Source organism: Hyalella azteca, unplaced genomic scaffold, assembly GCF_000764305.2.
Source record: "Hyalella azteca isolate HAZT.00-mixed unplaced genomic scaffold, Hazt_2.0.2 contig3902, whole genome shotgun sequence".
NCBI lineage: Eukaryota > Metazoa > Arthropoda > Malacostraca > Amphipoda > Hyalellidae > Hyalella > Hyalella azteca.
The window spans coordinates 402,625-474,713 of NW_025934131.1; the positions used below are offsets into that span (position 1 = coordinate 402,625).

Genomic DNA, 72,089 nt, shown 5'->3' on the forward strand with positions numbered 1-72,089 from the left:
TTTACGTGCTCCCCGAGTCCTAGGCGGGATCTGTTTCAGAGTCTGACCAGCATCTAAATTTCGTTAGCGTAATAACCTCAATCATATGATGAGCGCAAGGCAACGTTAATTTACATATTAGCCAGGGACTTGATCCTGCGCTTTGTAATTTCGTTGATATAAATCCCTGACAAGATTTTTTGACGTGAACTTCGTCGGGCACGACAGCGGTGCGGCTTTGATATCGACCGGCGGCTGCACGGCGTCTTATTTCAACGTCAAATTACAAGCCACGAAGAGAACATCAGGCGTCTTCGGTTGCCGGTCCAGGGCGTCTCTTCGCTTGATTAGTCACCGTTTGGTGCTGAGGTCACGGCATTTGCATCGCGTTAGTTCCTTCCATGCTTAATAATGAATAAAAATGCTGAATAGCCACAACAGTTAATGCTGAGACCACAACATTTGCATTGCGTTAGTTCCTCCCATACTTAATAATGAATAGAAATGCTGTATAGACTGAATAGCCACAATGTTTGGTGCTGAGGTCACAGCATTTGCATCGCGTTAGTTCCTTCCACGCTTAATAATGAATAAAATGAATAAAAATGCTGAATAGCCACAACAGTTAATGCTGAGACCACAACATTTGCATCGCGTTAGTTCCTTCCATACTTAATGATGAATAAAAATGTTTAATAGTCTCAACGTTTGGTGCTGATGCCACAACATTTGCATCGCTTTATTTTCTTCGACATTTAATAATCAATAGAAATGCTAACTATTACTACCGTTTGGTGCTTTACTTCAATAGAGTGGTAGCTGCCGAGATCATGAGTTTTATCAATAAACATAAAAACAAATTATCAACTTTTTATTATTGACATTTATATTTTAATCGTAAAATAGTTTCGGCAAAACTCTGATATTTAAAGATGGATAGAAAAGACTAAATTTCCACCAGCTTGCTATTTCTGTGCCAGGGGAATTAAGCTCAAATTTTAGACGATGAATTCAATTCATACGACCTTCATGTTCTCAACAGAAAAAATATCATCACAAAGACACGTCTGAACAACAAAAATATCATCACAAAGACACGTCTGAACAACAAAAATATCATCACAAAGACACGTCTGAACAACAAAATATCATCACAAAGACACCTCAAAACAACAAAAATATCATCACAAAGACACGTCAGAAGAACAAAAATATCATCACAAAGACACGTCTGAACAACAAAAATATCACCACAAAGACACGTCTGAACAACAAAAATATCATCACAAAGACACCTCAAAACAACAAAAATATCACCACAAAGACACGTCTGAACAATAAAAATATCATCACAAAGACACGTCTGAACAATAAAAATATCATCACAAAGACACGTCAGAACAACAAAAATATCATCACAAAGACACGCCTGAATAACAAAAATATCATCACAAAGACACGCCTGAATAACAAAAATATCATCACAAAGACACGCCTGAATAACAAAAATATCATCACAAAGACACGCCTGAACAACAAAAATATCATCACAAAGACACGCCTGAACAACAAAAATATCATCACAAAGACACGCCTGAACAACAGAAATATCATCCCTAAGACACGTCTGAACAACAAAAATATCATCACACAGACACGCCTGAACAACAAAAATATCATCACAAAGACACGTCAGAACAACAAAAATATCATCACAAAGACACGTCAGAACAACAAAAATATCATCACAAAGACACGTCAGAACAACAAAAATATCACCACAAAGACACGTCAGAACAACAAAATTATCACCACAAAGACACGTCAGAACAACATAAGCATCGGGAACGTCTCAAGCGCTGGCCACGGAACTTCGAGCGAACTTCTTACCCGATCTCCGTGAGCACAACTTGAGCTCCCAATTACAGAGAGCAGCGAACTTGTCGCATCCCGCGTGTATATGAGCAGGTGGATACGAGCAGGTGGATACGAGCAGTTGGATACGAGCAGTTGGATACGAGCAGTTGGATACGAGCAGTTGGATACGAGCAGTTGGATACGAGCAGTTGGATACGAGCAGTTGGGCACGAGCAGTTGGATACGAGCAGCTGGATATGAGCAGTTGGATACGAGCAGCTGGATACTAGCAGTTGAATACGAGCAGGTGGATACGAGCAGGTGGATACGAGCAGTTGGATACGAGCAGGTGGATACGAGCAGTTGGATACGAGCAGGTGGATACGAGCAGTTGGATACGAGCAGGTGGATACGAGCAGTTGAATACGAGCAGCTGGATACTAGCAGTTGGATACGAGCAGCTGGATACGAGCAGCTGGATACTAGCAGTTGTATACTAGCAGTTGGATACGAGCAGTTGGATACGAGCAGGTGGATACGAGCAGGTGGATACGAGCAGTTGGGTACGAGCAGGTGGATACGAGCATATTATTATAATTATTTAAATACGAATATAATAACAATAATATCATAAAAAGTAAAAGATAGAGCTTATTCACGCTCGTCTCTTTCCATTTATCAAGTTGAAGTCAAAGGTCAACTGAGCGAATGCAATTTTTTTGTTGCATTTATAATCCCTCAGTGCACGATTATTTCAGGGATGCATTGGACTCCATTTGTTCAGTGGCCAGAGCTGGAACAGGAAAACTATACATATTACACCAAAAATTCAGGGAAAAACTTGTACAATATCATGTCTTAAAAGCAATGATGGTGACTAAGCTACGTTTAAAGTTTTAAATTTCAGTAATGTACAATGACGTTTAATTTGTAAAATTTTAATTAATATAATGACGTTTCTTTGTCTTTAACTATCACTTTTTTTAGATGAGAAGTTCACCTACATTATTATTAATACTTGAGCTTATTAAATCTATATTATTTAGCTATATATAAGCCTCCAGATGTATTACTAGAATTTGAAACAAAAACCAACACCAGGGGGTACCGCTATAACTATAAGCTAAAAAATGCGTTACAACTCATCCATGCGACAACATTTCTTGCATAACACCTTACGGAATTAGTAAATGTCCAGTGTTGATTTAAAACAACATTAGTTGAATAGATCTTGTTAAAATGACAGTTTTTAGATCTGTGAACATGTCATGAAAAGTACATGAATCGGCTACAGGTATATTTCTTCAACGCCGAAGATGCCATGTTGTACAGCACCCTATCTATGTCCAGGGGAAAACATTTTCGCCTCTAATTGAACGCAATCGTATCCGTTTGAGTATTTACGCCGTTTTTTTGTGAACAATTATAAAATATATCAGAATTTGCTGTCAAAATGAGGCCTAACCAATTGAAGGATTCATTGGGATAAATTAATCATCACGTTCATTTGACAATCAACACTCACCGGACGATAAAAGTGGATTCTCTTGTAAGCGTTCATTCTTTGCGATGAGCAGAGAGCGCTCACTGACACCCACACTGCGTGGAATGCGGACCGCAACTGTCCGAAATCAGGACCTGCAGGAGTCTTACCTGTCCGTTACCTGGGACGCTCCTATGAGTGACCTTACACGAGTTCACTGACGATATTCATCGCTAAATAAGCATCAATTTCTACAAATTTTCACAATTTTATATATGTGCTAAAATGTTTATACATGTGGAATATTGTATTTATCTCAAATTCATAATTATTAACGCATTTTACAATATAAAATAATCAGATATGGACAGATCTATGACTTCAAACGTTGATATCTTGATTCAAATATGATTCAAGAATTAATAAAACAGAATAATACTCTGTCTCTGAATTATTATAACACAAGTTTTTTAAACACATATATTGAAATAAATACTGAGTTTAAGATGCTTTCAAATGGAAAGTTTCATGCTAAGTTGCTGCAAAATCTGTGGTCTAATTCTGGACCGTATCCATTATGTTTGTCTCAACAACTGTCTTTATTTGAAATTTCAAATTTCAGATAAATGCGATGTTATGTTTAATTTACCGATTGACCGCAACAACAGACTTTGACTTTGACAATACGATTTAAGGTCCCTGACGGTCCTGTTCATTGGTCGACAACAATTTTTATTAGCACCGCGCACATCGCAGTGTCTGTTCCAAGATGATCGAAGCCTCATCACTCGTAGCATGAAGGGCTGTACAGGGCCGGGTTGTCCCTCCAGAAACTGTAACCTGCTCTTGAAGCTGTTTACAGATGGCGCTGTTACGACTGACTATGGCAGACTATTCCATGAGTTAATTGCTCGCTGTGAAAAGAAGTTGCTCCTTACGCTGAGTCGGCATCTGCCTTTTGCGAGCTTCAGAGAGTGGCCTCTAGTATCCTTGTTGCTTGACAACTGAACTTGGGCTTTAACACCCTGTACAGTCCATGTACGTACTTGTACGTATCGATAAGGTCACCCCGCTGGCGCCTATGCTCAAGACAGGGGAGACGCAACGCTTCCAGCCTGGCGGAGTATGGCAAATCTCTGATCGAAGAGAGGAGCTTGGTGCCCCATCTCTGAACGTCTTCAATGTCAGCACATAGAGTCTTGTGAAACGGCTGCCAGGCAGAATGTCCATATTCAACTAAGGGCCTCACAAGGCTCTTGTAAAGCTGAACAAACAAGTTTTCGTCTAGGAAGTCGAAGTTACACCGTATCACCCCCACCACCTGGTTTGCCTTTGACGTCATTCTTGCCACATGCTCCCCCGAAATTCAGACTGCTGTCAACGAAGACCCCCAGGTCCCTTTCCACTTCGCTCTCCTGAAGCTGTACCGTGTACGACTTCCCATCATTTGTTCTCTTCATGTTTATTTTGCCTCAGATTTCTTACTCCCTAGTTTCAGAACGTGACATTTCTCCAGATGGAACCTGAGTAACCAATCATCTGACCACTCCTGCATTCTATTGAGATCATTCTGCAGTGTTTGAACGGCGTCTGCTCTATCACTTCGGGCAAACACCTTCGCGTCATCGGCGAAGATCTTGACCATGTTAATGCAGCAACTCGGCAGGTCGTTAATGTAAATGACGAAAAGGATGGGGCCCAAAACTGATCCCTGCGGAACTCCACTAGTGACTGGTGCCTGAGTTGATCTCTCTCCATTAACAACAACGCACTGTGATCTGCCAGATAGGAAGGCCTGGATCCAGCTCAATACTTTGCTCCGGATACCAAGTGATGAAACCTTGGACAGCAGTCTTCGGTGAGGCACAGAGTCAAAGGCTTTCATAAAGTCGGTATAAATCACATCAATGCTGCCTCCCGCGTCTAGGATCTCAGTCCATATGTCTATGACAGGTATTGAAATAGGGGCTCGAGTGGCACCTGTTTATTAACAATTAATCAGGTTGTACACAAAAGGCGTTGCATGGGAAATAAAATTATTAAATATTGGTAATCTTCTCAATAAACAGAAGTTCATGTTATCAAATTATTCCTCTAGCAGAGTAATTTCGATTGCAGGAGGTTTTTTCTTCAAATAGACTTATAGATATAAGTTGTTATCGAATGCCCGCACTAATTGTTAGTTTTTAATTTTTGAATTTACAGAAAATTTCTACTTGAGGGGAAAAACAAGATTACTAACATTCGCAAAGATTATGGTAAGCTTTTTAATTTTCAGTCGGAATAATAATTACGAGAAATTATTATAAAAGTCCCGAAGATATTTTTTCTTAAAATATAATATGGATGGTATACAAAAGCCTCATATATGCGTGCATTTGAAAAAAAGTTCCTGCCCCACCCTGCTGTAAAGTAACTCAATAATTACATGTCTACGTTCACTCAAGGAGTCGTGAGACAAACTTACCAACTTAATTTTTGTAAATAGAATGCCAGTTCTCATATACCGATATGGGATGATGGGGCTACAAACAGAATAAACAATTTCTCTAACTGGACTTTTTGATAAAATTTTACTGGCAGAGTGTACACTCGTCCACTTGTACAAAATATAGATAGTTTGCTGCGAATTGACTGAAATATCAAGCCTAATTGCTTCATTAGAATCTTTTAGTATCGAAATAAACAAAACATTGAGCTTCTAAAAAATGCATACCATCAAGTATTGTAGAATATAATAATTGGTTTAACTTTTTCGATCCTCTGTTGTACTAGCATGAGACCTCGAAGATAAAGTTCGCTAGGAGCATAGTGTCCGTCAAGATGGCTGCTCACGTTTCAGGTATTTTTCCCACAAGTATTCAAAATTCAATAAAATCCAGTAAAGTACTGGTCGTAGGTGCCGGAGGAATTGGATGTGAGCTATTAAAGAACTTGGTTCTATCTGGATTTCATGACATTGAAGTGGTGAGTTTTGTATTTATTAAATATTCAGTCTTCTGCATGCCGCTCGGAACTGCTAAAGCCGCAGGTAAACAAGCCCCATGGCGGGCCGGGCTGACGCTGGGCGCTGGCGCCTGTTAGTCTGCAGGCTTCGGCCCTATCAAATAAAGCAGCCCTGCTGTTCTTTTTTTGATGTGCTAATTTTTTTTCTTAGATTTGAATTCTACCAAATATAATTTTTACAATCTTGAAGCGGTAGATAGTAGAACTATAATAGGCATTTTGAATAGGCTAGGTACCTAAGTCAGTGTCATTTTTGAATTAGCATAACTAATGCACCTCTGTGGCAGCGTGGCTTACAGTGGCTAGTTCAGCATAGTGGCAAACCAGAGATTTTTTTAGAATCAGTTCATTTTAATTTCCTCATTTACTTGAGTCTTGAGATTTTAACAGATTTCTTATGTAGGTATGATAATTCTGGTATCCAAGATACTTTACTGGCTGGTCTACTTATAGGACTCAAAAATGAACTTGAGGAAGACTGGAAGAGTCTAAAAAACTCTGCTTTGCCACTATGGCCCATGGTACATGCTCTATGTTTTATATAATGAAACAGTTTCCCATTTTAAACAACAAACATTTTCTAGAAGATGCAAAACGTTCGAAAACACGTAATGGCAGACGAAATCAATCAGAATTTGAAGTGAATTTATTAAGATAAATTCAACATAATAGGGCAAAAAATGGAAAAAATTCAAATCTGGAATGTATAAATGGGTTTTTATAATATAAAAAAACTTTCAATCATTTAAATCTCAGAATGGAATGTGAATCAAATCTATTTATTGTGAAATCCAACTAGAGTAACTAGACACAACCAAAACATAAGTGTGTAATACCGCCTTGTAATACGTAAACATAGAAAGCACGAGGTGAACGTACGCAGTGAAAGAGTACCGTAAAATGGGGTAACTTAGACCAGCCCATGGTCAGGTAGGTGCAGCGTGTACGCCGGAGGTTTGTTTTCGGATGTACGCCAGTACGCCAGGGAAGAAAGTTGCCAATATGCTTGCTAAAAACGGAAGTGTAACCCTCGCCAATGCTGCATGATCGACACAGGCACACGTACTTTACAATTGATGCCTGGCGATCGTCAGAAACACACGTGCTTTACATTTACGATCTATATAGCTAATGCCCAATGATCAACACTGATGCGCGCTCCTTGCAATCAAAATGGCCGATGCCTAATGATCGACACAAGCGCGCGTGATTTACGATCGGTTTAGCCGATGCCCAATGATCAATACTGATGCCCGCTCTTTGCGATCAAAGTGGAAGATACCTAATGATCGTCACAAGCGCGCGCGATTTACGATCGGTTTAGCCAATGCCCAATGATCAACACAGAAGCGCGCTCTTTGCGATCAAAGTGAAAGATGCCTAATGATCGACACAAGAGCGCGTGATTTACGATCGGTTTAGCCGATGCCCAATGATCAATACTGATGCGTGCTCTTTGCGATCAAAGTGGAAGATGCCTAATGATCGACACAAGCGCGCGCGATTTACGATCGGTTTAGCCGATGCCCAATGATCAACACAGAAGCATGCTCTTTGCGATCAAAGTGGAAGATGCCTAATGATCGACACAAGCGCGCGCGATTTACGATCGGTTTAGCCGATGCCCAATGATCAACACTGATGAGCGCTCTCTGTGATCAAAGTGGCCGATGCCTAATGATCAATTGTTCGCCCCAAAAAAACGTGAGTCGGGCTGTACGTTCACCATCAAATTTCCAAAATTTAAGTGTTGTGTGCTTTTCGCTTTAATCATAAATCTGCCCGGCACACGTTTTTTTGGGGCGAACAATAATTTATTTTCTACTTTTTAGTCCACAAGAAAAACGTGGTTTTTTAAAAAGTTTTTTTTAAGTATTTTATTTATACTGGTTATAGGATTTGCGAGGATCATTTTCAGAAATTTTGACAAGCTTTAATGAAATGAATGTTATTAAACATTGCAATTGTTCATGCAAAACATGTTGAAGGCTGGGCCTAAGATGCCAAAGCCCTAGAATCATAATTGCCGAAAGGATTGCTTGCAAATTCTATTTATCGTGGTGACCTATCAAAAATTGTACTGATTGTCACGTTGTTATTATGAATTAATTAGGCAAAATTTGAGGGCGTATCTTTGTTTTTATGTATCCAATGGAAATTTGTTTAATATATGCACTGACACTAACGACTGCGCATAATTTTGCAGCAATGGCGGGCAACATCATACCCGCGATAGCGACCACTAACGCCATCATCGCGGGCCTGCTCGTCCTAGAGGCCATCAAAGTCCTCGACAATAGATTTGATGATTGCCGCACAGTGAGTTGCTCTTCAAGGAATACCTTAATTCTACTAAAATATCAATGATCTCATTTGAAAGATTCTGCCCTTTCCTCGTATCTGCTTTGTTAGTGGGGAGTCTCTGTCCTGATTTTCATCTACTGTCAATCAATGAAATCGGCGCCTGTTTTTTTTTTGCAGCACCGTGATCACATTAATCAATTCCAAAGACCATGGTTATAATAAATTCTTGTTCGTGTACCAAACTCCCTTAGTAATCACTTGTTTTCATGTGCAGGTTTACTTGAATCGCTTACCTAATCCTCGAGGCCGCATCCTGGTCCCATGTCGACTGGAGAAGCCAGTGCCTACGTGCTACGTGTGCAGCGCCAAGAACGAAGTGAACGTCATGCTCAACACGGCTACCACGACGCTCGCGGTGCTAGAAGAAAAAATCTTGAAAGGCACTTTCAATATGGTCGCTCCCGATGTCGAAGTTGCTGATGGCAAGGGAACTATCCTGATTTCCTCTGAGCCTGGCGAGACGTCTCATAATCTCCCTAAAACTCTCAAGGTTAGTCTACTAGATTGTATTCTGACTGTAACTTTAAAGGCTCCCCAACTGTCAAGGTTGGGGAGCGTCATCTGTTCACGTCGCTCCAAACCTGTAGAAGCTACGGACCTCTTCATGAAATTATTGACCCTGATTGCTTCAAGCATTCAGTGGTGACAGTAGCGTTAATGAATACCATCGTAATACGTAGCCTCTTATACGGCTAGCTCGTTTCATTAACAAAGCATAGAAATCTTAGACTGCATTTAGCAATGTTTATCCCCATTACGTTCTTTAGGCATAATTTTATCACATATGAGTATTCTGCAGTTTTGCTACATGTCCTAAATTTGCTACGTGTTCGCCATATGTTGCTACATGATTGTCATGTGTTGCTGCATGATTGCCATATGTTGCTATGTTTTCTATATATTGCTTAATGTTCATTAATACACTGCTATTTTCACTTCATACGGTGTTCACCTACAGGATTTCAGTGTGGTGGACGGCACTCGACTGAACTGCGACGACTTCTTGCAGAACTACACGCTCGCCCTCAACGTCTTGCATTGGTGAGATGCTGTATATTAGTGTAGCGAACTGTCTGACGTATGAGCTATGATGTTAAATCTAAGACTATCCTGCCATCATTTTACAGTGGGGGGAAATAAATATTCGTACACTTGAAAAATCGTATTTTAATGTATGTAAGTACACAAACTTAACAGGAAAAGTGATTGAAATTATGTATAGAGACGCATAGTATTCAAAAATACTATCAAAAGAAATTAAATCTCAATGCAACAAAAAACAATGCAACATGTTCACTTTTCGGGTGAAAAAAGTATTCGTACAAAACAATGGCGGGGACTTAGACCCGACCCGCCAGCTTTAATAGTCACTAACGGCGAGGGTTAGCTGAGGGACTCCTGGGCTGGCGGGGGGCTGTTTAAACGCCGCGCGGATGGAGTGGCGCCCCGTCTTGCAACGCTAGTCAAGCGCATAACCCGCTGGGCCCTGGATAACCGGGGCTATATCCGAGCGTAAGAGTGGTCCCGCCGGGACTGCGTGTGCCCGACAGTAGGGATCCCCTTGTTGGAGGCCATTGGGTGCCTGCTCAGCGTATCGGACGAAAACAAACTTTATGAAAACTGAAATGAACTCTTCCAATGATGCGCCTCCTGTAACTATCTCTCCTACAACGNTAAAACGCATTGGTATGCACCAAAATGCTCAAAACCAGATGAGGACGTACGTCGGGACAAGCTAGATCACCCAGATGCGGACGTACGCCAAGACAAGCCAGATGCGGACGTACGGTACGTCGGGACAAGCCAGATGCGGACGTACACCGGCCGTGTGCGCCAATAATGTTATTTTAGCTCTTTGTATGCCGCATTGTACTCCAGTAGAAGGGCTTGGAGCCTCGTTTACGCCGGATTAATCCACGGAAAACGGCACCATCCTGGGTATGGAGACCAGCTGGGTAACAAAGACCACTTTTCGTTTTTTTAACAAAAACCCCCACAACTCAAAAACTATTTGACATGGAAAAATTTTGTTGATGGGCATTAAAGGCCTAATACTGAGGCTACATAACACAATAGAAAGATTGAAAAAGTTTGCATATCTAATAGGTTAAAAAATTAAAAATGTGACCCAGGAAAAAAAGCTATTATTTAAAGCCAGTCAGAGCACCCCCTCCAATTTTTTTATTTTTTGGTTAAATAACTCCAGGTTTTGATGCATTGTAGTAGAACTCTTCTAGTTACATATGCAAATGACAAATTTTAGGCTGTCTCTTATACACATCTAGATGTGTATAAGAGACAGCATTTACTGCCTTCAACCCTAGGACACGCGTTCACTGCATTTATTTAAATTTTAGGGCACATGTGCACCAATATCATGCACATGCTGAAGAAGTCTGTCTCATTTATGTCTTTCATTCTGCATTCATTTCATGCTGCATTACTTCATGACTCATTTTTTTCATGCTGCATTCATGTCATGCTGCATTCATTTCATGCTTCATTTACTTAATACTGTATTACTTCGTGCTGTATTGCTGTAAATGCATTTCATGCTGTAAATGCTGATTTCATGCCGCATTTACCCTCTACAGGCTACCAGAAGATGACCAAAGAGACGCTGGAGATGCACGAGGCCCGCAGCGTGCGGTTGTTCGCTGAGGAGACGCAGGAGAAATTCGGTGACCGCGACCTGAACCTGTACGAGCAGAACACGGAGACCTGGCGCCAGCTGTGGCGGGTCATGGACAAGTCGGACGTGCTGCTCTTCATCGTCGACTGCAGGTTTGCTGTGAGTGTTGCAGCTGCAGGTTTGCTGTGAGTGTTGGGGNGTCCCTCCTTGTCACTTCGTCTCTTTGAGATGCTAACGCTGCTTCTTTCGAGCCAGCTTCAGCGGGCTGGACATCTGAGACCTTCCGCCCCTGTGGGTGATGAATAATTGAGACCTTCCACCTCTATGGTGATGTTCATCTTGACTTTCGGTGCGAGATAGCTAAATAGCTGAAGCGCTAGTAAACATTTGGCCACTAAACTAAACTAAAACTTTTAAAATTAAATTTTATTTCAAGTGTCCCAAGTTGCTCCTGTCCCAGAGGTAATTTGTGATGCTTTTGTTTGCCTATGGCACCTTACGAATAGAATATGGAATTTATTCAGAGATGCTGTACAATAACCCTTGCTAAGACCTTTAAAATGAGCCCAAACTTGTTCATGAAATGTTTCATGGTAAAAAGTTATCAACAAAAAATGAAAAAAATCGCTTATTACCCTGTTTGACGTTGTGTATTTTTCTAGTTGGGCCAGGGAGTAGCATGGTATTAGATCCAAAATATGTTAGCAAGTACCCATTCTCTATTGTAACAGGAGGCTCAATGCCACATTATGTCCACCCACTGCCTTACCAATATTGGCACTCTCAGCACACTATTATAAACTGCTATTACTTATTTTTAGTTGTGAAATATTAATTAGCATTCTTTTTCATCAAGACCACAATATCATGCACATTTTTTTCACACTTTCACACATGAAAAAGTGCTTTTTTCAATGCCTGCTAGGAATTCTAAATGAAAATGGGTGGTTGAGAGAAGTCATGTGAAAGCTACAGGCATACTGAAAATTTTAGCAAGGTACTTTGGCTTTCTTTTCCACACAGTTTTGCCAGTCTGGATAGAAAGTTGAATAAACGGCATTAATTAAACTTATCAAAATAAAAAAATTATACATGGGTTTAGTTCACTACATGACATTTTGGAGCCTCTTCTGTAGGTGTATGCTTTTATATTTATGCACACGAGACTTTGAAATAATTCTAGATTTTGTTGTGTTGCATTGAGTATTGAATTTAATATTAATACTGTATCATTACCTTGTATCTAGATGTCAAATTAAATTATTTTTTTTTCTTGCAGATTGATCTTGATACAATTGATGTCAGCAACTTGAACCGGCAGTTTTTGTTCCACAAGCAACATGTTGGTCGGAGTAAATCTCAAGTTGCTAGAGAATCGGCTCTGCAATTCTGTCCACAAGCCAACATTGTTGCTCACCATGACAGTATCATGAGGTGGGTTCTCAGACACTTTATTTGTTTCAAATGATTTTGCTCAAAAGTTTTGTCTTTAATTTTCATACTCTGTGTGCCAAGTTTTTCATCAGTTAGCTTATGAAATTTATGCTTGATCTGCTCATATTGCAAGGTAATGTTGCTATCAATTTTAATTCACGAATGTTGCTGTTAAGACCTAGTTTTGAAATCAAGCAGTTGAGTACGTACCATAGCCAAGTTGCGTAGAAAAATTTTCTGAACTAATATTTAATTTAAGAGTAATTTTTGTGAAGTTGAGACAAGACATAACCTTCTTTAGCTTTGTAAAACTATGTTTTTCTGTTAATTATTCTATGTCTTGAATAGTTTTAATTTTTTCATACTCATGCACAGTATAATTTTTTGCAGCCCTGACTACGGTGTAACTTTCTACCAGAAGTTCAGTGTGGTCATGAATGCTCTGGACAACAGAGCGGCTCGTAACCATGTCAACAGAATGTGCTTAGCTGCTGATATCACTTTGATTGAGAGTGGATCTGCTGGTTACCTGGGACAGGTTACGGTATGTCATCAATACATTCATATTGTGGAAATTCTTTTAAAAATTTTACATCATTATTGGTGAATTGAAGACTTTGTTTCTGTCACAAGTTCTATAGCTACTGCAATAGAAATATTGATTGTTTTACATGGGCTTTGTAATTCTCAACACCAAACATAGTAAAATAAAATTAAACCTAATTTGCTTTCACCCTCATTGAAATTCTTGTATTTTTATATAAATATGTAATACTTTTATGTAGCTCGCTCGTATGCATACATGTGCCATTTATAATCTCGTCTAGAACTGTAATTCTGCAATACTTGCATGTCAAGCTTGCCTGGAAAGAATTATATAATTGCCTTTTTAGGTTATGCTGCCTTTAGTAAAATATTCACTGTTATGATTTTGTTGCAGGTAATCCGCAAAGGTTCAACAGAATGCTACGAATGCCAGCCTAAAGCTGCTGCTAAAACCTTCCCTGGCTGCACCATTCGGAACACTCCCTCAGAACCCATTCACTGCATTGTCTGGGCTAAACATCTTTTCAAGTGAGTAACTTGTTCATTATCTAACATGTCCCTGGTTTTACACCATTGTAAAGTGAACATTTTTGTGGAGCTTTTTTCATAGTTCTTCAACTTTTAGCAGAAAATTGATAAAGGCAAGTGCATAACATACAATGCTTTAAAGCATATGTTTGATGTTGAATAAACATGAAGCGGAAATAGGTTTAAATTTCTTAATTCACCATTTTACCTTATATTTGGTCTAAACTAATATGTAATATCCTGTTAATCTTTTTGCCTAAATTTCTTATTTTCCTCAAATTGATCTTGTTTCTCAGGACTAGTGTGAAATGCATGGTTTTGTATCTACAATTCTCCATGTGCAGTTCTGTACCTATAGTTTGTCATAATCCTAATGGAACTTTAACAAGCCTCTAATCTCAATTGTCACGTTTTTTTTTTGTATATTTAGTCAGCTCTTCGGTGAGGGAGATCCTGATGAAGACGTTTCTCCAGATTCTGCAGACCCTGAATTGCGGGACCAGACACAGGTTAGAGCTCGAGCCGCGGCCAGGCTTATTGCCATCATGTGCCCCTTGGTTCAATTAATCGTATGAATTAAATTGAAATTTGCACAGTTTTTGTACAGAACATATGGAGGTTCGTATGAATTTTAATATCACATTTTATTTTATTATTACTGTAGATATGAAAGAATCGCGTAGCGTATGTGGCCTTCAAGGTGATGCTGATGAGCATGATGTTGTAGCTTGTAATTTATGCATTATTTGCATTATGGCAAGTTCATTCCGATGTGTGTTTTACTGAATAATACCAACTTATTTCAGGGTGATAGCACTAGCCAGAATGGATCTTCAAGCCAAAGCACAGCCAAAGACTCCACCACCAACGGTAATGGGAGCTTACCTGCTGCCAATGCTGCTGGAAACGTTGAAAGAACTTCAACTAGAACTTGGGCTCAGAGCCACAACTATGACCCCCAGGTGAAACATAGGCCATCGATATCATGATTGATTCCAACTTTGGTTATTTAAATCCGTAATTCTCATGTTGAAGTCCCATCATGTGACATTTTGGCTTATTTGAAGTCCTGTCTTGTGAAATACGTGGAAATTCTGTTAATATGTTCATCTTAGATTCTAGTTAATAATGAGGATTGATTATAAGTGTACTGTTAGGGAGTATTTTGGTACTTGGAATAGGTCAATGGTAAAAAAACGAAATTTGATTCCACTTTGAGTTAATATTTTGATGTCTTGAATATTTTCTCTTGTGTGCAGAAACTGTTCAGTAAATTGTTCCACGATGATATCGTATATTTGTTGTCAATGGACAAATTATGGAGCAAAAGACGCAAGCCAACTCCTCTTACTTGGGAGACCATAATGGCTCAGCAAAACGAAGGTGAGATATCAGTATTTGTTATTTTATAGAATTTGTCTTCATATTGCTTGTTAACGAGTATTTATGAGTTTATGATTTGGGCTGTACTTTCAAAAGTCACTTACAAAGCGAGCTGATCTGTCGTCTGTGATTGGTGGGTTTAGCTTGAAAAGCTATCAGTGATTGGTTACTGGAGTTACGAAATTGAAACTATATTTGATATTACGGAACTTGGTTTTATGATTTGGGCTGTACTTTCAAAACTCGCTTACAAAGCGAGCTGATCTGTCGTCTGTGATTGGTGGGTTTAGCTTGAAAAGCTATCAGTGATTGGTTGCTGGAGTTACGAAATTGAAACTATATTTGATATTACGGAACTTGGTTTTTATTTTATGAGAACAAAATGTAAAATGGCAATGTGGTTTTGTGAAGTCAGATTAAGTTTGAAACGTGCCGATGAAAACTTGAGTGACAACCTCAATTCTCTCGAAGCAAGAAAGCAAACTTAGTTAAATTTTATGAACTGACTGACTTTAAATTGGAAACACAAACGTTGAAGTGCTGCAACCACTCAAAGTATAAAACAACTTCACTGAATTTTGTAGTTAAATTAATGATTTTGACTGCGTTATCTCTATGAAATTATTCCATAAATGTTTGTTTGGAACACCGTATTTAACTGATAAAAATGTATTTATGCCTGAAACAAAAGTATACAGATGCATTTGAATTTCTTCTTCAGAGAGTGAAGACAGCAGCGACGGTGTTATTAAAGATCAGGTGTTGTGGACGCTTCCTCAGTGCCTGCAGGTGCTATCTACTGCAACTGCTGAGTGCAGTAAACGATTCCAGGTGAGATCAGTTGGATTCTTGGCTCTGAAATCCTCTATCTCAAACCCTGGAAAGAGACGTTTAGGCAACGCGTATGCATTTGCAATCGTCGCGTATTATGTCTCACAGTAAGTATTGCTGGAGTGGGTTCCTGTCTATCTTGAATGCCAACGTGTATTAGCAGTAGCCAGATAGTAGATCAAGTCTTGCATAAATTTCATGGGCTTCTATTTTCAATGTTCACCTTGAACGTCACCTCACCGTTTCGTTTGAATGTCGACATGTTATAATTTTATCGGTCTCGGATTGCAGATCAGGTCTTGCATGAATTTCATCGTTCATGTTCATTGGGATATTCATTTGACACTAGAAAAACACTCATGGGTCACCAGTTTTACTGTTCACCACAAACATAACTTCACCGTCTCGTTTTGCAGGCGCTGCCTTCTGGTGATCACCTGGTGTGGGACAAGGACGATCAGAGTTCAATGGACTTCGTGACTGCTTGTGCAAACATCCGAGCTCATGTCTTCGGCATCCCTCAGAAAACGCGCTTTGATGTGAAATGTCAGTATTTTTAACACGTTTTTCTTAGCTTAGCTTCGCGTTTGTTTAATACATAATTTAAATCACTTTTCCTGTTAAGTTTGTGTACTTACATACATTAAAATACGGTTTTTCAAGTGTACGAATATTTATTTCCCCCCACTGTATGTTGATTAAGAATACCTATTGACTTTTTGTAACATCTTCTGAAACCTGTTAGTTTGTGGAAATAAAATATATTTCTATTGCATGTGTCTCGACATTGACGTGTTTACTTTCCTTAACAGTTTACTTCGTTTAATGTAGAATGAATGTCAATATATGGAGTTGCCAATTAAGTGAAAAATATTTACTTAACTATGCAGCGACTCTCTGGACGATGGCTCGGAGTTCCGAGTTGTGGCGGATGCTGAGCAGCTCAAGAAGATTCAAGACTCTGCCTCTGCGGAAACTCCTGCCGCCACCGCCGCTGATGGCCAAGGTAAGATTTTTGGTTTTCATTTTCAAAAACACGTTTCTGATTTCTTCGTACATTGAGGCTAGAATTTATATCGAGCTATTGTGGAGGTTAAATGCAGATACGAACTAGTCTTTAGTTCATCAATTGCCTGTTGCTGGTATCAGAATCTACAGTGATGGAGTAATTCTGTACTTAAAAAGGCCAAGCAAGGTTTCAATCGATTACCGGCTGCTAACTATTCAGTTTATAGGTTGTGAATTTATTATTTATTTCTGTACAGTAGGAAATGAAAGTAGCCAATTAAAACTATGAAACTATTAAAGGACGGAAGGAATAAATTTAATAAGCGACGGAAGTGGAATAAACTGCTAGCAAATTGGCCAACATCAACATTGGCACTGAAAAAAGGGGTTTAGTAGGTATGAGATTATTCGAATATATAAGGAACTGTGTTTTCTGATTAGATTATTCTGACGTGGGTAATTCAAAGGAATTAATATCAAGCAGCCGATGGATGAAATCCAAGGTGTTAGGTTGGGGTGCGTGAATGGCAATGACGAATGAACAGTTTAGAAATTCTATCTAATAATTGCTTCTTTTTATATTGCCATGTATTAGAATATAACAGCAAAATCAGAACAATGAATTAAATGCATACCTTCTGCTATTTTTGAAGGGAATTTAAGAGTTTTAATAGGGAACTATGAAAATAAAATAAATATAAGGTATGTTTGCTGGTACTTGAATGTGCTGGTACATAAACTGTAAATGTATGCCAAGTTAAATTCGAGCTCTAAGGTTTAAATAAATTGAGCGCAGAAGCCCCACGGAGGCAGCTAGCCTGCCGAGTTAAACTTCACGCGTAAAGCCAGTATTGTTAGCTTTTGAACAATCGAACTATAAAGCACTAATGAGCAATTTAAATGAACAAAACAAAATGAAAACACGCATGCGCAGAAGTGAATAAATTGCTGAAAACTAAGGTTTATCTTAAGTTATAAAAATTGATTTAAGGATGAGTTCTACATAGTCGCAAGGTTAATGCTATAATAATTTACGATTGAGCTAAACATCGGTTCGCTCACCCCCATAAAAAGACTATCAACAGGCGTGAGTATATTAATTACGCTAATAGATGATAAATTCTAGCAATTTTTGCAGCAGGTGACAGCGATGAAGATATCCAAATGGTGGAGGCCGACGAGTCGTCTCCCTCTGCGAAGAAGAGGAAAACCTCCAACCAGGACAGCGATCAGCCTCTTAAGAAACCGAGGACTCAACGCGAGGACGATGACGTCGTCCTTCTGTAGAAGTGTTCTCTGATGCCCAGAATTGTTGAGCTGTGCTCGTCCTGAAACTTTTTTTTTGCGATGCAGTATTTGCGTTGCTTCATCTAGTTCAACTTATCCTATGATTTTTTTTTCTGAAGTGCACGTATTGCTTTCCGTTTTCTTTGTTACCGCCATCTGACAGTAAGCCTAGATTTATGGAACGAATTTGATTCACTGATCGCAACTGTGAATGATTCTCTGTTCTATGAGTGTAGCGATGAATACTCTATGCTTTTCGTAAGCATTTTGGTCAAATTAATCAATCCATTTTGCTACCGAGCTCTGAATTAATTGGCGGTAATCTACACATTTTCGTTCGTTGAACAGATGACTTAGAACAGACGCATAGATGACTTCCACTATTTCCATGTTTGTGCGCATTTACTAAGGACTTTGAGACCCGTTCGTCATTGCTGTAAGTAATACTATCAATGCTGCCAATGGTTTTTGCGGTGTTCTGTTGGTTGAATGGCTGGCTTCCTGTAGTACAATTAACTGATCTTTTCGTTACTACCATTACTTGAGCAGCTGAAATTACTTAGAGGCACAAATTAGATTCATGAATGTTGTTTAATGTCTCATTTTCACAGGAAGTAATTAATGGCGTTTCATAATTGACTGTTTACTTATCCTTTTCATGTGTAGAATTGGGGGAGATTTCTTCCGGGATGAGATGATTAACGGAGTATAATTTGTACTGAATTAACTTGGTGGTCTTTACATTTGCTTGGTCAAAACGGATGGGACGCTGTAAGCGCAAAATTCGATGATTATTCGTAATTATGATTAGGCAATTTTTATGATTTATCCGAATTTGTGATTTAGGTTGTTGGAACCTGAGCAGCTGCACCAATTGAAATGACTACCTTTCGACATATTAGCGTGACCAATCCGAGATTATTTCACTTAATGAATCGGTTCACCGCCCTTTTACTAGTTTAGTTCAGCACGCTCCTAGTTCTTCCATTTTAGAGTGAATCGTCTCCCGATTACTTCAATCAACGAAAAGGGACGGTCGTGCGGATTTTCCATCTTCCGTTTGCGAGCGCAGAAGAATACACGATTCGTTTGATAGAGCTGTTGTAACCATGGTTGAACTATATAAGGTTGACCCACAAGAAGTTCCGTCTTTCAGTTCAGCTTTCTTGTTACGTCACGTAGATCGAGAAACGTTAACAATCCTGTCATTCTCACGACTGATTGGTTGACTGGTTTGATCGCATTTCGGTGATTGGTTGACGCCCGTGACGTCACTGAAATCAGTGACGTCACAGGCGAAAAACACTACATCCGCAAAAATGAGCATCTCATGGGTCAACCTTATACTAGTTCAACCATGGTTGTAACTGTCAGGTGTAATTATCCGTAACGTATGGCTTCCTGCGCTGCTGCTGCTAAAATCTTCCTTACGCAATTTTTCCCCCAGAGGCCTATGATGCTCGTACGCCAAACGCTAGAAATTTTTCAAAAGTCGTAAACTTCACGCAAAGAATAACTGATAACGTGTCTATTCTTTTTGACGGTTGCTGTTGAAATAAACATGAGATTTGAAGGTCGAAGACAACACGAGGTTAAGAAAACAACAAGAAGACACACGAAGAGATTGAACAAGTGTTTGAGCGAAATAGGACTTGCCATGTAATGGAGGTAACGTTTAAATTCGTGACTTGTTCATGACTTATTTGCAACGTGAAAATCAGTTAAATCACCACAAAAAAAAAAATTAGGTGTGTAATTGAGGTTCTTTGGAGAAGATCTACCGTGAACATGTAAGAAATTATTAGCTGAAGTTTAAGGTTATAAGTATCATGTTCCGAAGTGCTATCAACTTTTCGTGATTATAGTACCGCGACCGACTGTTGTTAAATGGTGAGAAATAAACCGAGATACCTACGCCAGTTCTTAACCAATGCATCTCATTTTGGTTCATACCTACTTTTTTAAAAACTTACGTCGAAACACGAACAATAAGTCGACGATCATCTGAAAATGAATCCCAAGCCCGAATTTATGATATAATTTTGTGAAATTTGCAGCAGAATTCTTTAATTTAGAAAATCTAAGATACAAATTTTAGTTTCTTCGTACGAGTCATCGATGGAGATGCACTACGGCTACACCATTAAATTTAAGAAATATCTATGTTTGACGAGGATGATTGCTGCGTCGAAAAATTATTTTATGTTTAGACTAGGAATTCAATTTTTCAAAAGGGTCAATAGAGTCGTGATGCGATGGGATGTCCTTCGAGATTAAAAAAATACACAATTAACATTTTTGTTTTTTGAAGCAATTCGAAAATATTTCTTAATTACACACTTATCGTGTTTAGACTGATTCAGCAAACATTTTTTTGGTTGAATCATCGAAAATAATCATTAGGCCAAATTTTATAAAAGGTTTCAGAGATGAAAGAAAAGAAACTCACAAAAGAAGTAACGGCTTACTCACTTTACTTTAGTCGTCGTTCACGTTTTTCTTTCTTCAGAAAACGACGAACATTGATGTGTGAAACTACAATAGATTGGACTTGAAGGAAGCTTCCGCGCCCATCTCAGCTTCTTCTGGCAGATGACCTAGACTGAGTCCTCCAAACTTTTTCAAAACACAACACACATTTTGGCTGATAGGTTTCTACAGGACAGTGATAGCCTGAAGTTTAAGCAACGTCCGCATGACTGTAAAAGGTCGATGGATTTACGGTGAAGAACTTTTAGCTAAACTCTAATGAAATGGACACTTCCGTCTCAACAGAAAGGGAAAAACTTACCAGGCTTGCGTCCACTTCCTAGAGTAAATATATTGTGAGACAAGACCTATGTACTTCTGGTGGCTCTAAGGCGGATGCATGAGCTGGAAGGGAGCTCAAAAATTTAAATATAAATTTGGCGTAAACAATGGTCCCTTGATACTGATGAATAATAAAGAGAGGGTGGATTATTAATTTAATAACCTGTTTGATTCAGAACCTGGGGGGATAAAAAACGTTTCATAAGAAAGTGAACATTTAAATACAAAGATCTAAACATCCACTAATCATAATAAAGAAATATCTACATTTTTAACTCTTAACTTAAAATTGTTCGGAATGTTGTAATTTATTAAGGTTATGTTATATATACTAGGAAAATTCTCGCTAGGGCTCTCACTTGAGTTTTCACAACAAGAAAATAAATGTGTTACCTATATGTATGAGTTTATTTACATATAGCTTTGTGGTCCTAGATGAAATATAATTATTTTAATGAAGTTGTTCTTTAGAGATCAACATTGAGAAATCAACGAAATTAACTGATCTTAAAGAACATGTTCTTTCATATATAATTCCTGACAATTCGAGAAAATTAAATAATTGTAACTTAAAATTTTCTTTACAGATCATTATTGAGAACTCAAGAAAATCACCATTTCTAACCCAAAAATGTTGTTTTGCAAATAACAAACTAACAAACATATCACAACGAAGAATTTTTCTCACAGATAATTCATGAGATCTCGAGAAAATAAATTTATAAAATAAAGATATTCTTTCCCATATAATTGTTAAGAACCTATTAAAATAAACTTATTGTAGCGAAAATGTTTTCTCTGGAATAATATTATCTTAACGAGAGAGTTCTTTCACTGAGGATCAAGAACTCTGGCCTCTTATTCATCACTTAAAAATGAAGGGTAATATGAACCACCTTTGGCCATGCTTATAATTACAGGTTGTAACGGACCAAGTTTACTTAGTTGATGAACTAAAATATTGCTTGAACTCTTAACTCGAAGTATTTTTTGCATTAAATCATTAAGTTATATTTTTTCTTATGATTCAACGTATATATTATCAACGCTTGATGACTTTGAGGCTATCATAGACTGATGTTTTTACCGCGGCATTTTTTGAATTGCTTCGATGAATCCTATAGGTGAAAATAGAATAAAAAAACAGAAACGCTCATGAACTTAAATCACATTTATGAAATTTTCCAGAAAAGTCACGCAAGGCCAGTCACATAATTTTTCAGATTATTTGTACGAGAGTAAATAACTTACAAATTTGTCTTGCATTTTAAAATTGGCAGGCATGAAGATTGTTGCTAATTGTTACTTTTTATGTCGCGGCGCAGCCTCTAACTGCCTGATTCAGGCTCATGTTTCTACAGTTACAAAATGTAGACTTCGTCAAAGTACATTTATTGCAAACATCCAACAGATAAAATTAAATTCCCAAATTTAATTTGTTCTATTGAACTGTTATAAAGTCCCAAATGTTCTTTGATTTAATTACCTAAGTAATTATAAAAACTAGTATAAATACTTTAAACTTGAAGTAAACTTTTATGAATATGTATTTTCTTTAGGTCCTGGAAGATTTGGATTTCTGTAGATATTTTCGTTAAGCGCGTAGAATTCTTTGGACCGCGGGCAGTCAACGTTGAACCAAAGGTCGCACACGAAGTAAGCTTGGTTGAACATTGTGCCGTTAGGACATAAGAACGAGAACTTGTTGCCGTCGTGCAGGCAGAAGTGGTAGACCTGTTGGGTAAATACGAACATGTATCAATATCATTATCATAAGAGATATGATGAAAGTTTCCTGAAAATCTATTACATTACTGTAATTTTACTTAAAAAGTGCCTTGCATGGAATAACGATATATCACAAATTGTAAAATGATTGTATACTTTTTCATCTGTTTTCCTTTCGTTTGAGACCTGGTGCTTTTAACATATACATGAGGCTATACGAATGCTTATACACGATAGCCACCGTGTCGTAAAAATGTCTTGATTTGAATTATGCCAGCCCCGGAGTCATGACGAATTGCAAAACGGTAAGAGGCAAGGAATATGAATCGGTTGTTATTGTTGTCCTTCACATAACTCATTGTGATAATAGTCGAGATCATTAGCTGAGCTTGTTTCATATCAGCTTGTAAGTCAATGTTTAATGATGTGCAATGTGTGTCAATGTGTGTGATGTGATGTTCGAATAAAGATTTTCATTTCTCACACCTGCAGCAACTGTCATGGCGGCAGAGCCTTTTCATGAAACACAAAGGACAGATATTGAATTATCATAAATATAAGAAGAATTAGGAAAAAGAATTAGAAGAAGAATTATAAAAAGAATTATAAGAAGAATAATAATTATATACAATTATAAGAAGTTGATAGTTTGAAACGGCGAATCGTAATCTAATCGTCATTTATGTAAAAGATCAATGCACATGATTTAAAAGGTGAATGAAAAACGTGCATTATTCCCGCGAGCGGTTTAATTAACCCCTGTGTAATAATGAAAAAGATTTCCTACGTGGGAGTAGATAATAATTACATTTCCTACGTGGGTGTAGGTATTAATTGAATTTTCTTCACAACGAATGCGCACGAGTAAATATAGTTTTAATGCGTCTGTGTTCATGTCATATGTACGAATATTAACTGTCGCTGTATAACAGAAGTTGTTAGATATTGCATGTTGTAATTTTTCAATAATAAATAGCTCCGTCAGTTAAAAATATACGTGCGTTAAAAGACAACGGACTTGTGGGAAATTTGAACTGCACATGCGTGGGAAAGTCGTGACCTCAGCTGCATCACCCAACACTCGTGACCTCAGCTGCATCACCCAACACTCGTGACCTCACCTGCATCATTCAACACTCGTGACCTCACCTGCATCACCCAGCACTCGTGACCTCACTTGCATCACCCAACACTCATGACCTCACTGACATCACCCAACACTCGTGATCTCACTGACATCACCCAACACTCATGACCTCAGCTGCATCCTTCAACACTCACGACTTCACTTGCAACACCCAACACTCGTGACCTCAGCTGCATCACCCAACACTCGTGACCTCAGCTGCATCGCCCAACACTCGTGACCTCAGCTGCATCACCCAACACTCATGACCTCAGCTGCATCACCCAACACTCATGATCTCATTTGTAACACTCATGATCTCCCTGACATCACCCAACACTCGCGACCTCCAGCTTCTGACGCAACGCTGCTCCCACTTCCTTTCATTAGTTCATTTCTGCCTCGGAGCGTCGATGTTGGGCGCTGTTCTACGTATGTATGTAACTCGTTCACGATATTGCTGCGTAACCACGTAGCTATAAGTCATTTCATTTTTGAATAATAAAGTAAGTGGTCATGAGTTGGACTGTAAATAAGCTGTCAATTACTTGTTTGAAAATAATGACATAAATTGTTCATAACTTCTTTTGTAAATAGTGACGTTATTTGTCCACTACTATAAATTTATTCTAACTAACATCAAGTGGAGGCTCTCTAATGGGAGATCAGAAAAATGTACAAGATTTTCGCCACAAACTTATGTAAAATTGGCTAATTCCCGTCATTAATTAATTTAGATCCGAGCTTTTATTTAGTTTAGTTTAGCTGGGTTTTCAAGAGTCAACGTAATATTGTCTTTCCAATATAGATTGAAATACTTCGATATTAAATATCTTGGAAACAATTTCTGTCCCGTATATACCATTCTTTCTTTGTATAAACTGTTTATCGTTGTCTCATCGTGAGACATCACCCCGTACTCACCCCAACTAGCCCAACTTCATCTCCGGTGACCGCCATGGCCCACACTCACTCCCACTCACTCCCACTCATAATCACCCCACTCCCACTCAATCCCACTCACAATCACCCCACTCCCACTCATAATCACCCCACTCCCACTCACCTACAATCCTATTCACCCAATTCTCCGGAAGCCGTGCGACAATTACTCGCCAGTGCTATCCGGACCTCACATCTTAACCCCCTACAACGTAGCCTGGCATTTGCACCCAGTTCGTACCCAGGATACTACTGAAATATTTATTTGAACGCTTATTATGTTTTTGATTGATGATCCAATGAGTTAATGATAATAATAATGATTGCTGAAATGTGAGTTAATTCTAGAACCACTTTTAATTTCTCGGTACGGATTTGAAAAATCCGTACCGAGATTTTTCATTTCATTTTTTCACTTTTGAATTTGCTGGAATATTTCTTCATGAGTAATGAATCTTAAGAAGCATATTGCGTTGGTTGATGTGTGTTTCTCCTGAGGTCAATCGAGAAGTCATTTTATAATCATTTGATAGGAAAAATTTTCTGCTAAATTATCGTAGGGGATTTTTGTATGTTAGTTGTCAGGACAGCTTTTCTAACATTATTATATTACATTTTCAGATTTTTATATTATGAGTTACAATCCTTAAATTTTAAAGTAACATTAATCTATGGTGCGCCGCTGAAAACTACAAAAATCGCAATTAAACTGGAAGTTTTTTTTTTTAATCTTCAAAAAATTCGGCCTGAATCTCCTCCTCACCTCAAGCCTACGCAGAGGACCGTTTCGTGGAAGAATGGCCACTGGAATATTGTTGGAGCGGAAGTCATTTGTCGTTTTTATAGTCGCTGACGAAAGCCCAGGAAATCTTTTCCTTTTCCCACTGATGCTTGAGATCCTCGGCATCATCTCATTCAGGAAACGAAAGCTCGTAAAGTCTCTGCTATACACACTCGTTTTCACCTCACTTAACATCACTAACTCATGGGTCCATTTAGCCAATCTGCCTCGTGCTTGCCGACCTGACATTAATTCATGCATTCATGACACGCTAGTAAAATGTTCGTTGGCGGAGAAGTTGAAAATAGTCCCCGATGAGTTAAGGTTTCTAATAATCATTTTATAGTTACTTTACACGAACTTACATAAAATATAGATTGCAATCATCCGTGACTCAATTAGATATTCAGAAACTAATTTTTCTTGAATAACTAACATTGAAAAGGTAGGCTATTTCCTGAGAACTGCCCTCTGAGTTTCACTTTTCATTTATAAATTACAATACACCTGCTGTTTTTAAACTTTAATATTCTTCCATTCTAATGTAACTGTATTCTTATTGCCTTATTTACTACTATAACGGCACTACTATATATACTAAATTTAGAGTTTCAGAGATATGCTGGTAGCTCAGATCCCTTTTTATGACTTTTGAATTCCATGTAACCGCCGAGCAAAGAAAAAAAGGCTTTCCCAATATCTTGGATCCTGCAACACCGCGTGCCAAGTCTATTAAGTATCCAGATCAGCTCTATTCGTGCTATTGTGCTTAATGAAGAAAATTGTAAAAGATTGTCGCAGTAACTGGAACGCCGACAGAATATTCTAAGCCATTTTTGTTGGCTAGGACTGGTTGCAATGTACTAGGCCCTGATGCTATGAAATATGAAAGACGATGGAAAACTTTCTGGTAATTATTTGTGTTGCGTGGATTCATTGTTAGGGAACTTCATTGTTTTTGAATCCCAAGTTTACACAGCTCTGAACCTATCCTAATCACATTTAATTGCTTTAGTAACAGAAATTTCTAATGAGAAAAAGGATATGGCTGTTTTTTTTTGTCGAAAAGGAATACAAATCATGGGCAGTTGACGTTCTAATTTGTTGTATTATATCATATCCTTCCCGTTAACTGTTAATAAAGTTTCATATTCACTCGCATATTATGTTTCATTGGAGATTCATAAGAGAATTTCCGCGATTGTACTAATTTTTATATTGAGCCAAAAATGAACTTATAATAAGAAGGCTGGTATTACTCCAGTGTCGATAATGCGCAGAACATGCATTGCTGCCAGGTGCTCAAGTTTCCTATTTGTCAACGTAACGTATTCCATGATTATGGTTGTGTTAATTTATGCTTCGTTGACTAACGCTTCTTCAAATTCTGACAAATTAAGTGATTGGTTGCAGTCAGTTGATGTCATTAAAGTGTTTCAAAATCCTTTCCCGTGTTCCAGTTTAAAAGTTTATGTTGGAGTTGGCTTTAGGCTAAATAAATAAACTTCAACTTCGGAATTGATAAAAATTGGAAGCTTTTTCACATTTTTTTTAGTCGTATTTAATAAGTGAACAAATCATTCCTTACGACGTAGATATGAGAGGCACAGGGTATGAGGGCCAGAGAGTTTAGAATCAGTTCAGCCATTGCCAGCCATTCCTTATCTCGCCATCAGGCCATATCAGTCCTCGCCGCCTGAAAATGAGCCTCCCTCATAATAGTGTCTTCGAGAATTTGAGCTCTCCGTTCTACTGGAATTGATGGTCAAGACTGGGCCTCCATAAACGTTTCTCTGCGAGGCCGCGGCCTCTGCGACCCGTGCAGGATTTTGGTTGAAGGAACAGCTGCTTTTCATGATTTGGGTTGTCAAATTATTGGAAAATATTCAGTTTAAAGTGTGAAAAAGTAATTTGAATTGTAATTGGAGGTCTCTATATTTAAACAAAGTGAAAAATACGTGCATTTGAGATTTTATTACCTGATAATTATATCCTTCTGTGTCCAAATTAGGGATTCATTACGAAAATTGTGGATTCTAACAGACGTATAATATTAAAACAGAAAGAAAGAGATTTCCAATGTCCAATGCAGTATTATTGAAGTCGATAACGTGCACTTCAAGCCTGGGACTCAGCTTCAACGAAGTCTCCCTATGCGACTAAAGAATCAAATTGAATCGAACTTGTCGGGAGCTCGACGTATGCGCAGAGTTCCATTTGTGATTGATCGCTCATGGGTTATACATGCAAATTAAAAACGATAGAGAGGCTCGAGGGAGTCGGCAATGCTGAGAAGAAATAAGATCACCCGTCAAAAATTTGTCAGACGACAATGCAGCAAAGGAAATGATGCTATTGACTAAATCTTTTCAGCTTTGAGCGCAAAATTGTCGGCATGTTGATGCTGTTAGGCCTTAGAGCTCGATGAATTCCCAATTCGGTTGGCAGGCTGATTCAAGCAAGTGTCGTGATGAATGTTTGCTGGCCGACGGATGAATAATGAATGTCGGAGTAGCTGAATGAAGGAATTTCTACTGTGTTATACCTACCGATAGAGAATAACCTGATTGTGCAGCAATAGTTATTGACTTTATTTCGTAACTAGCAGGGTATACATTATTCAATGTGAGTTAGTTTCCATTCAAGTCGATTTGCATTTTTATGTCACAGAAGTTAATGAACCTTTTTTCTGATATTATATCTATAACATCTCTGATATTTTCATTAAGCGACTAATTTACAAAAAAAATCGATAGTCACCGAATAATTAAATATCACAGTGATTAGTCATCAATCATCATTCTTTACCTTTCAATCGTCACTAATACTAAATTATCACAATGATTAGTCGTTAATTATCATCCCTCACTTTTCGATCGTCACTAAATACTAAATTATCACAATGATTAGCCGTTAATTATCTTCCCTCACTTTTCGATCGTCACTAAATAATAAATTATCTCGAGTATTATTCGTTAATCATCGTGAATTAATACTCGTATAAATAATAAATTACCACAATTATTATTCATTAATCATCATGAACAACCATCGCTCACCTGACAAGCAGCGTCAATGTCCGCATATATCCCCGGCAGCAGCGTCCCGCAGCCGAACGCCGTACGGGGGACCTGGTCCAGGACGGGGTAATCTCGCCCCGCCGTCCCGAAGATGCAGTCCGCGTCGGGGTCTGTGTCCGTGATCTCGCACCGAGGATGGTACAGCTGCAAGACGAGCGGGAATGATTGCTGGTGATTGTGTTTAACACGGGGGTAATTGTTGGGGTGATTGTGTACAACACGGGGGGTGAATGTTGGGGTGATTGTATACAACACGGGAGGTGATTGTTGGGATGATTGTATACAAAATGCGGGATGATTGTTGGGATGATTGTGGACAATACGGGGGTGATTGTTGGGATGATTGTGTACAACACGGACGGGCAATTGTGGGGTGATTGTGGCACGGGTGGGTGGTTTGGGGATGGTGATGAAACGGGCATGTCGATTGTCTCTGAATGCTTAAAAATAATCGTATTCGATTAATCAATCAATCGCCAAACTACGAGGTAAATTCTGTGAGAACTTCATGTAGTTTTGATTGAAAACGATTTATTGGCGACCGTGCGGGACTTCAGAGACGATTGCTTGACATCCCAGAGATAATCGAGCGATCTGACAATTAATATAGAAATTATTTATATTCTTCAGCAAATTAGTCAATTGTCGGGCCTTGCAGTTCCTGAATTAGACGAGAGAAGGCAGCGTGTGGGTTTTTCATTACGGAACTTGAGAGCAAGCAGTCGTATTGGGCATAATTACTCAGGGAACACGAGTATATTAAGGCCTGTCTCGGCCGCTCTGTTGCTAACACAAGGAAAAACATGGCTAATTAAGAGCGAACCTCCCGATATTAACTTCTAAAGCGGAGCAAAAATAATAACCGAGTCAGACGACGTGGAATTGTTGGTTAACTTTGATAAAGTTGGGGTAGCAAGCTTATGAAGTCGTTAATACAATCTTGAATAATATTTTGAATTCGTAAGTTTGGATGATATAAAATTACTGTTTTGATTATTTGTAGTTTCAACACTCTATTTTTTGCGAATGAAGTGGCATGGCTTCAATCTCGGACTTCGTTCAAAGTTAGTAAAATATTCGCAAAAAATTACGCTTGGATTCTACTTCTTTTCGCATTTCATGCAAACGGAAGGCTTTCCGTGATGGTTTAAAATGTTTTGTTCGACATTAAGAAAAGTTTGCTTGCACGAATATTTCGACTGACGCGACAAAATAAATATTTTCGGGCCCTCTTTGAAGTTTGATGGATAAATTTAAAAGTAAAGCATGGGATCAAGACCTGAATTTAATTTATGAAGAACTCAGTCAGGGATTTAGTGAAGGATCTAGACTCAGTTTGAGTTTAGTTTCTTGGCGCCGCAGGATAACACGTCCTTCTCCGCGGCCGCGCTTCTCAGGAAATTACCTTGCCACTCCCGGTGTAAAAAAAATGAATAAAGTCTAAGAATTGGAAAGATGCGGAGGCATTTTTGAATTAGAGACGCTGTCTTGAAAGAATTGGGAGGTGGGGAGCGTGAGTGTTCCTGCGGCGCCTCACGCAAAAAGGATATTGGGAGTTTGGTAGACCATTTCTCAAGTCTATAAAATTATACGCTACCGAATAGAATTTTACGCGTTACAGTTTTTTTGCAGCCACGGAGTGCGCGTCGCTTCGGAATCTCGATCTTCCGGATCAAAATCGGAAATTTTGTATAAAATATTTAAAGTTCAAGCAAGTTCAGTTTTTTAAGTTGGGAAAAATCTAGCAAGATAAAAGGTGGAAAGTGATATGTCTATTACGTAAAATTTGCATTGGATTTTTAAAAACAAGTATCACTACACAAAGAACAAACAATTCCTAAAATTCCTGATGTTTGTTAACAAATGATTTCTTGCTAATGTGATTACAAATTCAAATTTTGGAATAATTAGATTTTTACCGCGCACTGTGCGCTCAACTGGTGTTATAAATTACGGCGTTTTAATTAACGTTATAAATAACCAGTAACTAGGTTCGTTATGTAGTAAAACTTCTATTTCAGACAATATCAAGATTTTTGGAACAGTTACCGTCTAAGGTCCAATTAACTCCCGAGCCGGTAGTCAATTATTCTCGGGATGTAACACTGAAGCGAAATTTACCTTTCCATTCTTTGATAGGAAGGAACGTAATTAATCCTGATGACTACTGCGTGCTTTCTACAGGAAAACGAGACTTTTTTTGCCTCTATATTACACGTCAGTGAACGTTTTGTGTGACATTCGTATTTTTAGCGTGTTAATGTGGAGTAGCACGTTTATTGATACTGTATTGCTCATATTGTTATTATTATTATTATTAATATTATTATTATTATTATCATTATTATTGTTATTCAAATAGCGTATTGTGGTACGGTGTTGGTATACATAACGTTAAATGTTAGAATTGTGCTAGCGCACTAGCATTACGTTATCATGTCTTTGATCTATACTAGTATAGTGTTAAGATGTCAGAATTTCGTTCCTGTTTGTTGCATGCATTCATATGTTTGCACTTCAATATTATTTTTCTCAATATGTTGGAATCGTGGCGGCACATTAGGTAGATATATCTTTATTCATTTCGCTCTATGTTTAGAAAGATCAATAATTTTAGTACGTTAGGATGCAGACGTATTGGTTTGTATAGGTAGATATGAATTTTGTTTTGTTAAATTGACAGTTCCTTGTTGTTTTTAGCATCATGAAACCTTAGAGAAACCTTATATTGTTATCCGCTTTGTCGAATATTCATAGTTTTTCACTGAGCATCAAATCCTGAATTAACTTTAATAGTGAGGGAACTTCACCTGTGGGGGCGCTTCAGGGTCATATTTCTGGCTGCTCTGGCCCTGAGCGCTGCGCTCCCCCAGCGTCACCAGCAGCAGCAGTGGCAGGGCAAGCATGCTGAGCTGCAAGGAGTGATTGAGCATTTGTTTAAATATGAATATTAAATACTGCAAAATATGAAATATTAAATGATAACTTTACATTTATTAAAGTAGTAGGCTGGGTCTACAGCGTAACTATGCATAGCTAAAGAGCTTCCAAAGAGAAGTGAAACTATTAAAATAATCCTACGTTGACGGTGAAGCTATTAAAATATTTCTACGTTCATGCATGGTTAAGCTATTAAAATATTCTTACGTTAATGGTAAAGTTATTAAATTAGTCCTACGTTGATAATGAAGATCTTAAAATATTCCTACGTTGACGGTGAAGCTATTAAAATATTCCTCCGTTTATGGTGATGCTATTAAAATATTCCTCCGTTTATGGTGATGCTATTAAAATATTCCTACGTTGATGGTGAAACTATTAGACCATTCCTATGTTGGTTGGTAAAAAATATTTCATATGAAATTCTATAAAGAAAGTTCGCACATTTACAATTATACTTCATTTAATTTTTGTGATAATATAGAAATTATCTCACTCGTAGAGCAAACCCTTACATATAACGATAATAATGTTTTTTAAATATACTTGTGATGAAGCTGTCGGGAATTAGTTCGATATTTATTAGTTTCATTCATAAATTTAAATTGATTAATTCGAATTAATTTCATTATCGGGCTGGATATTTTCATCAAGCCTACAGAAAAGCTTCCCTGCAATTAATACAATATTGACCCCGATTATATATTTTAAAGAATGTTTGTTCATCGTAAATAAATATTTTCAACATCCAAGCAACAAATATTGTTTCCATATTATGATGGCAATGCAGCCTCATTTCGTCGCCGCAATCAATAGAATTGACGCGGGCCAGCGCCAGCAATATCACTGAGTGCCGGCGTTCATTGTGTCCTGAAATAATAGATCCTAGCATCACTTCATCACAGTGGCGCGAGCAATTGTTGCCGTAATATTTATAATACAGAAGTCGGTACCCAGTTTATCTCAATTTCGTTTTGATTTTAATTTAATCATGATCTATTAAATTGGCCATGAGAAAAAGTAACTGAATGTTCTATACATGATTCTTTTTTATCAGCTCTAACTTTAAATGAATGCTCGTAAATTTTCCCCGAAGATTGAAATCCCGTGAAAATATAATATTTTTACGATCTCCTTCATCGATTTTATGTCGGAACGTGTTAAAGCTTGCAGATCTTCACGGCAGTGCAGAAGTCTCAACTCTGCACCTATTACCCTACACTGTTTCATTATCACGTCATGAAATAAAGCAGAAGTTAGCTTCGCTGCAGAGCTTGCTGCAAACAACCACAATTACTGAGCATTTTTGTCGCCAGGGGTCGGTACGTGACGCTTATTGGTTGCCGAGTGACGAATGACTTTGCCTTATTTCCTTCATGGAATTTATTGCCCTCATGACGAGCGTATCATGGAGAGCCATGAGAGCAATGTGGTGCTCAGCTGTTATTCTTTATATTGTCACGCTATTTGTGTGCTGTGATATTCGCTAATATTTCATCATAAACGTCGTCTATGGAGGATATTTGCTGCAACTTCTTCTGAAAGAGTCTCGCTTGCTGACACGTCGGCACACAACACAGCGGGTAAGTGAGCCTTCGAGTGAAAACAGCGGCTCGTGAACTGAAATTTGCAGCATAAAGCCGAGCTTTGCACATTTGAGTGACACTCAAAGAAAAGTTTGACCAATTTATGTACGAATGTAATACCTGGTAATTTAATTTTTTCGTGAAGGCTGTTCATCTGATCCGTTCTGATTTGCAACGCGTTTTTCTGACAAAAAACTAAAATATCTAATACATGAAAATAATTTTGTTCTTAGTTACATTGAAAGAATGATTTGAAATTGAATTTTCGTTTGATATAAAATGGAACCTCGTGAAAGATGTCCAAAAAGTATTTGTTCGAATGTGTGAACGGAAGAATGGAATAGCGATACACTACTGCGATTGCAACTGATATGGAAAAAAGTCATTGCTGGGCTGCAAACGAAGGCTGGGGCAGTGCCATTGATTAATCATCACTTGACATTCCAAAGACATCTTACATAAGAGTAAACTACAAGAATTTCCAGATTTTTTTGTCCTTTCTTGTCTATTGAAACACTTTTTCCCTGGGTGTCTCAATCCAAAACTTGTATTTTTTTACGTAATGTAACAAAAACGCACATCACCTATCTGCCATAGACTGAAGTTAGGACAGCCACTGATTTCTCCCAAACTGTTAGATTTATCGCTGCACGCCTGAAAAACTCCATTGGCTTGCCTAAGTTGGTTTCTTATCGTGAAGACTGTCTATACGCGGCGGCGAACTTGTGCATCGAGTAATCTAAACTTGATATCCATACTCCGAAGAGTTTTGCCATCGCCTCGGGCAACTGGAGTCTGACATCGGTATGATAAGCAAATAGTATTCATCGCTTTTGAATGAGAAGAAGAAAGTGCGAAGTAACATACTGTGTAGTGTGTAAGTTGTTAGCGTGTTTATCCTGAATATTAGAATAACGAGATAATTTGAGTGAATCAGTTGGTCTCTTACCTCAAAAAATAAATTTAGCAGTATTTAGGTAGGGAAAGAAAAGTGGATGCGTTCAAATGAAAAAATAAAATTTAGTAAAGTTTCTGATTTAAAACAACAAAGATTTGATTAATTTTGCTCTATTGAAACATTTGCTCGTATAATTCCAGGCTGCTAGTCACAGAGAAAGAATCTTAAAATATAAATAAACTGGTATACCCGTGAGAACCATTACACAAACTTGCTTCTTCATTAGGTTAATAATCGTCAATTACGTCTATATATTAATACTTTATGGCACTGTATATAAATTGCTTAATTAATTATTTCATCTGTTAACTCTATCCTGAAACATACAGTATGTGGATGTTTGGTCAACTTAATTTATAGGATCAGATTTAAATTTTTGAAATTTTACAAACTGCAGGTAGGACCAAACTGCAAGAACATAGTGCTTGTGCCCGCCTGTCCTGTGCCATCGAATAGGGTTCAATATTTATCCCTTATTATCGACGAGAAAATCATTTATAGTTTTTCAGACAGGGAATAATTTATGCAGACTTTACAGACTTTGGTGACAATGAATAATACAACTGAATAATTACGACTTTGGTGATAATTTATCCTACGTCGTAGAGGGAAAAATTTATCCTTTATCGTAGAGAGAATAACTTATGACTTAAAAAGCTTTAAAAAGGAGTGAAAGCTTATCTTTTATAGTGGAGAGAGCCATTTATCCTTTTATCGTTGGGGAAAATTGATCCCTTAAAATGGAGGTGATGATTTATCCTTTATCGTAGGTGAAAAAGTTTACTCCTTATCGTAGACATAATAATTTATCCAAACTGTCATATCGCTATACATACTTGAACCCTTTAAATGACTTTGATTCCAATTTATTTATTCGAATTTGTTATTTGGATGCATGCAGAATATCGGTTTAATGAAATTTGTTTTTAATTTCGAATGAAAATATATATTTGGATTGATTTCATTACAGGTAATAAATGTATTTTTTAATGAGATCCTCAGCTATGGTCGATGAATTCAAAATTATGAGTCTTTAAGTACAGTTTTTCATTCACGGATGATGGTAATTGTTAATACCACAATTTAAATCATATAAGAGTAAAAATTCACTAATTAAATTTTTGCATATTATTTATTAATAAATATAATTGCATGCGCAGTCGACACCACTAATTAACAGCTAACGTGCAAGAAAATATTCATACTCTCTCTTCAAACTTGCGAGGCGGTCGGTCATTGGAAATTAATTCACTCAATTTTTCTATAACCAAGTTTTCTTTAAACAGGCAAAAAACGCATACCCCGCTTGAAAAATTGACGTGAGTTCTTGAAGTAAAAATCTACTTTATCTTCAAGTACAATTAAACGGAACAAAAAACACAGCTGTCGCAGTTTATGTATCGCATTGCTTTGTGAAGAAAAAACAAATGTTTTTTTCACAATGTAATAAATACTGAACAAGAAATTCGTGCTGATATTACCTCGTCGTGCAATTACTACAAATTTATTTTCAAGTACAAGGAGGTTTAAGGCATCGGAAATAAATAGCATTATTCCTCAGTCTGAAATTGTCGACAAAGAAACCTTGAACTTTAATTCTCATTAATTCCTGAGAGTCTTTTCTGTATCGTCATGCCTGAGTGCGTTCACAAGGAATCCAGTCCAGGTCAGCGAGGAGCGGTACACTTGTCGAGGTCACGGTCAAGATGTTTTAAAAGCGAAGAAGTCGTTCGCTGCTTCAGGGTTTCCCCACTAAACGGCAGCCTCGCTCTGGGCAAGGCTGTCAGATATTGCCTGTGGAATTTATTGCGGCACTTTGAGAATAACGTTACATTCGTTTTTAAATGTCGATCCCGAGCTTCCAAATAAATGAAGAACCAAGCTTTTTTCTCGGGCTGTCAGTTATTTATCACCGCGTTTGCGTTGCCCGTTAATCTGAGGTTTATTGTTGGGCTTAGAGGCTCTAGGTTTTTTCGGCCATGATGGCGCATTTGATTTCTTTGCAGTCCCCCCGCGTGCGGCTCAAAGCTCCTAGCATTCGCTGGAGATCAGATTCGATCTTTTTATTGACCATGAATCTGAACAGACGGCAATGAAAAAAAGGAGCTGTATAGCCTTTTCGGGCGAAACTGACAAATATTATTGGGGATATTCTGATCAAATAATGAACACAGATTTTCCCCTACATATATAAAAGCAAGTGATCGTCCTTCAAACACTGATAATTTTCCTGTATCAGAATATAAAAGTTCAATGAAGGAGCAAAATTTTTTCATGTAATAAGAAGGTTAAAACAAAAACGTTGGATGGACAAGTTGAACACAAAAAATATACAGTTTGAACAAAACAATCTAACAAACCTAACCGGACGACCTAACATTTCATGTACTTTTAATGCTTCATTTGCTTCTAAGTTAAGTTGAGAATCGAGCTATTCAGGTTTAATTTCTAGATTTAAGAGTTCAGAAATTGCCACTTTTTTAGATAAAAAATAACTTTTTTTAAATCCCGAGCTAAAAAATTAACATAATAATAAAAATAAACAATTGACATACGAAAATAATCAATATTACACAGCAAGATATCTCACTATTACACATCAAAAATATTATCACGAGCTTTCTACGAACACAAAAATTAGATTAGATTAGATTAGTCACATTATAAACAATGATTATTAAAGCGAACTACCAGTTGAGGTCCAATCAAAAGCAATTGAAAATTAAAATAAGAAAACTAAACATCATGAAACGTAATAACTACAATTTATGAATTAAATATATGGATGTGAGATACACTTATTCACTCTAGCACAAAAAGTGATATTTTTAATACAATCATGAATTATTTAGCTTAATTGGAAGATATGAATGATAAAAATTACGCGGAAAAGGATTCCGATGACGATTAATTTTTTTGTCATATTGGTTTACCATAATCATGGTAAATTTTTATACGGAGAATCTTTTTCAGAAAAATATTACACATTTTTAGCTTGAAAGGAAGGAAAATAGGAGCTGATTCGTGACAATTCACGAATTAAAAAAACTTTTAAGTTGTCGGGGTTGAAAGTTCCGTAATCAAAAAGTTTGTTGCACACAAAAAAGTACAGTGAAATTTTCCGGGTTTCCTTAATGAGGTATTTACCTTGACAAGAAGCGGTATACTTTTTCTTAATTCAGTTTCATCAAAACGAAAAAATAGGAAAAATAATAAAATATTTTTGCACTAAAAATCATAACTGCAAAAAGACGTACGCAATTTTTCAGGACGGCAAAAATATGCGCTATTTATTCAGGACGGCAGCAACAACATGTATAAGTTTGAAGGTTGAGTGAAAAGTCTGAGCTCAAATTCGGAACTTTTGCGGGCATTTGGAAAATATTTCAGTAGCTTATTTTTTCTGTAAAGTCTATCAGAATAAGCAAAATTGTATACATGCAATCCAATATCGAGCATTTTATGAGTTATAAAAGAACTCTTGGTGCTCGATACACGACCTATCAGCAGCCACTATACAATGCCTACTAAAATAGACACTTTGCATTGTTTTCCCAACTCTACATATGCTTTTTATTAGTCATCATTTCACTACAGCAATCGTCGTGTTTGCCTCCATTGAAATACCAAACTGGTGAAATACATTCACACATTCACTCAATTGTCACTCTACAGAAGATTTCCACTCGTCCCATTTCCGATGGCGTTACTAATGTTGAATAATTTTCGCTTCTTATTATTACATTATTGTGAATAGACCACAACGAAACATGTTCGTTTAGGTCTCATCAGACATCGTGGTGCCATTCAATGCATGTGTCGTGCATTATTTGTACGCCTACAGAGCTCCATCCACACGACCCAATTAGCTCTAGCTGGTGACTTAATTGGTTGCTAAACGGAGATCAAGCGTAGCTTGAATACTGCCAACATGAATCATCTTAATTGTGAGCTATTCGAGCTCCTGGTAAGAATAACATTGATTTAGGTCGCTACATGCTTTAATGCAATATGTCAGGCAAGTTTATAGTACTTCAAATATGAAGGAAATTATTAGAAATATGTGATTTTCGTATGTTTAATTAATATTAAAGTATTCAGGAACAAATTCTCCAAAAACATATTTTATACTGTGATAGAAAGGCGTGAAAACTCAGTCATCTCGTTTTTTCATACATTTCGACCCAAAAAATGTCTACACATATTGAAATCAAACAAATCCTCTAAAAACATATTTTATCCTGTGTTAGGAAAGCGTAAAAACTCAGTCATCTCGTTTTTTCGTACATTTCGACCCGCAAAAATGACTACACATATTGAATTCACGAGCGAATTAAAAAATATAAGCCTGGAAGATTTTTCGTTTCTTGTGAACCCATGCAGCGCGCGTCGACCGAAAATATAAATGTAGTTTTCTACACCTAGAATGCGAAATTCACCGACGATTTTTTCTTGAAATCCGTATTCCGTACCAAGAAAGAATCCATTTCCTTAAAGAAGCCTCGAAGCATAAATTAATATTTTCGCAAAACGAGATTTATTAATCCCTGCCAAGTCTCGTTGAATTATTAAGCTACAAACCGTGTTTGAATCTTGCCTGACTTACAATTATTTTTAAATCCCACAGGCTTCGACCTCGGGTCACGGGTTAAAGCTTGGTCGATGCATCGGTGGCCAACTCGTAACCAAATAAAATACAGATAAAATACCACGAGCACATACAATGATCTCCACACTACTAGTCTACCACGCAATATTGTGTAGTAGAGTTTTTACATACAAATTTATACACACAAGACTATAAGTACTGTGTAAAATATTTGGCTTTGGTAATATACCCCACAACATTGCGCATTGCTTTTTAATTTTGTACATGAAAACGATATTAGTATATAGGGTAACATGGGGCAGCGAGCCCACTGCGGGTCACGGGCCCATAGCGGGTTTCTCGCTAAGTATGGCAGATATTGGTCCGTGTTCTCTACCGCCTGTCGGCAGTTTCACTGGGATGAAGTGTACGGATTTACGTTTTGCAAAGTGTTTGCGTTATTAAGTTCTTTGCGAATAACTGTTTTAGTCCAGATAAAAATTTTTTTGCAGCTAAAGAAAGTTTTTTTTTCCATTACTATAGATGAAGCTTTTGAAATTACTGTGCATTATTTTTTCAAAGTAATATTTATAGGGATAATTTTGAGACCAAGTTTAGACTATTAGCCTTTAAAATAAAATGTTGACACGATATAAATTGAAATGATACCTAGTGGGGGCAACGGGCCCACGCGTGTCACGGGGCAAAGCGCCCATGGTGAAGTCTTGTGTTATACATCATTAGATTTGTCTCAATGACTTTTCAAACTATGACTAGCTTTTTGAATTACAAATTACACTTCATATTGCATGATTTTTTTATTTGCCGCCTCAAGTCAGCAGGTTTAGTTTCTAGTTATGCGTATTTATGACCACTTTTCGAGTTATTGACTCTTGCCTTGCCAAAAGTTGATTTCAGTCAACACCAATGAGCCAAAAGTTGATGAGAGTTTTTATGGTGTTGGCTGAAATCACGATTAGGTACGAATTCTCTGCACATAATATCTGGATTATGGACGAAACTGGAACGAAGTTTTTTTCTGATCAACTAAATATATTTTTTCTAGTCAAGGATACATTTTTTCATGTCAAGGACGAATTTTTTATCGCAAGGATATATCTTCAAGTCAAGAATATATATTTTTATGTCAATGAAATATTTTTCTTCATGTCAGTGATAGATTTTTTAAGCCAAGAGTATATTTTTTTCAAGTTAAGTATATGATTTTTTGAGTTGTTAATGAATGAGTGAATGTCATATTTTTTATTGCATTGGCCCATGGGCCCATTGCCCCAGGGGTGGGGCAATGGGCCCATTTTGACACTTTTTACAAAATAGTGTTTCATTAAAAATTGAATAACTCTATAGGCGTCTAATTCACATCATACATTCCTCATTAGTTGTACCTTTAAACAAAACAAAGAACCACCTCGTATCAATTAAAACTTCATCAAAAATTTAGTTTAAAAAAAGTGGGGGGCGCGCTGCCCCACGTTACCCTACTGACAAAATTTGTTCCTTTAAGCAGGTTTCATTGAAGACCAGAGAGTTCGTTTTATTGACAATTTTATTTCTTGCGCCTTTTTAACTTGATAATGAATGATAGAAACATTCGAAACGTCGTTAAAGAAATAAAAATGTCCTTCGGTAATCTGATTTTCGATTTACCCGTGCAAGCGAAAAATCATGTTCGATCTATTGAAAAAACTAATTAGAAAATTGTCAATAAAACTAATTCTCTTGTCTTCAATGAAACCTGCTTAAAAGAAAACGATGTTGTGAATCTTTCTGATTGCACGCATAAAAATAATATTTAGCGTTGTTTCTAAGTGCGCAATGCGTGGGAGCCTCAGTCTTTCGTAACTCTCACGTACGTCTGAGCGCCGCAACAGCCTTGACACGGAGCTTTCGTAGAGACGCTCTCGTAGGACCTCCCTCATGAACATGCATATTAACAGATACCTTCGTAACACTCAGGAAAACAAGTGAGGATTTGTCCAAATAACGAAGCAATCTTGACTTCGTTTGGCACGATAAAAATTGTGTAGCAGTGCTGCGTACAGAAAATATGTTAATTTTTGTATAATAAAACCCATGTTTCTATCTTAGTGCAAAAGGTTCTGGTTTCTCTCACAATCATGGTTTTTCATGAACATAATAATTGATTTTAAGATACTAATTTTCAACTAGAGTTATTGAAAGTTTTTACAGTCTACACCAAATGGGCACCAATTTTAAAAGAGAATACGAGATTTTCATGGATCAGTTATTTATTCAATAAACAAATTATAGAGGCAAACAAAAGGAAAAATAGAACCAGTTTAAACTTTCAATACTGTGAGGAAACATAAGCCACGGGACGGCTCTAAGGTTGTAATAAATACCAATAATGAGTAAGTTAAACAGAGAGTGTAATTATCTAAAATATCAAAATTAAAGTTACATTGATCGAACAATAATAATCTTAATTTTGGCTTAGTCAAAAACCAAAATTTAATATAGATATATTTCCAAAAACGGTTTAATTACCAAAAACATATTGCCAAAAACGTTTTAATCGAAATTGAAAGGGAAATCGCTAAAACCGAGGCATCAGGGTAATTTCGAGAAAGAGTCCGAAATTAAATTCATTTCACCGAGCCAACGAGCAAATACAGATTTTATTCTCACTTAATTTGACTAGTTGAAGAACTTCGGTAAATGAGCCTTCCTGTCGATAAGTAATCGCTTTTAATTACAGTTGAACTTTTCACAAAGAACCATGCAGAATTGCGTTTATTTAAACATCGGGATGTTTGGACAGTGAAAGACTTTTAACGAATCTGCAATTATAAGCGAAGTTAGGGACAAGCGGAATTCAACTTTCCCAAATTCAACACAATGCTGACTATTGGTTGGAAGTCAATTTGTTGCCAGAATTGAATTAGTGGCTCGTAAATGCACTGCACTTACTTCTAAACTCCTCGAACAACGGCCTGAACGTTAGAGAATATCGTGTTGGTTTTGAAAATATTGTAGAAAAAATCATGGATTGAGTGAAAAGTTATTGATTTAGTAAAGTCAACACGTATTTCCTGATATTTAGAGTATGAAATTATTTCCCCTGAGCCTTAAATCCGATAGGACTTAATTAAAGTTAAAAAAAGTTTAATTGTACTTATTGGAATCTAAAAATGTTCACAGTTAAACTAAGACTTACAATATAGTTTTGCATACAAAAACAGGATATTTAGACAATAATTTATCTATATAACCAAAATATAACCTTACACACACATCAAACTAAAAACAAAACTCAGCGCGAAAAAACTCGTTCAGGTCCCCGCACTGGTGCGACTAAAGAGCGAATAAGACTTTAAAGTTCAACAATGCAGTGGCAGCGATCAGGTTTTAATGAAACTCCCATAGCCATAGCACACCGGGGAGGCAAAGAGTCCCCCAGGGTGATATCATGTTGATTAAAGTCGCCAGAGCATCGCTTATGGCGGGCCTGAGTCGTTGCGAGCAGCAAAAGAGCCGTGAAGGCTGCATGTGAGCCGAGTTCATTTGCTGAGCTAGCTGAGTCCATTTGCTGAGCCAGCTGAGTCCAATTGCTGAGCCAGCTGAGTCCATTTTCTGAGCCAGCTGAGTCCATTTGCTGAGTTAACTGAGTCCATTTGATTGAGCTAGCTGAGTAAACTTGCTGAGTTAGCTGAGTCCATTTGCTGAGCCAGCTGAGTCCATTTGACTGATTTAGCTGAGTAAATTTGCTGAGCTAGCTGTGTCAATTTGCTGAGTTAGCTGAGTCCATTTGCTGAGTCAGCTGAGTCCATTTGCTGAACCAGCTGAGTCCGTTTGACTGATTCAGCTGAGTCCATTTGCTGAGCCAGCTGAGTCCATTGGACTAAGTCAGTTGCGTTCATTTAACTGTGCCAGCTTAGTTCATTCGACTGAGTCAGATGAGTTCATTTGACTGAGTCCGATGAGTCAGATATGCCATCCTGGCCACATAGTGTCACTTTCTCACCATCCTGGGTGATTCATGCGTTAACGGATATTAATTGTTTATTGCTCGACGAATATTCATGTAATAATTATTGTCAGTAATGCAAGGCATACGCCACTTCTTGTCAACAAATTTTCTGTGACCTACTACAACTAGGAATGTATTCACGAATGAAGGGACGAATAAAGGACCTCGAGGCTGAGTAAAAAATTTTCAGCCCGAGTAAAAATTTCGCCAATTTACAGCTACCTTTTAAATATTTTGAAAGAATAGTCTTTTATGCATGAAAATTTTACAATGTTTTGGTTCCGTGGTTTAAACTTTTCAAGGCATTTCACTTTCTTGGAATCTTTCCGCAATCTTTTTCATACAAGGCCACCGAAGTTACCTAGGCCAAAGAAACAAACAATAGAGTCAGTCTCACGCGACGGCAAGGATCTCTTGCGACGGGACCATCAACTTGAGCAACTTCCCACCACTTCACCACTAAAATTATTACTTTCAAGAAAGTCAATTTTTGTAATTGTGAACGATACAGGCAAGCAAAAGGTGCTTGTATGCACTCAGAGAAATGTGTGAGGTGTTGCCGAAATGACGATGCCTTTTTAGCGCATTTTCTCATTAATGGAAAAAAGGCGCTATTGTGCTCGTCATGTCCGTCCGTCTGTCCATCTGTCTGTCTGTGACTTCTCGTTTTCGTCGATTTTGAGAAAATGCGCTCTCTGTCACGCACTGCAGTGAGTACTGATCTAATTTTTTGCTTTAGTGTGGGTCATCCTGAGCCAAGATGTCCCACAAAAGTGCGAATATCAATGCTACTTGCAGAAAGTGTGTTGTTAATTGAATAAAATGACTCATTAATTTATCTGAGTTCACCACCCTCTTCTTAATTAGATCCACTACCAGAAATATTCATTTAATCTTTCACTAACATCACTCATGTTCTAAATGGCACTTATCCGCAGGATACTGTCGACTAAAACTTTTAAATTTGACCCGCATTCTACAGCGAACATAAGGCCCGTAAATTTAGACGCGAATTTAAAGCCCCGCCAGTCTTCATTGTACCCATGATGTCAATGGGAACTACAGGTCTAGCAGCTGCAGGTATTTTTCTTGGCGTTGAGGTTTTCAGCGAACATCCATTAATTAATCATGAGAATCACTTTAAGCCAGCAGAGCCGGAGACGTCCAATAAACTGGCTCAGGCTTTACCCTGGGCCTGAAAAGTACCTGATATGAGAGACAGCCTCTTCGTCTTGCCAGGCCCTATATTGCGAGAAGTCGGTTCAAACATCCGCGGAAAACTGCAGTTCGTTCCATTGTCTTCCTGAAAAATAATGTTCGAATCGCTTGCCTTTGTTCTGCATAGTGTCGCGGAATTAAATACTGTCCGGCCACAACTACGTAGAAACGTCCCTGTTTAGAAGCCAGTTTCGGGAAAAATATTCCGAAAAAGATTGAACATGCACATGAATCGTTCAAATTTTGATTATTTGGATAACGATGGGGGTAAAATTTATTTATAGCGGTGAATTTAGACACACAGGAAGTAAATGACTTAAATTCCAACAAAATTTAATTCATGATCGGACGAGAAGCAATATGGTGAAGCGTAATTTCGAATCAGATTTCAGAAGGCAGCTCTAGCAAGACTCTCTAAATGCAGCTCTGGCACAACGCTGTAAAAGCAACTCTGGCAGAGCGCTGTTAAAGCAACTCTGGCAGTGAGCTGTAAAAAGCAACTCTAGCAGAGCGCTGTAAGAGCAACTTTGACTAAACGCTGCAAAAGTAAAACGCAGTTTATTAGTGTTGCCAAGTCACCGATTGTTGAATATAATATAGAAGTTCATTCATGAAATTTAGCATGGAATATCCTGGAAATGACGACAAGTGTAGTGTGCATGGAAGGTGCAGATGTTGATTGCAGTTCACACATCGTCGTCGTAAATTAAAAAAATAGAGGCATTTCTCTAAAACTTGCGCAGTGGCAGAATAAAGTTTAATAGATTCACTCCCACAAATTTCGGGGTAAAACGAGCTCTCCAGCAGGGAAACAGGCAATTTATTTTGTAATTAACCGTGCTCGGAAATAACAGGCTAAATTAAAAAATTACGTAACTGAGAAAAGAATAACACTACACTTTCGTAATGACAATGTCACTGTTTAACGATTTTTTGCCGATTGAATTAGCGCACAATGTTATCTTTCGGGGGCGCAAATGGCTAATGCGATCTTCTAAAAAGAATACTTCAATACAGTCGGTAAATAATGCGTAATGCTCATTAACATTCAGATTGCATTGGTAAATTGACTATTAAGTTACAGCGTTTACTCTCGAAATAATAAAGAACAAATATTATTACTACATTCACTTAAAGTCAACCATAACACACATACTTAAATAAGTATGTGTAAATAAAATAACACAATAACTTAAATGGTTATGTTACGACCTGCCTCCTGGATTTACGTACTCTCGGAAAGTTAAAAGTAAGATCGATGATATGCTAAGAACAGCGAAGCTGGTTATACAAACTTCTCTTTGACGTAACAGACGAGGAGATATCTCATGAAATAACTTCAATATTTCACTATTCGATTTCATTTCCTTTCGGTAAATGACACCTGCCAAGAAGTTTTAAAGTTCTGAAATACTTTAAGACACCTGGTGAATAGGCAACGGACACTGCCAATCCGAGGCTTTTTATGAGTCGGATTTAGACGAAGAGTAAATTGTTTATTTTCCAGCGAAATCTATTTTAAACTAACCTTTTTAACCCTCGTTGAAACTGTTCGAAGGCTTGTAAAACATCGCACCGAAATTGACAAGATTTTTAAAATAAATATTCTGACGTGATGAGCAATAAGTTTTTTAAATATGATACATATACCTACATACGCGAGACTGAATTAATTAAAAATTCTATAATAAAGACCTAATGAGGCCTAAGTTCAAGTGATTTCCAGCCAAATTTCATAAGTTTTCTTGAAAGATTTGTAATTATTTAAAACCATTGTTCGTTAAAAAATAACAATGAATTATTTATTTCATTAAGCAATCAAATGATATTAATTCAGCAAAAAATTACGTTAGAACTTGAGCTCACCTGTGAACTTCGACGTTTGTTGAGGTTCTCAAACTGTTGATAACCCAGAAAATTTTTCATCAGAGATGAATTATTGGCTTCAGTAAATAAATCCCAAGCTTTTTCAATGACTCACGTCAATTGAAATGAATATTGGATGTGTTAACTAGGAAATTTTTATTGCCAATTTGGCACTCTTTGGATAAACAAAATTATTTCAGTCGCATCAAAGACAAGAATTTCGTCCATTTTCCGCGGAGATAATTCATTGGGTTTCCTGTGGGTTATTGTCAGCCATCAATTATATTGAAATATTTAAAATCTAATATACAGTATCACCGCTATTTTTTACTTCTCAAAGAAACATTCAGTTCTCGCAACCTTACAAACTTGTAAGACATTTACTGTAATATCATGATATTCAGCAATATATTCAGCACTTATACACCTTTTGCTTCACATCAATAAGCAATTTCTACCATATTCGCATCGATCCTTGGGAAGACGTAACAGTCCCAGGCCACGTCCTCAGGCTAGTAGCACTGCTTGACTTAAATGGCCACGGAACTCAGCTGCAGAGGCCACGGAATTCAACTGTATAGGCCTCAGAATTCAATAGTGGTGGCCACGGAACTTAAAACTTTAGCGGCCACGAAACTCTAGCCACGCGACATGGAAACACTGGCGCCTCTGGCGAGCGTATGCCAGCGAAAGCGAGAGTGACTCTGAGTGGGCACCTGCGTGCTAGCTGCGGCAAGCAGGTGCAGCAGCGCGGCTGGCCGCAGCTTGGAATTGTACGGACTGCAGGAATAGGATCGCAGCTGCAATAAGTGTTGCAGCAGGGCGATTGTGGTTGCAAATAAAGGATCGACGGGGCACTTCTGAGATGATTACCGTAGCTGATTGATTGTTGCTCCGGTAAAAGGATTGTTTCTCAGGCAGTTATCAATGTTACGTGATATACTGTTCTCGTTTACTTTTTAAATAAATCACTAAATCGTTGTTCAATGCATTTCAAAATTTCGCTCCACTCTCTCTCTCTCTCTTTTTTGCGTCAAGAAAAGATGAAAATTTTCGTTTATTAGCTCTTTAGTTTCGAAGTCTCGCACAGCCTGCTACAGTGCTACAGAAAAGCCTGCGTAATATCAGAGGGGAATACTTTTGCTTATTTGCTCCCACATTTGTGTTTTATTATTACAGCTTACAGCCCCAAGGGCAAACACCGCAGTATTTTGCTTCGCATTTAACGTCTACACAGGATAAGCGAATACTCTTTGCGTTCACCTGGTTTTGATAAATGAGAAACATTCGTTCTCTGCGAATTTAATGAGTTTCACTGCACCACATTCACGTCCATGATGAATCAAAAGAAAGATCTTGTGGTAGTTTGTTACTTAAAAATTCTCTCATTTTATCTGAAAAGACAATTTTTCCTATGTGCACGATCCTGGCACTGCACACGAGCACGAAAATGTTCACAGGAAAATAACAAATTTCCCACAACATAGCGAGAGAAGAGTTTGACCGTTTTAAAAACTCTAAATTACATACACAGCATTTACCATTCATAGTTTATTTGTGCTTCATAAATTGCAACATTTTCAGGAATCGGTAGTGAAGCAAGTCAGCTTTTCTGCGGCGATCCGTCTGCGATTGTTGCGATCACTGCCACCAGCTCCCGACAATCAACGCTGGCGTTAATGGCAAGCATCTACCCGGGCACCGGCTCCCGACAATCTACGCTGGCGTTAATGGCAAGCATCTACCCGGGCACCGGCTCCCGACATTCTACGCTGGTGTTAGTGGCGGGCATCGACTGTAGTGACACCGGCGCCCGACAATCTACGCTGGTGTTAGTGGCGGGCATCGACTGTAGTGACACCGGCTCCCGACAATCTACGCTGGTGTTAGTGGCGGGCATCGACTGTAGTGACACCGGCTCCCGACAATTTGCGCTGGCGTTTGTGGCGGGTCAGCCAGGGCACCGCCGGCCCCGGCAATTGAAGCGGGCTTCACTATCGACAGGCCAACTCATGCCTCAGTGCCGGTCCAGTCCGTGGACCGATTAACCTGCGCGCTTCTAGCTGAACTAGTAACAAAGTTCTTGGCTTGACCGTGATATCCAGTCAAAAATATTACCATATAATAATAATGTCTTGGATAGTCTACTTCTTTTATTTAGACGGAGTTATAATGTTAACTGTTAACTATAAGAAAAACATTAGTAATTGTCCCAATTCATGTGTAGTGATTAGTATGCAATTAAATAAGAAATAGCAGCCCAATGAGAGCTATGAGATAAATTATAAAAGCAATGACGAAGTATAGTAACCAATTTGTGTTCCTATAGGCATTTCAATGATCTGATATATATTACATATCAAAGTATTTATTAAGAAAACAAGAAGAGTGACTGTCAACGGCTCTATTGAATACTTGCAACAAGTAGAATAATAATGATCATTACTGTTATTTTGCATTTGAAGGAAGAATGTTTGTCCGTTGCTCTTATTCTGCATAGAAATAAAGAATACTGATTCATTTGTTGCTGCTATTTTTCATAGAAGGGAAGAACCCTCGTACCTTCACAAAATGGCGAGGGCAAACAGGCTCAGGTACAATTAAGTACCTGTTTCAAAGCCACAGAAACCTCCCAATAATCTAGTTATCGAAAATTTTGCTCATGGTTTATTAGTTTATATAAGTGCATTTCATTTTAATGAATATTGAGAGTAAGTATTTAGTTTCTCATTTATTCATTTCAAAAACGAAATACTTCCATTTAATTTATAATGAACATTATAGTGGCGAAAATACGAGTGAAAATGGATATAGGATGCTAATAAATTCCAAGTTCTACGGACTCCTCCTCTAGTAATATTAGTATTAAAAAAGAAATGCAGAATGCTAATAAATTCCAAGTTCTACGGACTCCTCCTGAAGTAATTTAAGTGTTGCATCAGCAGGTCGTGGGAGAGGTGGGCTTGGGGCACAAGCGCTTACGGCGCTGAAGTTCATGTTGTGATATCTTCCCTTCACTGTGCTAGGCTGTCACAGTTATGCCAGTGTCTCAAGTAATCAAGCTTTTTTTATGATAATTTAACAATTGTATAGCTCTTTCCAAACAACCTATTCAAAAAATTGTTATTTAGCAATTTTTATGATAATTTAACAATTTTATGGCTTTTTCCAATCAACGTATTCAAGAAATTGTTATTTTGTTTACGGAGAATGTTGTTATTATGAAATAAATAGGAATTGCTGCCGCAATTTTCCCAACATATATATGATGCTACAATTTCGGATAGAAAGTTGTATATTTTTCATTCAAATATTTACAAATAAGATTTAAAAAACCTTATTATTTATCTTTACTAAATAAATTATTTAAATATCTGCCTTCATGAACGAAATATCTCATAATTAAATAGAATAAAAAAATTTTTGTAGCAAGCATGATAACATATGATAGACGGAAATAGCCTTGCTTGCAAGTCAATTCTATACGCTGACAAATTGGCCCGAATCTTTGACTCCTTCTGGATACTGAGATCAGAGCAGCGATGCCAAATTGAATTTATAATTTCCTTTGAAGTTTCAATATAACTTTATTAGTCTATATCTAATATTTTTGCTTCAGAACCAGAGTTCGAAGTCACTAACTGGAGAGATAGGATTTCTTATCTTCAATGATGCAGCGTTATTCTTCAAGGCAGTGATGGAAAGACTTTTTCATACACATAATTTATTGTATTTTACGTACATTTCAAAAAGATTCGACAAATTTATAGATTGGCTCACATTTTTCAATTATTACGACTGACAATAGTTCATTGTTATACTGTCATTTTCTTCTGTAGAATCGCATTGCCGTTTGGAAATGCGTTTTTATTGGGCAACGTTTTTTAACGTATTTCTTCATTTTTGGAAAAAATGCACTATTGTGCTCGCCATGTCCGTCTGTCTGTCTGTCCGTCCGTCCGTGACCTCAAGTTTTCGTCGACGAGAAAATGCGCTCTCTGTCGCTCACTGCTGTGAGTACTGAGTTATATTTTTTGAGACGTTGGTGCATTGTGAGGACATTGGTCGAAATTCAAATTCTTAAATTTCTTTTTCTAATACGACTTCAACACATCCTTTATTTTGCTGGAGTGAGTGCATTTAGATGATGACAATGACGCGAGTGTTGAACGCGTGGCTCCGAAAGGGTTAAGCTGACTTACTATTTTATATAAGGGTTTTTGTTTCCCTTAAACATAATATCAGTATAATCACATCAGTATAATCACATTTCACCGGTCATTGGCATCAGTTATGTGGAGAGACTTTGAGGCAGTCTTTATGTGAGTTTCAGTGGTAGGTTTAATTAGAACTTATTAGTAAAATAATCGTAATCTTGTTACCATGAGTATTCTGCGCGTTGCAGCATTGGCCCTGCTATGAAGCACGTACTGCTCTCAGAGGTAACTGTGGGTGAACGGATATCTAGTTTGTTGGTCGATGGACAAGATGAAATTATTGTGTAATACATAATTAATACATTAGTATTAATTAATATGCATTAATTAATACATTAATTCATATTGTGTAATACAATTAATACATTAGAAACGACGGGCAGGACTGGGGACCATGGGCGACACGAGAGTCTCTTCTCCAATAAGTCACCAGGCACAAGCGGGTGCGACACAAGTCTTGCGACAAGCGGTCGCACATATGGTGAAACGACTGGTCCTTAAATATCACAGATTGGCAGTCGCAATACGAAATTGTCCGGCGAATGTAGAGAGACTCTATGGTTGGAGCAAAGGTTGGGTTTGGCTGTGCAAAGAGGCAATGCAGCTAGCATCCTAACAGCAGTCAGAGAAAAGTTCGACGTACGCTCCTCGCTCGCGTCACAGCTCAGTGACCCTCGGAGTCGGTGTAGGCCACCATCAGAGGCGTTAAGGTCGGGGCCCTGATCATTGACATGAAACCATTCCCTGTTTTTAATTAATAAAATTAATTCCTTTTTGTTGGAATGGTGAGTGTGGGAGGCCTTTAAAAAAAAATAAAAAGATACATAAATAGTGGGTAAATCGCCCTTGTGGCCATCGCAATCAGTGGCCATAGTATCCAAAAAAGATTTACAACTCACCAATCACAGACAAGAAATCGACTGTACAAGCTCGATTGAAAACCAGAGGATGCTTTTCAGTGATAAAAAGCATTCAAATAACTTTGAATGAATAACTTGTCTTCAAATAACTTTGTCTAATGGATTATACATGCACTGAACTAGTTTTGATCGTACGGCCCAAGATCATGGCTTGAGGAATACCCCATCAACATATGTGACTCATGTGAGGTCAGTATCATCAGCACCTTAAAGCGTTGTTGAGTTCATCAATCATTATCGTCGGAAGAAGTTGTCATCTTGTGCTTCCATTAAAACTTTCAACTTCTATTGTTGTTGCCCTGACAACAATATCACAGTTTTTATGCGTTGTTGGCTTTCATAGTGTGAATGATGCCAAGAATTCATGTACGAATAATTTATTTCTATTTTCGTAATAATTTAGTTCTGTTCAATTGCGCACTGAATTGTAACACCATCTTGACATAATCACATTTCACCAATTACTTCAAAATAATGTTTCGTGAAAGTGAATTGACGGAAAAAGACATGATCAAGTTTTAAGGAAATTCCCCTTTAAATCAACAGTCTGAACACATCACGAAGACAGTCTTCCGTATCAAGGATACCGTCTTCCACAAGTTCTAATTTATTCATCACTACGGCCAGCCCCAATTAGACTTGTTTCAATTAACCGCCATGTTTCCCTTCCCTTCATGGTCCATGTTTTTTCCAACGGATCCAATGAGAACTGACTTGTCGCGGTCAATTTACACGGAAATAATTTTCTCTGATTAAATAAACTATCTTATTTTAATGTCGTCCACCAATCACTTGTAAATGAGAGAACTACCGGCATTTATGATTATTTATTGGGAAATTACGATCACGTGTAACTGTTTTTCAAATTAGAGTTAATTCCCAGTAATTGTGACGAGCTGGATTCGCCTCGCTGAAAAATTCTTCTTTCTCTTTGAACTTTCACCGCCATAAACAATGCAAGGAAAAAAATACGTCACTGCCCTAGCAAATCCCATTACAAAACCTAATCTAAAGCGCTTAGGTATTGACTTTTGACCTGATAACTGCTGAATCTGGGATACCGGAAAGTGCTCACCGGGATCCCGGAAAGTGCTTGTTTGATTTGCATTGTGTCTAAAATTGTTTTCTTTTTAGAACAGTCTAAATGAACTTGTGTCTTATATTGTTGTAATGCAATGTAATGTAATCTTATCAGATTTACATCAAAATGAGGTAAATGGGAGCTATTTTGTAGTTTTGTTTTTTATTGCTTTCTATACTTTTCTATTTCGTTCGTTTGCGAAAAGTTCACCGAGGTGCAGACTTTAAGATTTTCATTCAAGAAATTTCTATACATCTTAATGGTCATAATTATATATCAACCATTGCTCATAATTCATTCGCTGCTGGAAATATAATCACCAATTGTTCAACAAAAAATAAGGCCAGGATTATAATCAGAATCGAGAAACTGTCAAAAGTAATTGTGGCATTCAACTGAGGTAAACAGTGAATCTATGCAGCTGAACATTGACAAGGTAAAAATCGGCTCTCGTCAGAGTAGAGAGTAAATACCCTTGAACGATTTAAACTTGAATTGACACTTTTTTCGTTGCACGTGGCATGGTGATTGCCGTTCAAAATGAAATGCTCGTAATTTAAGATTTATTCAAAAGAATAATAAATCTGACCATCAACAAAATTAAGAATAATATAAAAAAAACACACAATTTACTGAGCATTTATTCTCACAAACAAATAAGCAATGAGAAATATTACAATATTCAAAACCGCTCGCCAAAATATCTGCAGGGTCACAAGGAAAGTATGGAATCTTTTGCTAGACGGCAATTGCAGCTTAAGTGAATGATAATACAACGCATAAGTTGAATATAAAGGCACATATGATATCTCTCTTAAAGTTACAGGGCCCATACTTTCAAAAAACGTTAAGAGATCGTAAGTTCATCCGCCAATCATTGACGGCCTTTCAAGCAAAATCCACCAATCATAGACAAGAAAATAGAGCGTAAGTACTTTGTGAATAGATTTTGTGAATATTCACAATTTATGTTATATGGATATTCATAATTCTTTTACATTCACTTAGCGAGTTTTGAAAGTATGGGCTCTGGCTACAACAGCGAAGAGAGAAAGACTCGCCGAGGACTTGGTTATGACAGCCTGACGCAAATACGAGGATGCGTAGAGATATTGCGAAGCCTACTTCTGTTGACGGTAATTCTCGTTACCAGGTATGGGGATTTTGCGATTTGTAAGCCTTCTTCTGTTGAAGGTAATTCTCGTTACCAGACCTGGGATATTGCTATTTGTAAGCCTTCTTCTGTTGAAGGTAATTCTCGTTACCAGGCGCGGGATATTGCGATTTGGAAGCCTTCTTCTGTTGACGGTAATTCTCGTTACCAGGTATGGGGATTTTGCGATTTAGAAGCCTTCTTCTGTTGAAGGTAATTCTCGTTACCAGACCTGGGATATTGCGATTTGTAAGCCTTCTTCTGTTGAAGGGAATTCTCGTTACCAGGCGTGGGATATTGCGATTTGGAAGCCTTCTTCTGTTGGTAATTCTCGTTACCAGGCGATCTTCTGTTGAAGGTAATTCTCGTTACCAGGCGTGGGATATTGCGATTTGGAAGCCTTCTTCTGTTGGTAATTCTTGTTACCAGGCATGGGATATTAAGACTTGGAAGCTTTATTCCGCTGACGGTGCAAATCGTTACCAGAGTTTTTTCTATGATTATTTTTGACGATGAATAACATATCTATTTCGTTGGCTTAACACTCTGTCCACTAGTGGTAACGTGATAATTATACTTACTAGATCTTTTGTGCGGAATACAATAAAAAATAATCGATTTATCCGAAAATAGGGGTTAAGTCTCTGTCCATTGAAGGTAACTCCATTTACCAAGCCTTTGACTACGATTAGTATTGATGACGGTTAGAGTATCCGTGAAATCTGGGTTGAGACTCGACGTCTAAAGTCTATTCCCCCGGTGGGATATAAGGCGAAACTTTTTGGGGATTTACCACGTGAGGTTCAACCCTTTTTGGCTCAGGAATTCTCAGCATGTCATTCACTTCGTATTTTTGTAACCCGGAAGACGTGATCTTCCTTAATTGTTTTCGTTGGAAGAGTTGATTCAAGGACGGATGGAAAGGAATTTCATTTTTCTCGTTCTCATGTTCTTGAGGCAACAATCGTGTAGGAACTGGAGAAATCTCGTGCCTTCGGAACTGTTCATTTTCTTCTTCTTCTGAAATCCAATTGTCAGGATTTTTCTCGAGAAATTTAATTTTTTTCTTCGTGAAAAGACGAGATGATTTGTGGCGCAGCTCCGGTAAAGCCTGAATAAAAAAAAGCCGAGGTTAAAAATATTTTCGAGATATCAAAATTCATGAGACTTTGCCGCGTCAGCTGCATCAAAAATGGATTCGTTTCCGCAAAGGAAGTATAAAACTTTTATCAATCCCAACCGGAAAAAATAAAAACGACCAAAAATATTGCTGCATATTCAGATGGGCTAAAACTAACAATACCTGGAATAATTATTCATGAGTGCAAAATGTATTCTAGTATTGCACGAAACTTTTCAAGGCATGTTACAGACATAGGCAAAGGGGGCAAAAAATTATTTGTTGTATTGATTCGTTAAAGTGGGTGAATGAGCTTCAATTCGGTATTTTTTTGTAAAGTCCTATGATGAGCGTTTTATGTTGAACAATGTCTGTACTTTATTATTATGATCCCATTTAATTCTTTTGCTACTACTGCGTAATTTTTCAGGAGATAGAAAATTTACTTTTCATTAGCTTGCAATTAATAAAATAAGAACACGAACGTGCAAACTCAATCCCCGGATGCGCAGGTCAACGAATGTTTGACTGAACTGCCAAAAAATATTTTATCCTTCGTATCGGTAACGAATTAGCAATTCAAATACTCACAATATCAAATGCCTAGCAAGAGAAGATCCATGACTACAGAAGAGGCATTCGCTGGCGCACAAAAATGGTAGGTATTTGCGGTGAAAGTTTAGAAATTCCGATAAAATTGCTCAAAGTTCATGACAAATGAAAACACGTATTGCTGGGCGGTAAGATTCATACTTTTAATTCTGTATCTCGAGATACATCAAAGAACGTCGAATGAATATTTGAAAAATTCGACAACCTTTACATGGTAATTAACAAAAGCAGCAGGTTTCAACTGCCCTGTAAAAGTTATCGACAATGTGGGTCTATTTTCAGCGACGACGCAAAACTGTCATTGAAGAATGGTATCAAATTTCGCGTTGTCGATTCAAAGGATAGGCGAGCTTCGAAGCGCAGGGTTGGTCGAGCTCGAGGCAAGAGGAAAAGTTTTACGCAATATCAAATTATATGATTCTTATTGCGGTCTCCATAGAGTGAATACACAACTTTTTTTCCATGAATTTATTATCTGCGATATCTGAAATCTTTCCTTGTTAGAATTGGAAATGCAGAATAAGAGATGTGAATGTGAAAAGTTGAAGGTAGTTTCTTGAAGTACTCGAGGGTAGCTGGGGTAACATTCTTGTTCAAGTGAGTCGAAATATGTTAAAAAATTTCAAACGTGATTGTTTCAAGTGACTGTTTAAATTATTGATAGTCACATAAAAATTCCATGAAAGTTTAACTGATGCTTACAATAAATACACTGAAATAAATAGTTCTAATAATGGATTTAGGTATTTAAATACAGTTATTCGGAAATTTATTTTGGAAGAAAAGTTTTTATTGTGGGAGTTTCCCGAAAATTATTCGGAAATCTTCAAATATCTAATAATAAAGGTTTGATATTTATTTATATCCTCAGAAGGATCATCTTGTAATTGAACACATTAATATTATTCCATATGCAACGGGATATTAATTTCATATTAAACCATCATAAATGGACACGATTCGGAACCGAAGACAAACGAACTTATAATTAAAAGTTTCATCGAACAACGAACTGAGTTCGCATGCGTAGCAGACTTGGCGGCGGTTATTTGCAGAGCAATTAATTTAAATGTTTGGATAAAAATTATTATTTTTCTACCGCGAAATCTAGATGTTTTCGAATCGGGAAATTTGTTGGCTTGTTTTGAAGTCACTGAGCGTGTAACATATTACAAGCGCAGTGACTATTACACGCGTGCTGCATGGATCCCAGTCTGCCGTTACTATACTTAAAATACTTTATAACTCTGAAACACGAGTTACACTATCCACTTAGATTGAATTATATTTTTCTGCAGAGTTTTACTAATAAAAGAGTTACTTGCATGGATTTGGATATTGGAAGAGATAAATAAGATAACTATTATTTTCGGATCATTTTTCTGAGGTATAATTTTTTAAAATATTTTCGCGGAGGACATCTACATATACGCGAATGTAATATTCGTAATTATCTCCTATGAGAGATTTTAACGAAGTTGTTTCTTTCGGACGATAACATTTACTATATCATATCAATTAAAACCAAAAATTTTAGTATTAATTTATTTTAAAACTACAAATTTAAAGCTCGCGATACGTGTAGCCTTCATTCAACTTGAACCAAGTTTCCCAACTGGTCCAGGTTTATTTAAAACTTTAATTTAAATACACTGTAAATATGCAGAACTGATATGTGGTCTTCGTGACACCCGACTAAAATGATGATTTCGTTTTAATTTATTTCTATCTTCTTTTCATGCAGGCGATTGTGTCATTTCCCAACACGTCCTTAAATATTTCTTTGATGTCTTTCGATATTACTGTCTATTGATGCTTATTAAATGAAATCCTTAAATTGATCCTAAATCTCGGGCATATTTCCCACAAATTCTTTCAATATATTATTAAATTTCCTGAAGTCGAGCAGTATAAAAGTGATATCATTGAAAGCGTAGAGGACGAGTGCCGTACCGAATAAGCTTTGCCAACAGAATTGTTTTACCATTCATACCCCTCCCCAAATGAGGCTATAATTCAGTAATTTACGAGGAAACTTGGGAGCAATTTACAGGGGAGCCAAAATTAAAATTCTGTCGATACGTTTGTAGGGACCGATTTCTCGCGTTCCTGTCGCGATGTACAAGGCAAGAAATTCTTCGAATTTCCTACGAGTTTTAAATTACGATTAACCTTTGGGTTAACTTGCGGCCTGCTGGAATTTGACTCAGAAATGATTATTAAATTCGTAAGTTATTTAACTCAACGTGAATATCTAGTAACTCATTTTGAACAAGTAAAATGTTTTTCATTAGAACCTCATTCTGACTAAAGGCACGGCATATTTATAACACAATGGTTTGGCAGGGAAATGGAATTAGAAATTTAAATATTTGAAAATTATATTATGGATGATTCAATAATGATGAAAATTGAACAGAGTTTGATTATCATTCATAGTGATAAATACTTTGCTTCACGTTGTAAAGTTTTTTTATAGACGTTATAATTGCGCTTTCTGCCATGACCCACCTTGTATAGGTTCTTATCAACGTCATGACCCACCTTGTATAGGTTCTTATCAACGTCATGACCCACCTTGTATAGGTTCTTATCAACGTCATGACCCACCTTATATAGGTTCTTATCAACGTCATGACCCACCTTATATAGGTTCTTATCAAAGTTATGACCCACCTCGTACAGGTTCTCATTGACATGGTAGTGGTATGACCCACCTCGTACAGGTTCTCATTGACATGGTAGTGGTGGGGCGCCGTGGCACAGCTCACGGCCCTCCAGTGGTCGCACGTAAGGAGGCGCTGATTGAAGAGCGTTCCGTCGGGGCACAAAAACGAGTCTTTTTTGCCCGCCCCCTGACACATGTGGAACACCTGTGCCGGGAGAACTTCTCAGGGCGGCCTGATGCTTCACTAGTTACATCGCAAGAAAAGGACTGATTCTCTTTGCCTGTTATATATCTTAGACGGAAGTTATATATCTTATATATGTACATATAGTTAGGCACAAGTTACATATCTAAAGGCCCGTTTACACTAGTGGCAACAACATGCGCTTTGAGTCGTTCGCTGCAGTGCCTCACCGCGCACAACCGTTTACACTACTTTTGTACTCGGTTGTTTGAGACCGCGCGCTTTGAACACTAGTTGCCACCTAGACGTCAATGAGGATGGGTGTCACCGAATTTGAGCTGTGGGCCATTGTTCTCGGATGTGTTGCGGTCCGTCATTCTGCGCACTATGCCATTTGTAAACGAGAACTCAGCATAGGCATCATAATTAGAGAAGTAGCACATTCAAAAACATACAGTTTATAAAAAATATAGTCTATTCTTAAATAAAAAGCTCCAATATTCGTACCGATATTACATCATCCTTTGAAATCGCTAAACGGTAATGCATAAATTGTCAGGAGTTGCTAAAATCACATAAACTAAGCACGTCATGTAAAAATAACTTACATCATTTGTATTTCGATTTTTTGGACTCCTTTGACCGAAACACTCCATAGACATTCATGTTCTCTATAAAGATCAATTAGTCTCTCTACTAGAGAGTGACTAGTGCCGGACCAGCGTACAGCCGTACACAATCAACCTTACTAGACCACAGACATCTATCTACTAACTAAGAATTTAAAAGAAAAGAATAGTCCACAAAAATTCATATCTTTATAGAAAACGTTTCGGAGACCAGCTCCATAGTCAGTTCGTAGAATCTAGAATCATAAATTAATACATATCAATCGGTCAAGAAGCGCATGCAGAGGCTGCAAAGCGCCTCTGCATGCGCTTTGAGGCACTTGACTCTCGTGTGTTGCCCCTAGTGTAAACGGGCCTTTAGACGCAAGCAACAGGGTTGAGGTCGAGATAAGACGATTCGATTGTGCATATTTAATAAACAATCAGAATAGAAAAAAATATAACTCGGTACTCACTGCAGTGAGTGACAGAGAGCGCATTTTCTCGGTCGGACAGACAGACGGACAGACGGACGGACAGACGGACATGGCGAGCACTATAATAGTGCATTTTTCCATAAATGAGAAAATGCGCTAAAAATGTTGTTTACAAGTTGAACTAATTCGACAAGAGCGGTCAATAGATTCGTTGACGAGAAAAATGAATAGAGTTTTTGAACTAAATTAATAAAACCTTCAAAATTGCCTTCATATCACAAATGCATTCAAGAGATCAAGTAAGAATTTCATGGATATAAAAATTTTTTAGTAAAACGTACACACATATAATTGATGTAGTAATTGACACACGCAAATAACTGACACGCATGTTACACTTGCTCCTGTCCCGTAGTTATAGAAATACCCCCAGCGACAACATTTCTGCAATCCGTGCGGCCTCGCAACCTAAAGCAACGTAAACACACACATCCTCGACGAGGATGTGCGTTCACCGGATCTGAAACTGAAATTCTGTCAAAGACGAGAGCCCTTCATGTCTTGGAATACATCGCGTCTCTGCAGAAGCTTGCTCGGTCTCTTGATCTGCTGAGCTTTGATCCCTTTACCCAGATTAGATGGATGCGATTCAACACATGCGTTCCTTTAAAACTGCTTTGACCGCTGGCATTAATTCTTTTAGGCAGTCCTTTGATCTGCTCATTCAATGCGGTTACGGATATTCAATGAATTAGCTTGAGGTAGAGTAATTCTCAAGAACATCGAAATTCTTTTATAAGTAAGCAAAGTCAGGCGTTTACTTAGTTTAAAATGAGACCTATTTGGCATTGAGTTTATAAATGAGTTGTGATTCCAATAGATAATTTTTTAATATATATATTTAGCCATAAACGGCTTAAGATATAAATAAAATGCAAGAAAACGAAAATACGAACGAAAATATTTCATGCATGGAAATACCAGTGTTTCAACCTCAACGTAGACTCTTCTGTTAATAAATATTCTGCACATTTCCTGGTTACCAGATTGAGAAACGTCTTTCTTTGAGTTTATAGTCAATACAATGAATTGTCATTTAGAGGAAATTGCAGTTTTCAGGCTTCTTGAGGCGGAGATTTGCAATAAGACCGGAACTTAATTTCGTTCAATGCGGAGCCCAAGCCAGTTCGTTCTATGCCGTCATCGCGACTCTATGGTTAATAAATGATCGGAAATTTCGAAGAATTTCTTGCGGAAATTAGACAACACGTTCATGGAAGGCTTTCTCCGGTAAAATATATCTAATCGGAGGCCATGTTATAAAAATGTTACGAGTTCGTAACTCCGTTAGCCAATCACTGCTTTCAAGCTAAACCCACCAATCGCAGACAAAAAATTGGCAGATACGTGTACTTAGGCCGATAAATATACGTAAAAAGTTTGGATGATACGGTCGATTTTACATCTTGATCTTTATGCTCTATTTTACAATTGTAATTGAGAATACAAACATTGGACTCTTGTGGGCGAAAAATTTGCTTTCTTCGGCAAATGCAACTCTATATATAGTCTTACCTGACACAGCGATGCAGTGTCGGCGTAGTAGCCGGGACGTCTTCCCGTGCATTCGAAGCCAGTGTCTGGAACGTGAGAGGACAAGGCCTCCGATGCGTTAAATGACGCAGTGTTCGGCGTGCTAAAGAATGCAGTGTTAGGTATGCTAGAGGAGGCAGTGTCCAGCACCCCAGAGTAGGTAGTGTCACTAGAGGAGGCAGTGTCCAGCACCCCAGAGTAGGTAGTGTCGCTAGAGGAGGACTAGAGGAGGCAGTGTCCAGCACCCCAGAGTAGGTAGTGTCACTAGAGGAGGCAGTGTCCAGCACCCCAGAGTAGGTAGTGTCGCTAGGGGAGGCAGTGTCCAGCATCCCAGAGTAGATAGTATCGCTAGAGGAGGCAGTGCCCAGTATCCCAGAGTAGGTAGTGTCACTAGGGGAGGCAGTGCCAAGCACCCCAGAGATGGTAGTGTCGCTAGGGGAGGCAGTGTCTAGCATCACAGAGTAGTTAGTATCGCTAGAGGAGACCCGGTACAATTCTTCAGCATCGTCATTGAATGGATCGTTCGCTTCGTAGACCGCGGGTGCAGCAGTGTTGCTGGAGGTTGATGTTGAGGCAGCCGTAGTGGCAGATAAGGGGTTTACAACCTGCTCATTTGAATTGACAAATGAATGAAAAAGTAGGAGAATATCGACACAATTTCCATATTTATAGCGAATAAGGTTCCTAGGCGTTACCAGGCTTTTGTTTCTGTGCCGTGTATGTTCGTTCTAAAGAAACAACCACAAAAGAAAAACACTCAAAATATTTTAAAACAATCGCACTGATTGAGCGATGTCATTGCTTATAGGTAGTGTCTTATTTTGCGGAAGAGTATTCTAATGAGTCTCTCGAGCTTTACCGAGGTGTCCCGAGTTTCTCATAACTTAGTTTTATTTTCAACTTCATTTTAGTTAAGAATTATTATATGTGGAGCCAGTCATTAGATGGCTGTGCAAATAGTGAAGCAGCGAGATGCACAGTAAAGCTTTGATATGCACAGTCAAGCTATGAAGTGCATAGTGAAGCTTTGATGTGAATAATGAAGCTTTGATGTGAATAATGAAGCTTTGATGTGAATAATGAAGCTTTGATGCGAATAATGAAGCTGTGATGTGAATAATGAAGCTGTAATGTGAATAATGAAGCATTGTATGTAATGTAGAGAGTTAAGCTTTGAGATGCATAGTGAAAGTTTAATGTGCGATGCTGAGTGAAATTAAGCTTGGAGATGCATAGTTAAGCTTGGAGATGCATAGTGATGCATTGAAGCTCATTGTGAAGCTTTGATGTGCGTAGTGAAGCTTTAATGTGCACAGTGAAGCTTTAATGAAGACATACTCATATATGGTGACAAATTTTTCTGAATCGTGTGGCCTTCAATCAAGACACCGACAGCTAAATTTTTAATGAGGCTTTTTATATATGAACGAAATGTATAGTGTAATATTAAGACTTTTAATCACTGGAATTCTGGAAATTTAGTCTCAAAGGATTTCCAGCAATTCCATGAGTGATGTATTAGATTTATGAGATTAATGCTGAAAAATTTTAGTTCTTGGGATTTTAAATTAAATAAACTAAGATATCTTTGACTTGATTTGAGATTCAACGAATGAACGATTCCACGCACTATATAATTCGATGAGAAGATTCTTAAAAATAGGAAGTTTCGGTGAAATCAGGCAAAAGATGCTGTTTTGAAATCGTAATATTTTGATGGAATCAAAATTTTCATCCCGCTTTCACAAATAAATCGGCTTTGCGAATATCCTGAGCCTGTAATCTATTGTATTTTTAACTCGCAGCGCGCGTTAATGAATCATTTAAATATTAAAATTTAATTATTGACGTTCCCATTATTAGGATTCACGGTTATCACCTAATTCATCGTAACTGGTTAAAGAGAAACTAATTATATTATTAATCTTTCTTCCATTTATTTTGTAATGAATAAATTTTTTGGTACCGAATTTCTAAAATTTTTTAAAGTCTTCGCATACCTGTCGATTCATTGAAATTCAAAGTTAATTCAACGGTTCTACCCGATAAAAGTTATTTGTCTCGTGATCCCTCACAGCAAGATTCTAAATGAACTCAAAAAACGTTGGCCACTGCCGCTCTTACTTACCAAATTTCTGTCGCGGCGCTTTTTCTGAGAACTCGACTGGCCAGGGTATTTTTGACGGAGTTTAGGCTTTTTTTGAAGGATTTCAGGGTATTTTTGTAGAAGTTCTTGTGTTGTCTTCCATGTCTGAGTCTCGAGAGAAGTCTGATGGCTGGAGCGAGCAAAGCTATTGAGATGATTAGACGAGGCTGGAATTTCTCGGACTCGAGAGATGCTCTTCTGAACCGTTTGAGCGGCTAAGGAGATCTTCGAGATCTTAACAGAAGGCGAGCCACTCCTGTGAAATTTGTTCTTGTTGTTAATTGCGTTAGTTTCTTTGTGTGTCTTGCTTTCTCGCTGACTCTGGGAAATGCTTTCCTTGAAAAGAGCATGCGACTGAGACGGAAATGGATTTCTCAGCGAAGGCGGTGACGGTGAGGCAGCCATCTTGAAACTGGCATAGGAAAAATTTGGAAGCTTCGGGCTTATAGTAACTAAATTGTTCTGCTCTGGGCTTACCATATTGTTTTTATTCTCTGATATTTCATGTATTGTATCAATTTCAATCGAAGTAATTTGTTTAGGATATTCGCTTGTTAGTGCAGTAGGAATACCTCTGATGTTATAAGTACGAACGTGGAAACTCGGCACATGATCTATTGGTTTGCCTTTTATCTCTGAAGACACTTCGTTATTTTTAAACGTGGGTGGCAATTCCACAGAGAGTTTGGCCAAATCCACTTCTGGGTTCCAATAACGGGTCTGCAGACCGTCTGTCTGCAGGGCAATCTCATGCCACTTAAACCTAGGACGTCTCAGTCTCCTAACAACATTTATTGGACGAAAAGTAGGATCAATTTGTTGCGCAGGGATCGATAGAGAGTTGGGCTCGATGAAATAAGCTTTGTGCTGCTGCGACACGGCACCGTAATCAGGAAGGTCCGCCGATTCTTCTGTTGTGAAGGGATATTGGTGACTCAAAAGCACTAGTGATTTAGTCTCCGGATATTTTCTTGATAAGAAAATCGGATATTGGTTAGAAGCTCGGGAAGAGGGTACAGTCGCGGGTGAAGTTGAAATGTTGTTTGACGCTCCAGCGACATCAATGGCTGGAGGCTTTGGTCGATACAAGTTCGGGGTTGAAAGAACGACGAGTTTTCCGGATTGTACGTCTTCGCTTTTCTGCGACAGATCCCCGCCGCTGCCACCTTCGTAATTCCAAGAAATTTTATTGCTACTCGACAACGGGAGAGCGTAAGTTGGGGTGTGCTTCGATTCCACAAACACCGCCATTTCATCCTCAAATTTGTACTTAGTTTCAGCGCCAGGATCATCGTCTGCTGAGTAATTATGTTCATGAGTTGCATCTAAGAAAATATTCTCTGTTTGATTTTTTGTGTCATCCTGGAGCTCATTTTCCTTTGCTTCGTAGTGATCATGAATGCTCTCATTCAGCCTGCCAATAAGAGAAGATATTTCCTCCGTGCCATCCTTAATCTCCGGTAATAGAGTCTTTATCAAGTCTGTTCGGGCCGGATAAAGTTTATCGGTCTCTTTATCAGTCGAAAAAGTTCCGGGAATAATTGGGGCTGGCGTTTGATTAGTTTCATCATCGTAGTGTACAACTTTCGTTCGTATGGACTTCTTAAACTTATTCTTAGAGGTCTTAGTAAATGCACTTGCTGCTTCTTCATAATCGTCGAGAATAGCGTCGTCATTTGCTACAAAATTTATTGAGAAAGAATCAAATGGAGCATCTAGAAAGCGAGTTTTAAATTTAGTTTGCATGTTTGGTTGCGGAAATATGAAACTTCCGTTGCCAACTGGCAATGGACGTAGAAATGGCTTTACTAATTTATTTTCCCCAAACATTGCAGTCCTCATTTCAAGACTCGGTTTCATTTTTCGGACTCCTAAAATATGTGTCCCATTCACTTTATAGACTCGAACAAAGCCAGAATGTGGTCGCAATTTTGAAAGCATTATTTTCTTGTCCCCAAGACGAACGATCTCTTGATGTTTCTGCAGTGCTGGTCGATTATCTCGAGTTTCCTGGATGGCCGCCCCAGTATTGTTCTCTGTCTCGACCATTATTGAATTTTCGAGTATGGAATCATTAGCTGAACTTCTCGCTGGACCGCCAGGAATTCGAGATGTGTCCGAAGCGGGAGCCTCCTTAGACGAATGCCCCCAAATTTGGTCCTCAACTTCGTCACTTTGGCCAAGAAAGGCGGCTCCATTGTGTAGAAATGGCGACATGTCTTCAGAAGAACAGCAATTTTCATTGACCGAAAAGTTGACCAAATTAAACACATTGTTGTCTTTGACAGATATTGTGGCTTGCTGGATTTCGTCAGAATCGTGGTTTCTCAAAATTCTTCGATTCTTGCTCGTTGCTTCCGAATCATAAGACTTCGATCGAACTTTGATTGGCTTTAATTTCGGTAAGATCGATGTTTTCTTCTTTTTTTCAGACAACTTTGCAAACTTTTGTTTAGTAACTTTCAATTTTGAATAGTTTTTAGTCGATTTTTGGTCAATTAAATTGTCAATATCGGATGTAATTCTGGGATAAATGTTGGGAGATTTCTGGACGAGATCCGCATTGTTTGTGGCTGCTGCTGATGTCTGCAGTATGAAAACTGCGGAAAATAACAATGTTAACAATGACCAAGTTAGTGTGCGGTTACGGCCTTTTTAATAATTATTCAGGAACAACATCGACTGAAATTTTAAAGTGCACATACGAATATAATTTAGAAGAAATTTTTTCAGATCATTGCAATTAGCCAGAGTGGCTGATTATGAAAACGCAATATTGGAAGTAAATAAATAACATTTAAAAGCAAGAATATTTTATCTGGTAAAAATTGAGTACATATTAGAGAAAAGTGTATTATTTCAAAGTTTAGAAAATAATATCAAACGGAACTTCGAATTATTCGCATTTTCTATTTTTATTTTTGTATCAACGTTTCTTATTTTCTGCGATGTTAATAATTGGCGACGGGCCTACGGCCTAATAAAAGCTGAAACCTCTATTATTATGAAATGATTTATACAAACATTATTTATCACAAAATTATATCACAAACATTAAAATAACGGTGCATTGGTACTCACAATAAAGCAGAAGTTTCCCGTAAAAAGTCGTAGAAAACATTTTGTGTGGATTATTCACAGAAAACGAAATACATTCACCTCAGGCTGCAATATATTTCAGGTGCTTATGTTTTTTGCCAAAGAGTCGTGAATCAATGTAGTCATTGAAATTCGTCAAGGTCCCCTAGAAATATGTCTACCAAAACGTCAAATCTCGATATTCAATAATTTCTTGGGGCTGATCTGGCATGAAAAAAAAAGATTATTGATGATTAGTTCGCCGCAAACGGTTTCACAAATCATTCGAGATCTGTCGTTTCCTACAGAAAAACTAAAATTGATTTATTAAAATTAGACATTTGAATGCTTTGTTAGACATTAAATCCCGTTTGGAAAATGCTGCGACAGAGCTCATAAAACGGCAAAACTACACAGCATGATCGACATGAAAGGCTCGACCCATTCCCGGCAGTTGCCTTGTATCTGTATCACCGAACTGGAAAACGACTGTTATGGCGGATTTTCTCATTTCTGAAAAAATGCTCTATCGTACTCGTCATGTCCGTCCGTCCGTCCGTCCGTCCGTGACTTCACCTCGTCAGCATCGAGAAAATGCGCTTCCTGTCACTCACTGCAGTGAGTACTGATCTTTTTTTTTCATAGAAGCCGCGGTTTCGAACCAACAAATTTGAGTCAATGTGAAATTTCGCAGTTCTAAAAGAATATATGTGCAGATATTTTTTAATTCCTATAGCTCAGGTTCCTATAACGGCAAAAATATAACGCACGGAAAGCGTGGGCTCTGTGTTTACAACAGATTGCTAACGAAAAATCAAAAAAATATCTCATGGTCGGTAATTTACTCTGTACTTGGGGTAATTTATCTTGTATTCGAGATAAATCTCCTTGTATTTCTGGTAATTTACCATGTACAGTATATAGGATAATTTATCTTGTATACATGGGGTAATTCATGCCATATATGAGTTTTTATCCTTTATATGACAAATTTACAATCAAAGTCCATTGCAAGTTCTGCTAAACAACTCTCGGTTAGCACGTCCCCACGTAATCGACTGAGATCACACATGCGTCACTTCACAAGTCAACAGCCGCAGCGCGGGGGGCGGGATGCGAAGGTTGAATTATTGAACCAAGAACCGTGGGGTTAAGCGAGAGGTCCTTAACTATCCCGGACATCAATTGATTGGCAATTAGCAAGAGTTTCCTCATTGAGTTCAGCTCTACTTAATTGGAGGAGCAGCCGCAAATCCTTGCTAACAGATCTCGCCGGAGATTCTGGTAGGAATAGCTTAGCAAATAAGACATAAGTATAGAATATCATTAGTAGTTCAAGCAGTGCTAGCAAAGAGACTACAGTTAAGAGTTATCTCCGTGAATGAGGAGGTACGTATAACTTTTTCATCACCCAGAACACGTTCTTGAATTTCATAAATTAATTGAATTTGAAATAATAAAACTAGCTGCATTTTTTATGCGCTAGAATTGATAAGCAACGACTTTGATTAAAATTCTCTTGAGTTACAATATTGAAGAATTCCATCAATTTAAAATTTGAATTAAGCTTCTTGAAGATTATTTCTTAGAATTAAGAAAAAATACCGAAGAAAATAGATTTCGAAATCACCGAAGCGCATTAAATTTCTCCGAAGTGGGATTCACGTACAGTTTGTTGAGTCTCCAGCGCTGTAGCTTGTGACATGCAAGTCCATCATTTTTATAGGCGCAATTGGACAGGCCTTGGCACTTGAGAGATCCTGTTTAGTTGCGCTGCGTCCGGCAGTCAAATTTACAGCCTGTTAAAGTGCAGGATTTGAAGGCAGATGCGAATGGCTGTCGGCAGCTGTTAAACACGACGGCTCGTGGCCATGTGTCTTCGCCGCTTGTCCAATTTACTTCACAAGCGCAAAGCGCCAGCCAAACCATTCAGCTTCACGTAATGTGTGGTCCTGACCGTGTGTGGTTCTGGCAATATGTGGTCTTTGCAATGAGAGGTCCCGGCAAAGAGTGGTCCCGGCAATGTGTGGTCCCGGCAATGCGTGGTCCCGATAAAGTGTGGTCCCGGAAATGTGTGGTCACGGCAATATGCGGTCCCGGCAATGTAAGCTCCCGACAATGTGTGGTGGTCCCGGAAATGTGTGGTCACGGCAATATGCGGTCCCGGCAGTATAAGCTCCCGACAATGTGTGGTGGTCCCGGAAATGTGTGGTCACGGCAATATGCGGTCCCGGCAATGTAAGGTCCCGACAATGTGTGGTCCCGGTAATGCGTGGTCCCGGCAATATGCGGTCCCGGCAATGTAAGCTCCCGACAATGTGTGGTCCCGGAAATGTGTGGTCCCGGCAATAGGCGGTCCCGGCAATGTAAGGTCCCGACAATGTGTGGTCCCGGAAATGTGTGGTCACGGCAATATGCGGTCTCGGCAATGTAAGGTCCCGGCAATGTGTGGTTCCGGCAATTCTCGGTCAAAACTAATTAGATGCAAGGAGTTGCAGCGCCAGACGCATTGCACATCAAGGGATGCTGTTCTTTGGTGTGTATTCTGGCCAGGTTAATAGCGAGCAATGGACACGATGTAATTGCGTAGGTTTGGAACTAATTAAATGAGTGATTATTAATTTTTATCTTAAAGCAATGCAACTTGTTTTAAAATTACTGTAATGGAGTGAACGTAGTTTCAAGGACAATATTTGTTATCTTTATTTTGCATTACACAAAGCGACCTTATGTGAAATTAAGTTTGAGTAGAAGTGAAATTGATTCAGGTTGGCTACGTGCATGTGTTCTCAAGTTCGGCCGTAATAAACGGCATCAACAATCATTGAAGAGCCGAAAATATTGCGAGGAGGAACATATTTTCCTTATAAACTCCCTCGTTGTTTTGACGGAGGTGTTGGTAGAAAATCATAATTGTGAGGAAGTAAATGAGACCTTAATTGCCAATGAGCAAGGGGGGGGGGGGTCGGTATGAAACAAATCATGTTTTTCAATCCTTTTTTTTAATTATAGTTTTTAAATAATAATGATCAGTTTCTTGACTGCTGGAAACGAATTTTTGTAATCATATATTTTGAGGCCCTTCTGTATGTAATTCTGCCTAGATTTTTTGAATTATCATTTGTGTCTATGTTTTTTATCGTATTTTCGAGCAGGTTTTATAACCAAGACAAGCATATAGTTTCGCAATTTTGATTTTCTGCTTCTAGTGAAAAACAGAAAATAAATTGTCCGGAAAACTGAATATATATAACTGGCGTGATGCCACAATCTTATTTCTTTATTTTCAGACAGGGAAATTCAGGCCACATGCAGAGCAAATGACATTAAACTTTTTCTTTTGACTTTTTGTAAGTTCAAACAATTCACTAAGCGAGAGACTAAACTACCGACGCAGAACCGATGTCTTGCTCTCATTTTGCGGGGGTAAAAGGAACTGAAGTTTTGTTTAGGGTTGGCGAAGCGAATCTCACGATTCCGCTACATTTCTTAGGAGGACATTCAAGAGAATGCCATAAGGGTCTTCGTTTCTTTGCTGAAGGCAGGGATGTAAACCTTCCAGCGACGGATGCTGAAGTGGTGTCTGAAACTAGAGCACGATAACAAGTTATTTATTTAGACGCTTTTACCGCGATTATCTTTGGATTACACGGAGACTGCGTACACTTTGTGGCGTCACCCTTCCGTAATTGCAAATGCATGTGTCTAAAATTCAACGTCTGAATATTAGATTTAAGTATCAACGTAGGTTGGACTCAATTCCAACTTCGTTGTTTGATAATATTCTTTTCAATATCGTTCAATTAAGTAATTTCAATTAAACCATAGATCTATGTTTAATGTCCCCAAGTGTATATTTACGTTTATTTGAAAACGTTAAAAGAATCCGATTACTCATCTGCAAAATATTCAAATCGCTGACTTTCAATCAGAATATGCTGTACAGAATAAATATCTTCATTGACTCTCTTTCTATGCAACAATCACGGCAGAAAAGGGCCACTGAACTGCAGTGCACACGGACCTCTTCATTTATATAGGAAGGCTTGCCGTTTACATGACTCCTGTAGATCGCAGCCATGCAGCAGTCGCGCGCGTCAACAGCTCAAGTTGCGCCACGCAGGTGCAGATGTCAAAGGTGCAGCCGGTGGAAAGAAAGAAGTTTCCTCGTTCGGAGGTCAAATGTTTCCGTTGAAATAAGAGTTCTATGTTTACGCTCACTCCGCAGTTTACCTGTTAGTGATCAGTTACAGTATCTGGTATTTATTTATTTATTTTTATGGTTAAGACTCTTGTTTCTTGTTACGTTTATTCACGATATCAGGATTATGTATTTCCGCCTGTTCATGCTTGTTGGCAGTGAATTTTAATAATCATCAATGATACGAGAATGAATTTTTAATTTTAATTTCCAATTAACTGTCTAGGACATTATCCAAAATGTACAGTAAGTCGTTTATTATTTTTAGCGCTTAGTCAATCTTGAGCCGCCACGATTATAAATCGTTCACAATTATGTAAAAATTGAGTTGTAAAAACCAATATTGGGTCGACAGCCTTTTTAGCGCACTTTCTTATTTGTGGAAAAAAGTCGCTATTGTGCTCGTCATGTCCGTCCGCCCGTCTGCCCGTGACTTCACGGACGGACGGACGAGAAAATACGCTATCTGTCACTCACTGCAGTGAGTACTGATCTAATTTTTTATGCTTTAATTCGAGCAACATTTTGGAATAAATTTCTTCAATTTCTCTATAAAATTTATAGGAACGAAGCAATTCTATCTCTAATTAGTGTAGTTTCACTATACGTCAATACCAACTAATATATATTAACAACCACAGAGAATGGCACGCAGCGCAAAAAGAAAACTTGTGACAAAGTGTGATCAGCGTTCAATAATTGAATTGAATGCTATTAAATATTTTCATGGCCTCTCCAGTTTCTCTAGTAAAAACTTTATACAATGGTACTCTAAAAATACTCTAAAACTCTAAGGAGCCTATGCTTTATTGAATGACGCCAGAACTGTTTTATCGCAATCTTCATCAGCAATGTGATCCTATGCAGTGTGCAAATGTCAACGTTAACTATAAATAATAAAGAAAAATAGTATAAAACACATCTTTGAAAAAAGCCTGCCGATACTATTGCTAGTAACGTGTCCGTCGGTACAACTTCACTTCTAGATGATAGTTTCATCGCAAAATTTCACGTATTCCAATCTCTAACGTGAACATTGCAGTCTCATCACCTTCAACAAGACACTTTCAACGAAGAACTTCATTTATTCTAATTTCTAACGTGACTACTCTAGTCACATCACTTTCAATAAGACACTTTCAATGAAGAACTTCATGTATTCCAATTTCTAACGTACATATTGCACACTCATCACCTTCACGAAGACACTTTCAATGAAAATCGCTGTCTCATCACCTTCACTAAGACATTTTCAACCAAGAACTTTAAGACACTTTCAACGAAGAACGTCAAGTATTCCAGTTTCTAAAGTGTCCATTGCAGCTTTTTCACCTCCAGGAAACTTTGGCTTCTGAACCACGCATCATTTTACCACCTCTTTGAGAACCCTCCAGCATTCCAGTGACCCGAGCTCTCCTTCCATCAAAGGAATCTTCGTAATGGCCAAGAGTCTCTGTCCTTGGCGCCTCTGTATAATTAAGCCCTGCCTTATCCCGTTAATTTTTCACCTGTGCATTTTAATCGCGCCGCCTGTCAGCCTTGGCAATTGCTGCGTGTGTTGCAAAGTTCGTTGCAGCTGCTACACGTTGCTTTAAATTAAAGGTAATTTGCTTTATTCTTTGTTGGTTAGGTGACTTGGAGTCAGAATTTTAATTAGTTACTGCATTTTTTATGAAAAAATAATTTAAAACATTTAAATTTTAGGGTTACTGGTTTAAGTTTTCAAGCATATTTACTAGTTTATTCCATATAAAATATATCAGAAGACGTTTCCTAATTGCCAACAAAAACAGCAGAAAATTAATGGAAATGAATTAAAACTCACTTTTAATTCACTCATGGAAAAATTTTTCACTGTGAACGGCCCATTAAATTTTCTACGCATGTTTTGTTCGCAAGACTATGCATAAGAATTATCATCGCACCAGCAAAATAAAGCATAGCAGCAATATAAACGACAAGTAATTCAGTGAGTAGTACTAATCAAATTATCAACGAAAAAATATTTCCCTATGAAAAAAAATTTGAAAATAGCGTATATAAATACTAAATAAAACAATAATATTTTAATTAGTTTAGAATTATAGTATTAGTGAT

At 37.9% G+C, this 72,089-nt stretch overlaps 2 protein-coding genes across 3 annotated transcripts; one reads left to right on the top strand and one right to left on the bottom strand.

Moving 5' to 3' along the window:
- The first annotated feature begins 6,108 nt into the window (after positions 1 to 6,108).
- On the top strand, positions 6,109 to 18,969 carry LOC108676867 (SUMO-activating enzyme subunit 2). The gene is made up of 11 exons (XM_047879823.1): positions 6,109 to 6,286; positions 12,601 to 12,755; positions 13,146 to 13,299; positions 13,696 to 13,829; positions 14,260 to 14,338; positions 14,636 to 14,791; positions 15,089 to 15,212; positions 15,934 to 16,043; positions 16,460 to 16,593; positions 16,934 to 17,049; positions 18,190 to 18,969. Exons 1-11 carry the CDS (start codon positions 6,143 to 6,145, stop codon positions 18,336 to 18,338), a joined length of 1,455 nt encoding a protein of 484 aa, XP_047735779.1. The 5' UTR covers positions 6,109 to 6,142; the 3' UTR covers positions 18,339 to 18,969.
- Positions 18,970 to 20,788: 1,819 nt separating this feature from the next.
- On the bottom strand, positions 20,789 to 46,628 carry LOC108676863. 2 transcript variants are annotated; one of them, XM_018165013.1, is made up of 5 exons: positions 46,433 to 46,628; positions 45,975 to 46,230; positions 31,617 to 31,718; positions 28,786 to 28,950; positions 20,789 to 22,883 (listed from the first exon to the last, which is right to left on the bottom strand). In XM_018165013.1, exons 2-5 carry the CDS (start codon positions 46,032 to 46,034, stop codon positions 22,686 to 22,688), a joined length of 525 nt encoding a protein of 174 aa, XP_018020502.1. In that variant the 5' UTR covers positions 46,035 to 46,230; positions 46,433 to 46,628; the 3' UTR covers positions 20,789 to 22,685. The 2 variants fall into 2 exon arrangements, with proteins under 2 accessions (XP_018020502.1, XP_018020500.1); XM_018165011.1 differs by having other exon boundaries at positions 45,975 to 46,628.
- Positions 46,629 to 72,089: the final 25,461 nt, after the last annotated feature.

Excerpts from the sequence above, each read along its gene's own strand:
- LOC108676867 (XM_047879823.1), top strand. The coding sequence starts at position 6,143 with ATGGCTGCTCACGTTTCAGGTATTTTTCCCACAAGTATTCAAAATTCA. Across the intron at positions 13,830-14,259 it reads TGGGCTAAACATCTTTTCAA|TCAGCTCTTCGGTGAGGGAG; the intron begins GTGAGTAACTTG and ends TTGTATATTTAG. Across the intron at positions 14,339-14,635 it reads AATTGCGGGACCAGACACAG|GGTGATAGCACTAGCCAGAA; the intron begins GTTAGAGCTCGA and ends AACTTATTTCAG.
- LOC108676863 (XM_018165013.1), bottom strand. The coding sequence starts at position 46,034 with ATGAAAAATTTTCTGGGTTATCAACAGTTTGAGAACCTCAACAAACGT. Across the intron at positions 31,719-45,974 it reads ACAAACGTCGAAGTTCACAG|CTCAGCATGCTTGCCCTGCC; the intron begins GTGAGCTCAAGT and ends CACTCCTTGCAG. Across the intron at positions 28,951-31,616 it reads ACCCTGAAGCGCCCCCACAG|CTGTACCATCCTCGGTGCGA; the intron begins GTGAAGTTCCCT and ends CTCGTCTTGCAG.